General features: G+C 43.8%; 1 protein-coding gene across 1 annotated transcript; it reads right to left on the reverse strand.

Moving 5' to 3' along the window:
- Positions 1-7719: 7719 nt before the first annotated feature.
- CETP (cholesteryl ester transfer protein) lies at positions 7720-40432 on the reverse strand. Its single transcript, XM_061594128.1, has 16 exons — positions 40192-40432; positions 36905-37019; positions 34279-34413; positions 32291-32361; positions 30742-30829; positions 29163-29232; positions 25372-25432; positions 24150-24241; positions 19815-19994; positions 17103-17153; positions 14398-14568; positions 13814-13881; positions 12631-12673; positions 10726-10795; positions 9228-9313; positions 7720-8769 (listed from the first exon to the last, which is right to left on the reverse strand). Exons 1-16 carry the CDS (start codon positions 40316-40318, stop codon positions 8695-8697), a joined length of 1503 nt encoding a protein of 500 aa, XP_061450112.1. The 5' UTR covers positions 40319-40432; the 3' UTR covers positions 7720-8694.
- Between the last annotated feature and the right edge of the window lie 10411 nt (positions 40433-50843).

Consider the following 50843-nt stretch of genomic DNA (forward strand, 5'->3'; position numbering starts at 1 on the left):
TTGCGATCCAGATGTACTGCCTGGTGCAGAACCCCGTGTCAAGCCCAAGAGCTGCCTTCCCTTGTGGACGTGTCAGTCGTGCGGGTGGTCAGGAAACAAAGGGAGAGCCATGGATATGACTCCACTACACATATCCCAGGGTTTATTTTAAGCTTTTGTTCCTACTGCACAAGCAGCCAGGACACTGCCCACCCCTGAACTAGTCAAGTCACACGGGAGAGAGCTTTTTCAGCTGTGGCCCCCAAGCTTTGGAATAGTCTACCCAAAGAAGTTCGCTCTGCTCTCTCCCTGTTGGTTTTCCGGAGACTTCGGAGAATGATCTTGTTCCGGAGAGCCTTTGGGAGGGATTGAAGGTAGAGCCTGACGCTGATTTTATGCCTTCTATGTTAAATTTTACCTTTGTAGTCCCCTTTAGCACCAATCCCCATATGTGTGTGTGTGTGTAGTATTTTATGTATTTTAATTGTATTTTACGTATTTTATTTTAATGTTTTTGTGATTTTATTGTTTACAATTTTATTACGTACATGTTTGATTTTATTTTTGTAAGCCGCCCTGAGTGCCCTATTATAGGGTAGAATGGCGGGGTAGAAATATTTTAAATAAATAAATAAGCCACTAGCCTCATAATATACTATTAATATAAGGTTATGAAGTTTGGAAAGGAACCAGAACTTATCTTCATTTTCTATTTCTTTTGATCTTTTCCTGTCTCTTTCCTTTTAGAAGCTACCCAGCTCCTTATTAAATCCCACATGCTCATCTGCACAAAAACTTATTTCACACTGCACAATGTTTTTGACACTGCACCAAATGTCTCTAGCTGCATGTTAGAATAGACCCCACACCCTCTCCCCTTGGCAAGCAAGAGGACTAATCACGGTTCAAGAGTGTATTCCAAGCAGGCATAAACACTCAAGAAAGGTTTGGAGCAAACCCCATCAGAGATGTGGCCTAGGAAGTGGGCGTGGCCAGAGCAAGGGCCAGACAGAGAGTCCTGAAGGGCCACATTTGGGTCAGGAGTTCCCCAGCCCTGCTGACATTTCCAGGTGCTTAAAATGAAATCTTTTCATGGTTGAAAATCTTTGATCTCGTCCTTTCATCATAAGAAACGTCCAGATGGATCAGGCCAGTGGCCCATCTAGTCGAGCATCCTGTTTTCACAGCGGACAACCAGATGTCCATAAGCAGGCCCTAAGCACAACAGCGCTCACCCCACTTTGGATTTCCTGCCACTGGGATTCAGTTATACTTCCTCTGCCAGTGCAGGTAAGAAGAATATAGGACCTACTTTATGTCAAACCAAAGCTAACAAGTGCCCCACCCACCCTGTCACTATAAGTCTTGCCCCTTTTAGGATCCCTTTTGGATTCCCAGAAAAAATGTTTATTTTGTGGCATTGCCCCTAAACATTGTTTTGGGGTGGGCTGTGACCCCTTTAAACATTTATCTCATTGCCTCCAATGCTATGAAACAGGAACTGAGTCCCTCCAACCTTCCTTGTGACACTGGAACCTTAAGACTGCGGGTGTCAGGTAACCTCTCTATGCAATTGGCTTGGTGCCACTGAACAGAAGGAATGTGTCCCAAGTCCCCAGGGCCCTCCACGTGGCCCTCAATGCTCTGGGGCCACAATGACAGAAAATACTGTTTTGGTGCATAAACCCTGCACATGCCTGTCCCCTCATCCCTGATTCTCAAAAGGTCTAGAGTCTTTACCATGTGTCTGGAGGATAGTGAGAAAAGCAGAACAACTTAGCCACACCCCTGTGACCTCCTAGCAGCCCTACCAGGTCTAGTGGGCACCAGCCCCACTGCCAGGACCTATATGCATACATTAAAAATTCCTCAGTGTGTCAAGTCATTTTGTGGTCCTTGGGGTGCCTGCCCATCACCCCAGCCAATAGAAATATAGGGTAGAAGCAGACTCCTCTATGGTGCTGGGGGTGGGGCATTTTGAGCATATTTATTTATTTATTACATTTATATCCCACCTTTCCTCCAAGGAGCTCAAGGTGGCCTATACGGTGTAATGTCATTTTGTCTGACTATATGTAGAATCCAGCTGATTCTCTGTTTGATGCCCTGTCTTGCCCTATTTTGGTGTCTGAAATGGATGAATAATGGGCTATGGTAGGAAGCAGCAGTTCAGAGCTGTATTCTGTGTCAGAAGGAGCAGTCTAGTTAGAACACACCGTCTTGGTGGCTCTTTGATGAGGTTAAGAAAGCAGAGACTCAGACGGAAGAGTTGCCTGAATTACGGCTAGCTGTCTGTCCCCAGGATGGGGGTTACCCCTGGGAGGTGGCAGATGCATCTCATCTGGTAACTGAGCTCCATAAGAGCAGTGCAGCTCGTGCTGTAGAAGACAGAGACTCCAACTTTATTCCATTAACTGATTAAGCCTTGGGTGGGGGGGGCGTGTGCTACTCAGATGCTGTTATTGCTAAGATCTAGAACAAGAGTCTCTCCTGTAGTTGAGTTCAGGTTGTATCAGCTGTCTGTTTCTGAAGAGCCCTGCTTAGGTATTGGTGTGCTTGCTTCGATTATTCTGCTAAGTAACTAATAAACCCACTTAGCACATCTGGTGTCAAACTGTATTGCTTAAGCGAGTTCATTATAAAAGATCATCTGCCCCCACCCCCGGGGAAACACAAGGAGATGACAGAACACACGGTACTCCCCTCCACATTTTATCCTCACCACAAACCTTGGGGAAGGTCCGCAGCTCAGTGGTAGAGGACCTGCTTTGCATGCAGAAGGTCCCAGGCTCCATCCCTGAAGTCTCCAAATAGGGCTGGCAGAAATCCCTCCCTGAAACCCTGGAGAGTCACTACCAGTCAGTGTAGACAATACTGAGCTAGATGGACCAATGGTCTGACTCGGTATAAGGCAGCTTCCTGTGTTCCTGTGGTCAGTTAGGCTGAGAGACTGGCCGAAGGTCACCCAGTGAGGGTTATGGCTGAGTAGGAATTTGAACCCTCATCTCCCTGGTCATAGTTGTTGTTATGTGCCTTCAGGTCAATTATGACTTATGGCAACCCTATGAATCAGCGACCCCCAAAAGCATCTGTTATAAACCACCCTGTTCAGATCTTGTAAGTTCAGGTCTGTGGCTTCCTTTATGGAATCAATCCATCTCTTGTTTGGCCTTCCTCTTTTTCTACTCCGTGCTGTTTTTCCCAGTATTAATGTGAATCATGTCTTCTCCTTATCTGTCCAAAGTATCAGTTTCATCATTTTAGCTTCTAGTGACAGTTCTGGTTTAATTTGTTCTAATACCGAATTATTAGTCTTTTTCGCAGTCCATGGTATCTGCAAACCTCTCTTCCAACACCACATTTCAAATGAGTTGATTTTTTCACTGTCCAGCTTCCACATCCATACATAGAGATGGTCTGAATGATCGTGACTTTAGTGTTCAGTGATACATCTTTGCATTTGAGGACCTTTTCTAGTTCTCTCATAGCTGCCCTCCCCAGTCCTAGCTTTCTTCCGATTTCTTGACTATTGTCTCCATTTTGGTTAATGACTGTGCCGAGATATTAATAATCCTTGACAAGTTCAGTGTCCTCATTATCAACTTTAAAGTCACATAAATCTTCTGTTGTCATTACTTTAGTCTGTAAGACACCCTAAGCATTACACCACACTGGCTCCCTCATGTTAGTGACGTGTTGACAATGCACCACCCACCACCTACCCACACAACCATTCATCTGTGCCTGCCCCCGCCCCCACCCCACCCCACCCCCAGCCAATAGGAGTGCATTTCAAACTCCATGAGGTAGAAATGGAAGGATTTGACAATTCTGGTTCTCTCAGTTTGTTTTTCCAGCCTTAAATTTGGTACTCCACATTTCTGTAGGAATTTGCAAATTTATTTTTTAAAACAACGCCCTCTCTGGCATTGTGGAGCCCAGTTTGCACCTTGGTACACCAGTGAACTAAGGGCAATGAAAAAGGCTGGATGATGGCTAGAGCACAAGTGCCGAAAGACGGGCTGTGAGGCTGATCGGGCACAAGTAAAACATCATCACCGTGCCTACTGTGTGGTGGTGAGGGCAGTGAAAAAGGCCCACTTCTCTGCCTCCATTGCATCCTCAAGTAGCCGTCCAGTGGAGCTTTTCCATATTGTCAGGGGTCTGTTGACCTCAACTCCAGGAAATGGCATTTTAGACCGGAGGCCCACTGTGAAGGCACTTTGAGGGTAAAGTTGCTCGCCTCCGTAGCAGTCTCGATGCCCCATCTGCATCTACTGTAGTCTCCAATGAGATGTCCAGTGCAATGTCTGCTGCAAGTTCTTGGGAACAGTTTCAGTTGATGAGGCCTTATGACATAGACAAGGTGCTTGTGATGATGCGGCCAGCAATGTGTCCTCAACCCTTGCCCTTCTTGGCTTGTTAAAGCTTGCCGAGGGGATTTGACCGAGTGGATCCAGGGTGTGGTCAACATATCATTGTGATAATGGGATTTGATAATGGGATTTGACGATTCATTAAGATAGCCTATGGAGAAAAGTGATCTTGTATGTATTAAGGGACAGGTTTGATATATATTATATACTTATAGCTGATCTGCGACAAATCGGAAGTCAAGATTTTTATTGTACTATTATGTTTTTGTTTTTGACTTTGTTTTGTTTTGTTTTCTGAAACTTTGAATAAAAATTATTTTTTTAAAAAAACGTATCATTGGGGAGGGGAGTGGTTCCAGCCATCTTGAAAGAGACGGTGATCTGACCACTCCTGAAAAAGCCCACCCTGGACCCATTGGTTTGTGACAACTACCGATTGGTTGCAAATACCCCCTTTTTAGGGAAGGTGATTGAGAGGGCTGTGGCGCAGCAATTGCAGGTACTCTTGGATGAAACAGATTATCTTGACCCATTCCAGTCGGGTTCAGATCTGGTATGGGACTGAATTGGCCTTGGTCGCCCTGATGGATGACTTTTATCGGAAGATCTATCAGTGGCTTTTGATATCATTGACCATGGCATCGTTCCGGGCTGACTTGGTGAGATGGGTATTGGAGGCACTGTTTTACAGTGGTTCCGATCCTATCTCCAAGGTTGCTCTCAGAGAATAGCATTGGGTGACTGTCTTTCGGCCCCTTGGCAGTTGTACTGTGGGGTGCTGCAGGGTACCATATTGCCCCCCATGCTGTTTAACATCTATATATGATGCCCTTAGGTGTGGTCATCAGGAGATTTGGGGCGTGGTGTCAGCAGTATGCTGACGATACCTAGCTATATTTCTCCATAACATCTGAATGGAGAGAGGCTGTGCAAGCCCTTGGCTGCTGCCTGGACTCGGTGGTGGGCTGGATGAGGGCCAATAAACTGAGTCTGCATCTTAGCAAGACGGAGGCACTGTGGGTTGGTGGTTCCCGAGTTCGGATAATTGGACAGCTGCTTGCTTTGGATGGGGTCGTACTCCCTCTGAAAGAGCAGGCCTGTAGTTTGGGGGTGCTCCTGGATCCATCTTTGTCACTAGAGGCCCAGGTGACCCCAGTGGCTAAGAGTGCCTTTTACCAGCTTCAGCTGGTAAGACAGCTGCGGCCGTTCCAGGATAGCCTGATCACTGTTGTCCACACATTGGTAACCTCCAGGCTGGATTACTGTAATGTGCTGTATGTGGGGCTGCCCTTGACATTCCAGAAGCTGCTGGTGATGCAAAATGCGGCACTGGGGCAGGGTATTGCCAACATGTCACCACACTGCTGAAAGAATTGCACTGGCTGCCCATTTGCTACCGGGCCAAGTTCAAGGTTCTAGTTTTGGTGTACAAAGCTCTATACAGCTCGGGACCAGGATACCTGAAAGACCGTCAACTCCCTTATATACCCAGTCGATCACTGCGCTGTGCAGGTGAGGGCCTCCTGCAGATGCCATCTTATCAGGAGGTCTGTTCTGCACGACCTAGGAAATGGACCTTTAGTGTGGCGGCACCTAACCTGTGGAATTCCCTCCCCTTAAATATTAGGCAGGCGCCATCTCTGTTATCTTTTCGGTACCTTTTGAAGACTTTCCTCTTTCAACAAGCCTTTTAAGTTGAGGCCTATCCCAGTCTGCATCTGCGTTGGAATTGCTTTTTAATGTTTTTTCTTTTTTAAACAATGTTTTTTAACCCTTTTTTAAAGAAGTTTTTAAAGCTTTCTTAAGAAATGTTTTTAAAGTTGTTTTGTTTTAGTGTATTTTAAGGTTTGATTTTGTGATGTTTTAAAGTGTTGTTTGCCACCCTGGGATATAAATCAAATAATAAATAAATTAAAAAAACAATCCTCATGTAAATTCTCAAGCAGTTCAGTGAGAATTTCTCCTACTAAACACGTTTTTGCAAGCAATTTCTCCTAATGTAATGCTTTTTTGTATGCTATTTTCACTCATATTTTCATTTTTATGGACATTGTCCCCTAGTACATGCCTTTTTTGCAACCATTAGTTGGAGAACTGCATTACAAAATTCAGATAGGTGCAGATTTCAAAAGATGGATGCATTTCGGTTCTTATGTTGTTTCGGAAAGTGCGGATTTGATAAATTCAGCTTTAAATGAGAATTGAATTTCTCACGCATCCCTATTCTGAGGCCTACATTTTTATTTTTAGCAGGAGAGGTACATGTTTGGGACATTATACATGTTTGACAATGTCTAACCCCATATCAAAGAACCCAACATATCAAATTATAAAAATTGCATATATCTTCACCTGTAAGTATATATCTTATGCTTCCATTTCTAAGGAGCAAGAGTGAATTGCTACTACTGGGTATCCTTTTGCTAAACCTCAGACTTGCCCTGTCCTTAATCTTAACCCCAATACCCATTCCCAATTCCAGTTATGGTTTTGAGATAGGAATTTCTCAGTTAAACTATTCAACAAGTTTGTCCTCAGACGGGTTTAGGAAAAGCTATGCTCCCTGGATTTCAAATTCATCCTTTGGTAGCAAGAAGGACCTTTATTTTCTAACTAGGGACAGGGGAGAAATTCAATTAAGTTCCTCTTTAAAGCTGAATCTGTCAACTTTGCACTTTCCAAAACAACATGAGAGTCAAAACACAGCCATCCTTTGAAAGTTACACTTACCTGATTTTTGAGATGCAGTTTTCCAACCAAACAATGTTTACAAAAATGCATATGTTAGGGGGAAATGTTCAGGAAATTGTTGGTGAAAATAATAAAAATATGCATGTATTAGAAAACATTGTATACCAAAAATGTGTTTACTAGAAGAACTTTGCACTAAAATGCTGAAGAATTGTCATGAGGATTTTTTAAGAAATGCAAATTGCTGCAGAAATGTGGAGAACTGAATTTAAGATTGGAAAAATGAAAGAGAGAACCAAAACTGGCAGATCCTTCCATCCTTGTTTCTACACCTACTATGTTAATACAGTGTAATTCTAATGGTGCCATGTAACATATAACTTACCTGCCTGTTATATCAGCTAGATCAAGTATTAGAAGGTATCACCAATATTGCTCAAACAGAAATGTTGACTGCACGTTTATGTTTTGTTTTGAAAACTGCATCTCTAGATCAATTAAAATGGTGCGTTCTGAGCGGGTCCATGAAATGCCAACCCCACTCAAAGGGAGCGAAGTAGGTCATATTTTAAATCAATACTTTTCTCACTGTCCTTTAGACATCTGGTGGTGAACAGGGATCACAGAGGGCTTTAAGCATGTAAGTAGGTTTAAGCCTATGGGTGCAGTAATGTAGAGGAACAGAAGCCCAGGTTTATTGTTAGGAAATAAGAATCACATGGCATTCAAATAAAAGAAGACAGTATTCCATAATTTGGCATGAAAAGTGACCTTCCTCTGTCCCAGGATGGAATAAAAGTGACAAGGCTCACATATGCAGAGTTACAGGATTATCAGCCTCAAAAAGGCCATTTCCCAAAGCTTGTTGTCATGGTGACATACACATACGCAGGGGTGCAGTTGTCCAGGGTCGCTGGGGAGCATCGACCTCTTACTTTTTTAGAAGCAGTGATCCAGCACGGTCCCTACACCTCCAGTATCCTACAAGCCAATCGCCATGACAGGACAGCATGTTAGCCACTGCGAAGAATCTTTCAGAAGCTGTCATTGTCTTCTTCTTGGTGAACCTCAAAAAGGCATACCCTCTTCCTGCATTCGCCGCTCAGCAGAACTCTAAACAAAGTAAGAGACTGAAAGCTCATTTCACTGTGTAATCTGAGAAGGGGGCATGGCGTGACTATCATGAAAGGACCCTGCACTTCTGAATTTGCCACTACACTAGGCATATAAGCTGACTCCAAAATGGGGTTTGGGGCACTTTCAAAACTGAAGCCAGGAGGTAAGTCTCATGCCCTTTCATGGGAGGTGTCGTCCAGCTTCGAGAAAGCTGATCTAAATCATCATGCCCAATACAGCCTGGCTCTACGCAGTTGAAGGGAGGCCATTTGCCCCTTCTCAAAGCACTACGGTCTGCTTGCAGAGGCTCGGCTTCCTGTCATACCGAGTGCCAAAAGAGATGATCCTGTAGGAGGTGCTCAGGTGTGTTTTCTACCCAACTCCTGATAAAACAGACACAGCCTCAGTCCTGGCAGGAAATCCATCTGTGATTGTGGCGGAAGGAGTCAACAATAACCTGACAGCAAGCTCTCCAGCGGCCTTGGGTGTCCTGACCACTCAGACAGCCGGCTCACATGTTTTCTTTCTGCTTCTACACAGTCCTCTTCAGAAAATCAATGAGCAAATGGGTTGGGAAGCCAAAATCCAGCTGGATAATGAAGTATCCCTAGGAGAAATACATGGTAAAGTGGACAAACTGAACAGCAGATTGGTCTTTCCCCCCAGGCAGGACCAGAGCTGGTAGAACAAGAGACACCTGCATTCAGCTCACTTCTTGGGTGCGGAACACAGTGTGTGTGTGTGTGTGTGTGTGTGTGTGAGAGAGAGAGAGAGAGAGAGAGAGAGAGAGTGTGAAATTCTGACGAACCGGATCAATGGTGCTATGGATATAGTACGGCCTGTATGCTTGCTTCTGCATGCTGCCATAATATCAGCTCATTTATTCTTGCAGACACTACTGATCTCCAGTGATCTCCCTTCCAACAAAAACCAAGCTTTTTATGGGTGCCTGAATTCTCTACTGCTAGAGAAGGGCAAAACACAAAACAATATTGTTTGCTTGGCCACTGACAAAGCGTTGGAAGATGAATGTATAAAAGCCCCGATAAATCAAGTTGTACTTGCCTTTTTTGTTATTATCTCAGCATCTCTGATTTCAAACATGTGGAGTCCTTTGCTGTTCAGCAGGGTAGTTAGAGTTGGCTCAATTCCTGTGAAGCAGCATTAAACCGGAGTTATCTGATGTCACAATCATAACCATACTTTGCAGTAACGGGTTGTTTTTTGAAGAAGAAAAAACTTTCTGCCACAGACTTCCAGCGTTGATTAGGATCATAGGAAACTGCCATATACTGGGTCAGCCCATTGCTCCATGTAGCTCAGTAATGCCTACACTGACTGGTAGTGGCCTTCCAGGGTTTCAGGCAGGGGTCTCCCCCAGCTTTACCTGAAGATACCAGAGTTTGAACCTGGGGCCTTCTGCATGCAAGGCAGATGCTCTACCACTGAGCTATGGCCTTTCCCCTTTCTTCTTGCCCCGCAACACCAAAAGTGACAGTCAATTATTTTGATTATTTATTTATTTATTTATTAAATCCATATCCTACCCTTCCTCCCAAAGGAGCCCAATTTAGTGCAGTATACTTACATAACATAAGCAGAGCCTGCTGGATCAGGCCAGTGGCCCATCTAGTCCAGCATCCTGTTCTTACAGGGGCCAACCAGGTGCCCATGGGAAGCCCGCAAGAGGACCTGAGCGCAAGAGCACTCTCCCCTCCTGCGGTTTCCAGTAACTGGCATTCAGTAGAATCCTGCCTCCAACTATGCAGGTAAAAAGGCATGATTTATTTTAGGACCCACACTCTTGATTGCCGTTTGTTTTAAACTAATTCTTACATTTTGATTTTAAATTGCTGTAACCCGCCCTGGGACCTCTTTGTGAAGGGAAGGGAAGAAACTGAGGTATTATCATCGTCCAATTCTACAGAGATTCAACAAGCCTTTCAAGCAAAGACCTTATCCCAGTCTGCATCTTTGTTGGAATGGCTTTTAAAGATGTTTTCAAAGTTGTTTTCTTAAAGATGTTTTTAAGATTTTTGTTGTAATTTTTTTTAAGTCTTTTTGTTTCTAAGATGTTTTAGAGTGCTTTTACTGTTTTCGTTTGCTGCTCTCGGCTCCTTCTGGGAGGAAGGGCCAGATATAAATTGAATACATAAAATAAATAAATACAGAGATGATCTAGTAGAGGTGGCATCTCTCTTGGAGAAAGCTCTAGCTCAGTCATAGAATACCGGCTTTGCATACAAGAGGTCCCAAGCTCAATCCGCAGCAGCTGTAAATAGGGCTGGGAAGGACTACAGTTCTCTAAAGTAAGTAAAAAAAAGAAGGTGGTGAGAGTATTCTGGGGATGAGGTGAAGGTCCTTCTCTGTTCCAGAAACTGCTCCAAGCTGAAGAATAATGTTTTGGGGGAGCGGTGACTTAAAAGCCGCCTCCTGCTTTTAAGCCCTGGGAATTCATTTTTGAGCTAAGCTCAGACAAAGGCTCCACACACACTTCCCTGTTTTGCCCCACAGGTACTCGGGACTCAGAGCTGTTGCCCTGACACCTGACAAATAAACTCACTTGAAATCACTTCTGGGATCCCGGCAACTGAGATTATTTTCTCCAAGATCTGGCTTAGAGTCTCGTCGTTCTGAAATTAAATGTTGCAAGCAACGTTATCAATTGCAGCAGTCTTTCAACTTGTTATTACGAGTTATTTATTTCTACACCGCCATCAGCACACACGGCATGTTATAGCATAACAAGCACATTCTCTGCCCCAAGGACCTCACCGTGTAAGGCAGCCTTCACTAACCTGTTGCTCTCCAGATGTTTTGGAGTGCAACTCCCATCAGCCCTAGCCAATACAACCAGGCTGTCTTGGGCCGATGGGAGCTGTACTCCAAAACATCTGGAGGGCAACACGCTGGAAAAGGTCAGATAGTAGCAATGGCAGATGGCAGCTCCGTGTCAGTGGGGCACTCCAGGTTTTAGTCTGAACTTTTAAGGAGCTGTCCAAGGTGCTTTAGGATAGTAGTAAAGCTCCATACTAGGGATGATGCAAAATTCCTCCAATGTTTCAGTCCCTGGACAAATTCAGTTGTTAAAACAGAATATGTTTTAGTATGCCAAACTAGGCTTATCTTGAGTGAGCCCAAGACCAAGTTCCCCAGCAACAGAAGGTGGGAAATTAGTGACCAGGAGTGTAGTCGTCTGGAGTCTTGGGGGACTTCTTACTTTTTTGGGAGCAGGGTCCCTATGTCTCCAGCATCCTACACGCTAATAAGCATGAAAGAGGAGTGTGTTAGCCACTGAGAAGAGTCTTCTAACAAGCTTCCTTGTCCTTTCCTGCTGATTGGAGCCAATCAGAGTGAAAGGAGGTGAGTCAGCCAGTGAGAAGACCCTTTTAAGTAAACACTCCCCCCTTTCACGCTTGGCTCCTAGGGATGTCCATTGTTGTGGGAGAAAGCATTAACAAGGATCTCATTCTCAACCCAGCAGCAAAAAAGAGGGGGACATGGCTGTGACTGTGAAGGGACCCTGCACTTCTGAATTTGCCACTACACTACTGATAGTGACACTTTACATATATAGATTGCTTTGAAATGCTAAAACCCTTCTCAGTAATTCTCCCAATAACTGTTGCGCCCCAGCTGTCTCACGAGGCCCCAGGAGGAGGAAGGCATGAGTTTCAGGTTCCCCAGCAGTCAGAAGGCACGGAGGATCCAGTAGTTGTTGAGTCTCCTCAAGACCTTGGGGAAGGGAGTGAGTTTGACTTTGTGCCAGTTCCCACGGACAGCGCTGCCTCCGACGAGGACAGCGCGCAGCCCCCAGACATGCCAGAAGAGCAGTTGGGCGATGTTTTGGAGCGCGCGTTGACTCCCCCTTACCAAGCGACTCTTTGCTTCAAACACGTCTCTGCCCCCTGACCTCGAGCCTGTTGCTAAGGAGCCGGTTCTTTCGGATGAGCCATTGGAAGCACGCCCCCCTTCACCTCGCTCTCGACGCCGCGAGAAACGGACAGGGCAGAGGCAGGGCTTGCGAAGGAGTCAGAGATTACGATCCCAGACTTTTCCTACTTAAGACTGCAGCTCTCAGGTTTGGGTGCTGAGTCAACTTACTCCATATGCTGCAGAGCATGTGTAGAGTTTATTTAGGGAATTGTAGCGAGTTAGCATAGGAACTTCTATGAAGCGAACTGCCTTTGATGTATCCATTACTTTAATAAAACAAGAACTGCATTCACCTTCGTCTCCGACTCGTGGCTCTCGCCCTGAGCAGGACAATAACCTTGCCAGGTCAGTCAGTGTTTACTCAATATGAAATTTTAACACTGATGCTTGAGCAGTATCTTTGAATATCAGATTCACTGACACATCCAGAGAGTTTTTGACAGGAAACTCATGGAGCAAAATTTAACTTTGGAGAAAAATTAATCTCCGCATCACTCTTCAAGCTCAGAACCACGAGTGCTTGGACACTTACCACCGCTATATCTGGGGAGCATTTCAACATTTTGGGCTTTATCCTGTAGGGAAACATGAAACCATGCGTGTAAGCGAGTGTTATCAGTCACATTCCCCAATCCACTGTATACCCACGGAAGGGAAGGCTGGTCTAGGTTGCTTCCAGTTCCAGATCACCTCTTTAATCAGCATTCATCCTGATTTGTTTGCACAGATTTTGTGGGTAGGTTGGACAATGAGTGCTAACTATTTATTGAGCATTCGATCTGATGTGATCTGCACAATATAGGAAATGGACCTTTAGTGTGGCAGCACCTACCCTGTGGAATTCCCTCCCTTTGAATATTAGGCAGGCTATCTTTTCGGCGCCTTTTGAAGACTTTCCTCTTTCAACAAGCCTTTTAGGTTAAGACCTATCCCAATCTGTGTCTGTGTTAGAATTGCTTAATGTTTTTTAATAATGTTTTTATCCCTTTTTTAAGGTTGTTTTTTTAAAAAAAGTTTTAACACTGTTTTGTTTTAATGTATTTTAAGATCTGTTTTTATGATGTTTTTAAGTGTTTTTAGCACTTTGTTTGCTGCCCTGGGCTCCTGCTGGGAGGAAGGGCGGGATACAAATTAAATAATAAATAAATAAATAAATGTGTTTGCAGGGAGGTTATACCATGTCATGTCCAAGGGAGGCTGATCCATTAGGGCGTGTGAAGCAGTGCCCCAGCAACCTCAGACTGTTCTTAGTCAACCCCCACCTCTCTGTCTTCATACTTACAACCAGCCCAGGGGGTGGCACCACCTGATTTTCCTCCTCCACCAATCTCATCATTGCCCCTTGTAGAACTCAGCAGGGAGGAAAACAAAGACAAAACGAGGATGAGCTGGCTCTGCCTCTCATTGGCTCTGGCGCCACCTACTGTTGGGCTTCCTGCCTTCCGCCCTACCAGTCCAGTGGGCGAAAGCCACCGCTGCCCAGGTCAGGCCATTCTTACCCCACACTTTCCAATGCATTTCCCTCTCACCTATTGGGGGGGATTGCAAAAAAAAGTCCATTTTTAAGGGAGGAAAGCTGGACTGTTACGCAAGAGTAGCCAAATCAACTTCAGTTGCGGAACCTGAATTTGCCAATATGCGATTGAAACCCACCCGAAGATAGGAACTGTCTGGAAGTGCCCCTAGTCTCCGCACAATAGAATTGTAATACATACGTGGCATCAGAGAGACGCAAAACCAGCTTCTTTTGTACATATGAAGCTTGGATCGTGGCGGTGACTTCCTACAGGGAAAGACAGAACACTGCAGCATGTAAGTGGACAAGTTTGAAAAAACGAGTACTACATTAAGTATCAGTGGGCTTGCGACAATGTAATGCCACATCGAAGAGGCAACAGGTTTAACACAAAACGTATGCTTTCCCTGCAACGCACATTACTCAAATACTAAAGACTCCTTTTTTGATTCAGAGCCTTCAAGGCAGCTAACAAAACAATACAAACTGACATGAAAACGTAACACATTTCTAAAACACCTCCTAAAAGAAGAGTCGTGGTTCTGCGGTAGAGCATCCGCCTGGCATGCAGCGAAGACGCCCTGCCTGAAATCCCAGAGAGCTGCTGCCAGTCAGCGTAGACAATACAAACCTGGAGGGACCAATTTGGTCTGACTCAGTATAAGGCCGCTTCCTTTGTTCCTATGAATCCCTTCTGTCCTGTATCATGTGTGCTTGTTTACGTTGGCTAGTTCACAATCAGCTGGACTTTGTCCCTAATCCGCAGATAACAAATTAACTCACAGTTTCAAAATACAAAGCCACAGAGGGGGGCTCTTCGCCCACTGCAGAAACGCTGAGCTCCACAGCCACAGACGACTTCACTACAGTCCCTTTGGGCTGGAGGGTGATCTGAGGAGGGTCTAGACTCCACACCTTAGCCAGGGAATCATTGTACAAGACGCTCTGGAAAATCTGGAGGACATAAAGGTGAAGATGACGCAGCCACTGGTGTCACTGGTTTTATCATCAGTTAGGAGGAACAAATCTGTGAATTTCATTTTTTCGCAGCTTCTCCTTTTTCCAGTCTTAAACTCAGCAGGTCACATTTTTTGCATGAGTTTATTTTTTTTATTGTGAAGTCCTCAAGAAAATTAATCAGCACTTGAGTGTACATTTGTCATAACATACACATTTTTGTATTCAATTTTGTCTGATATACACATTTTGCAAGTAATTTCCCCTAAAGTAATGTGGGTTTTTGTGTGTGTTATTTTGACTAATATATGCATTTCTATGCATGCTTCCCTGCATTTTTGTAGACATTTATTTTGGCTGGAGAACACCACTGCAAAATTCAGAGAAGCGTGAATTTTGACGGAAGGCTCTGTTCTGGTTCTCACGTTGTTTCAAGAAGGGCTATTAGGCAGGTCCGCATTAAAATGCAAACCAAACCAAATTTCCCCCGCAACCCTAATCAGTAGACTCTTGACAGAATGACTAATTACACTGAAAATGCATTTGTCACTCAGCATGAATGAAGAGTCCGGGGTAGGGTGGGACATTTTCAGGGGAGAAACAGCGGGTGGGATAAGGGGTTGTGAGAGAGTATTTGTGAGTGGGGAAAGGGTTAAGCACTTCCGCCCACCAATCCAGCAAATACCTGTTCTCCCTCACAATGACAGTACAGACAGGATTTCCCATTATTGTTGGACTACAGTTCCCATCATTCCTGACCATTGGCCATGCTGGCTGGGGACTGATAGGAGTGGGAGCCCAACAACATCGGGAAGGCCACACTTAAGTCACCTCTGATATGAAGTGTGCGTGCGCATCAGTGTACACTAGGGATGGGTGAGAAATTTTATTCAGTTCACATTTAAAGGCAAATTTATGAAATTGGCACTTTCCAAAATATATGAGAACCGAAACACAGCCATCCTTCAAAATTTGCACTTGTCAGAATTTTGCAATGCCGTTCACCAGCCAAACAATGTTTACAAAAAATGTGTATGTTGGGGAAAAGTGTGCACAAAATGAATATATTGGGGAAAATAATATACAAAATGCATTGTATTAGGATAAAATTGCTTGCAAAAGTGTGTACGTTAGCCAAAACTACATGCAAAAAATGCATTTATTAGGAGAAATTTGTACTAAATTGCTGAAAAGTTTTCAGGAGCTCCTTTTATATATATAAAAAACAAATTGTGCAGAAATGTGGAGAACCAAATTTAAGATTAGAAAAAAAATAGAATTGACAAATGTTTCAATCCCTAGCACATGAGGATGCACACACACACACACACACACACCCCTACATTTTATACTAACTTATCAGGAGGTCCATTCCACATAACGTAGGAAGTGGAAGTTTAGTGTAGTGGCACCAACCCTTTAGAATCCCTTCCCCTTAAATATTAGACAGGCACTGTCTCTTTATCTTTTCAGTGCCTATTGAAGACTTTCCTCTTTCAACAAGCCTTTCAAGCAGAGACCTTATCCCACTCTGTGCCTGTGTTGGAACTGCTTTTTAAGATGTTTTTAACCCTTTTTTTAAAAGATGTTTTTAAAGATGTTTTGTTGTAGTATGTTTTTTCAAAATGTTTTCTTTTAATATATTTTAACGTCTGTTTTTAAGATGTTTCAGTGTTTTTAGTGTTTTTGTTTGCCACCCTGGCCTCCTACCGGGAGGAAAGGCAGGGTATAAATTTAATAAATCATCATCATCATCTGTATGTTTACACACACAGAATCCCTGCCAGACTAGACGGTGACAGGATTTTGGAAACGGAAAAAAATCTGAGCATTAGTTTTCATGTGCCCATGCCCTGCTTCAGCCTCTGCCAACCTGGTATCTTCCAGATGTTTTGAACTATGAAGTGCCACTTGTGGCTGATGGGAGTTGCATACAAAACATCTGGAGGGTACCAGGTTGAAGAAGGTTGCCCTGTTTGAACGTTACAACTGCACACATAGATGTTATGTGGCTTCAGAGCAGAGTCAAGCATGCTGGATGTGTGGGGAGGGAAAGTGCATCTTCTCCCCTCCGTGCTCTGCATATGGGAAAAGCATCACCCAATCTAGTATGTCACATACTTGATCATGTATGTGCAGCAACAGCCATGAAAGGAGGATTGCCTTTTTGTGGCTTCTGAGCTGCTGTCCCAGTCAGGAACCCAACTTTGCGTATCTTTCCAGCCTGCAAATGCAGCAACGAGGACACATTTCACCTGTTGAACTACTGCTTATTAGGCAGCTGTAAAGGGTAGATGAGCCCTACCCAAAACAGAGATGAGCAGAGAGCTGGTACTGCCTGCAGATGTGATACCGTCATGCAAATCCCTCAAATATAAACTTCCTTCTGTTTTGCAATCCCGTTGTTTTTTTAGAAGAAGCGAGGGGCTTGAAAAGGTTTTTCTTTTTCTTTACCAAAGTGATGTCCAGGTATTAGTGTCAGTGTGTTACCTGTTTGTGAAATTACAGGTTGAGTTCTGGTCAAACGTTACCTCTTGTACAGCCTCCTGGTGAGGGTTCAGCTCTTCACTTTCAAACATGTCCTTAAGAAAGAAAGAAAGAAAGAGAGAGAGAGAGAGAGAGAGAGAATTGTTAGTAAATGTTGGATTTCGTTACCCACCATAAGGTCCTAGGGTGGGTTATGACAATATAAAAATAAAAAATTAAGAGTTAGAATAATTTACAATCAAAAGAATAGGACAGGTCCTAAATGTGTGTGAGGGAGGGGACAGAATACCCACTAAATCGGACTTAGTATCGGATTTCGACTGAATCTGACAGTCCGCTGTCTTTTCAAACTGGCACTGATTCCTTGCGGCAGGCTATGGTTCTAATTGGCACTGATTTTTTTCCTATTTCCCCCCCTGATCTTTCATAATTATCTTCGTAATTGTATTTCCTCTAAGTTGATGCGTTTGTAACGGCTGTGTAGGTGTGATAACGACCCCCCCATTAACATTCATTAACCGAAGGCAAGGAACAGACTCAAAGGTGATTGTCTGCCTCATTGATATGTCAATAGGGGGGGGAAACAAGGGGAACACTGTGATCATTTACATATTGCTATTTTGTACAATGTATTGCTTTATTGATGTGTTTTTATATTTGTGTTTACTTTTTCTGTAAGCCGCCTTGAGGGCCGAAAGGCAGGGTATAAATAAACACTTACGTTAACAATAAGCATTTACATTAAAAATTATGCAATTTCTTTTTGCCAAAAAACAAACAAACACAGCAGCGAATCAAACCGGTAAGCAGGAACAAAATAAGGGCAGATCGGGATCAAATGACAGACTATCGGAATACAACCAGATTGGATCTAGGCAGCGAACCCCATTGAGAGGGAGAGGGAGTGTGTGTGTGTGTGTAATGTGTGCAATGCCAAAGCCCAGGGTGAAGAGGTGAGTCTTTAGCCTACAACAAAAACTGGATAATGAAAGTACCTGATGAACACTTGTGGGGAGGGAATTCCACAGCTTATGGTCACAGCCACACCATACATTTAAAGCACTCTTATGCCACTTTAACAGTCATGGCTTCCCCCAAGGAATCCTAGGAACTGTAGTTTGTCACAGAGCTACTATTCCTAGCTCGTTCATTCATTTATTCATTTATTAAATTTATATCCCACCCTTCTTCCCAGAAGGAGCTTAAACTACAGTTCCCAGGATTCTCTGGGGAAAGCCATAACTGTTAAAGTGGCGTAAGAGTGCTTTAAATGTATAGTGTAGAAGGGACCTTGTTGTTCCATCAATGTGTGGCCCTTCCCACATCTGTCATGTGGCTCCCGGAAGATTGCTCAGAATGGTGTGGATGTGACTTATGTGTCCCAAGCACTAGTGGAAATTTGTCTTATACACAAGAAAAAACATATTGTATATAAAGTAACTAAGAATCTTCCTGTGGCGCCTTAAAGACGTGCAAGTTTATTACGGCATGCATCACTAAAGTCCACAAACATTTACGCCTTAAGAAATGTATTAATCTCTAAGGTGCCACATGATTCTTTGTTGGCTTTGCTACATCAAATTAACATGGCTACCCCTGCATAAAATAGGGTAAGGTGCCATGTTTTGCTCCCTCTACACAGTGTCCCCGTGCCAACAAGATTTTAGAGCCAAACTGGGGCATTTGAGAAGAGGAGGGTATTAGCATGCTCAGGCAGGCCCCACTTGCTTAGATTTGCTCTCCAAACCTTTTGAGCACTTCTAAAGGAACACTGCCTTCTGCCCTACAATCTAACATCAACCATCTGCTCCGTCATGCAGCGGTGGAACCCGAGGCTGATGGGAGTTGTAGTCCAAAAAACTGGAAGGCATCAGGTTGATCAATACTGACCAAATCAATGAGTATCTCTCTATTGCATCCCTAGACTGGTTAAATAATTCTCATAAACTCCTGAAAATTGTTGTTTTGCCAGCAGGGGCTCGAACAGGAATCTCTAACAGAAAAAAATTCCCAGCAGCTTCTCTAGCAATACTGCCAAAGTTCGTAATGGCCCAGCTCAAATGTATTATTAACGAAACACCATTTCTCCTCAGAGACTCCTAAAGGCTCCAGAAAAACTTGGGTGAACCCAGCAAGCTCCAGAGATTGTTGGGAAGCTTTTTTAAAAAATTTCCCCCTTATTAGGAGGCCTAAAATATGTGTTGTAGATGAAAGGATCTGGTGCTCCAGTTTTGCGTCCGTGTAGCCCAGCCTCCCTTCGCTACTCTTTTCAAAGGGGGAAGGAATGGATTGGATTTATTTATTACATTTTTTACTCTGCCACAGGATGGAGTCAAGGATCAGGGCTTAGTGTCAGTTTCACTAAGAGCCCTCATCTCTCTTCTGACCCCCCATCTAGCTCAGTACTAGAAAAATATCAGTACTAGGAAATATCAATAAATTATTCTTAAAATTCATGTTTTAGAGGCAGATTTTTTTAAAGGCCATTTTCAAAAATATATTTGCGACATTAAAATCTAATCCTCAATGACGAAAAACAAGTGAATTAATAGAAAATTCGGTACCCAATCCAAACTGGGTGGAATTCTAGCACATCCCTAGTTGACCCTTTTAAAAGCTTCCGCATTAGGTTTGCTCACTGGCCTGACCAAATGGGTGGAGCTGGTGCTTCTTTCTAGTGGTAGTTCAGCATACTTCAATTCGCCTTGCCACCAACTCAACAGAAGCCAGGTTAAATGACCACTTGTAAAAATTACCTTTAGCTCTTCCCCTGTGATTGTTAATTCCAGACGCTCATCTAGAAAAGCTGCCAAGACCAGAGAGTTGAGGAGGTGGTCTGAAAACCAGAAGTAGAGCATTCGGGATTCTGACAGCAGTGAGGGTGTGAATGCAGAGTCATGGAAGTTGCTTGAATAGTTCTTATATAGGAGGAGGCCCTTTCAAGAGAACAGAATGTAAGTGGAGTTTGTAGAATAACAACCAGCTGCAGATGTTACTTGCATAACTCAGAGGGCAGAAGGCTGCTTCACCCTGGTACCTTTCTGACAAGCAGACAGGGTCCCTCCATAAGAACATAAGAAGAGCCTGCTGGATCAGGCCAGTGGCCCATCTAGTCCAGCATCCTGTTCTCACAGTGGCCAACCAGGTGCCTGGGGGAAGCCCGCAAGCAGGACCCGAGTGCAAGAACACTCTCCCCTCCTGAGGCTTCCGGCAACTGGTTTTCAGAAGCATACTGCCTCTGACTAGGGTGGCAGAGCACAGCCATCACTGCTAGTAGCCATTGATAGCCCTGTCCTCCATGAATTTGTCTAATCTTCTTTTAAAGCCATCCAAGCTGGTGGCCATTACTGCGTCTTGTGGGAGCAAATTCCATAGTTTAACTATGCACTGAGTAAAGAAGTACTTCCTTTTGTCTGTCCTGAATCTTCCAACATTCAGCTTCTTTGAATGTCCACGAGTTCTAGTATTATGAGAGAGGGAGAAGAACTTTTCTCTATCCACTTTCTCAATGCCATGCATAATTTTATACACTTCTATCATGTCTCCTCTGACCCGCCTTTTCTCTAAACTAGTCCAGACTGGTGTTTTTCCACGATTGTATTCTGCAATACTTCATTGATACAATCGTAGTGTGTTAGTGGTAGATTTATACTGGGCCGTTCACACACCATTCTGCTTTATTAGCTGTCCTGTGATGCTTCCCCAATGTTACTACAATATTGCCACGAGGCCCAGCACCAGCAGGTGGCCAGGTTGGGCTCTGGCCAAGGGCCCCTGCTGCTGGGGCTGGGTGGGTGTAGCTCCTGCTCCACGATCTGCTCTAGCATCAGGTCACGCAGTGTGCACCCTGGCGTGGATCACGGAGTGGGAGTCAACCGCCTAGACAACCCTCCCCCGCTGCTGGCGTGGGCTGGTGTGATATCGTGCTAAGAGAATTGCATATTGGGATTGGTAGTAAAATAAGGCTGGGAGGTATAGAACAGAAAGGGGAGGAGTTTGAATGGGTGGAGCAGAATGCAGCTGGAATAAAGAGGATGAAGACTGATCTCTGGTGTCTCTCTTAAATTGTCTGCAACACAACAGCTGGCCATGGCACCACCTCAGTGTGCTGTATGCACATGCTTGCCATCACCCAAAATGGTGGCCCGGGGCATCAACACTCCCCATAGATGTGCACCTGCAGTGTACAAGTGCACTAACGCAGCTGGGCCTATTTAAGCCTCCAGTGGCAGTAATGCTGCTGCGTTGCCACTGCACATTCAAGGGCCCATGCAGTCTGGTGCCATCCCTGATTGCCACCTGGAGGGGCACTCTTGTCCTGGAGCACAACAAAAGTGGGACAAAAAAAACCCCAGAACATTTGTGGTATTAAATTTACAGGATTTCAGCAGGAAGCTACAGGACATGCACCGATAGATAGCAAAGCAGTATGACTGCCCCAAATTTATTGCAGAAGCAAACCGTATTGCAAGCAGAATCATATATAACTGCCCCAATACCATCATGAGTATGAATCGCCATGAATGCACAATAAAAAAGGGCTAGCCATCTGTGTGTAGGAAAATGTACCCAATGCATTGGCTTGTGTTTGGAAAAACCTCACGCCATGGCAGAGACAGAAGAACATCGGAAGCTACCATCTTGCTTGCTGATTCCCCTCAGCAATTAAGAAACTGCTAGTGCTTCCGTTCAGTAGGCTCTTGTGGTAAAGTGCATGCAACAGTAGTGGGAGAGTGAAGAGTTAATAATTGAAGGAGGGGGCATTTCTAGAGACAGCACGGGAGGGGTGTATGAAGGGCCCCTCCTTAGGGTGTGGGGGCAGCACTTCCCTTCCGTGATCCTCGGCAGGGTCAACTCCCAACACTGCCACAGATCGCCGAGACAGAGCTCCCAGTCCCCCCTACAGACCGTGCAGCCCTGCGGCACCCGCCTGCTCCATCTCCCTCTCCTCCCTTTCTGTGAATGCCCTGCACGCTGCGGGCACAGCTGCCATCAACCAAGATGGCAGCAGAGGCTTTCGTAAGAGGCTGATGCCCCTACCGCCATCTTGATTGATGGCAAGCATGTACACGCACGCAACGTAGTGTGCACGCTTGCCATCAATGAAGAAGGTGGGGGAGTATCAGCCCCTCAGAGAAGCCTCCATCACCATCTTGGTTGATGGCAGTGACCTGCACGCCCAGCACACAGGGCATTCACAGAAAGGGAGGAGAGGGAGGTGGAGCAGTGCGGGGGCCCTGGGGCAGGCTGGCGCCCAAGGGCCCAGTTACGCCTGGCACCGGCCCAACCTCCAGCCCTCTCTATCGGGCCCTTGAGAGCAGTAGTGTAGTGGCAAATTCAGAAGTGCAGGATCCCTTCATGATAGCCACAGCCACACCCCCTTTCCACTTTCCCTCATCTCCCTTGCTCTCCGTGTCATCTCGCGAGTCCACACTCCATGACAACAGACATCTCTAGGAGCCAATCAGCATGAATGGCTGACTCGCTTCCTTTCACTCTGGCTCCAATCAGCACAAAAGGACAAGGACTCTTCTCAGTGACTAACACGCTCCCTTTTCATGCTGATTGGCTCATGTATAGGACCTGGCTGGCACCTTGCTCCCCAAAAACGTGTGGATCCGTGACTTTCCACAACCCCAGACGACAACACCCCTGCTTGAGAGTCTCCTTAGTTCCCACCCTCTTCCTAGGCCACACACCCCTTGCTGCCTCTCCTGCAGTGCTTTTGCCTGGCTAGAATGTCACATCCACACCAAACCTTTAAAATGCTCTTATACCACTTTGACAGTCATGGATTCCCCCAAAGAATCCTGGGAACTGTAGTTTGTTAAGGGTGCTGGGAATTGTACCTCTGTCACAAATATACTATAGTTCCCAGGATTCTTTGGGGGAAGCAATAACTGTTAAAGTGGTATAAGAGCACTTTAAAGGTTTGGTGTAGATGTGACCTCTTATTTGCCTGAATGCAAGACATAGGTGTGAGGGGGATGGGTGGGTGAGGGATGATTGCTCCACCCACTTTTACATCTGGCCTTTCCTGCCACAGCCATGCAGGAATGTGGCCCTTGGGCTGAAAAGGTAACTCCAGCCTTATTCTAGGTGTCAACTGCATTTTTGTATTAAAATAAACAGTTAAATTTTTATTTTATGCATTTATGTAACAAAAATTTATATACCACTTGATTGTGAAAAACCTCTAAGCAATTTACAAGACACTTTTAAATTATCAATAAAAACAGTTAAAAACAAGTAATTAAAAATGTTTTTTAAAGTGATTAAAAACAGCAGTAGACTAAAATGAGATTAAAAAGCATCAGCATCTATGTATCCGGATTAGGGATGGGCGAGATATTTGATTCATTTCAAGCCGAATCTATCAAATTCGCACTGTCCAAAACAATATAGGAACCGAAAGACAGCCGTCCTTCAGAATTTGCACTTATCCAAATTCTGCAGTGCAGCTTGCGAACCAACCAATGTTTGCAAAAATGCGTATGCGAGGGGAAAGTGTGCATAAAAATGAATACAGTATATGAGCGAAATAGCATACAGAGTGCATTCTATGATGAGAAACCGCTTGCAAAAATGTGTACATCAATCAAAACTGCCTACAAAAATGTCTTTATTAGGAGAAATTCACACTAAAACGCTGGAGACTTTCATGAGGATTTTTTTTTTTTTAAAGCAAATTGCTGCAGAAATGTGGAGAACCGAATTTAAGATTGGAAAAATGAGAAACCAAGAGAACCAAATTTGACAGAACTTTCCATCCCTAATCTGGATAGGCTTGCCTAAACAGGAATGTTTGAAGCAAGTGCCAAAAAGATAAAGGTGCTTGCCGGACGTCAATAAGGCAGGGAGCTCCAAGGTGCAGGCACTGCCACACTGAAGGAACCATTTCTACAGGTGTAGAACAAGTGTTATATGGCATCTGTAACATGGCCAGTTCCACAGAATAGTAGCTATTCTGAATAGCAGAGTCTGTTCTTTACTGCAAGCCTGAGCAACGCTACAGAGGCTGGATAAACATTGTCACCCATTGCCCTTCGCTCCTCCACACAGGGAAACTGACAACGAGCATATCTCCTTACCTTGTGATGTGATTCAACGTAATTTGCTTTTATTACTGGAGATGATGTCAGAGAAATATCCACTCCTATATCGCCATCTTGTAGGAAGTTTGCTACCAGAAAAATGAAAAAGAGTCTCCTTTCAACACAACCATATAGAATTTATAATAGTGATCTCAAGACTCCAGGCGCTGACCCTTATAGAGTTAAAATGGCACGATCTGCACGCAAGAGGTGTCAGCAGGCTTAGGGGGAACTCCTGGGGTTTGCAGGAGTAGAAAAAAGAAACCCTATGGAAGAATAGCCCTTGGGGTCAGGAATACCCCAGAACAGGCCAGTGAGGACTAAGGAGGCCCCATGGTCATGGAATGTTGACTCACTGTTGGATGGAGTGGGGTGACGGAAAGGAGAAAAGAACAGAGTATCCTGGAAGAGGGCAGGGTTCCAGCCAGCCCTCCACACTACACCATTTCGTTGCAGCTACCACTTGCTTCCCTTCAGACTGCTGAGTGTCATTGTTTATGTAGCCAGAACAGCACCATTTATGGACAAAAGCGACATGCTAGCAGGCTTGGAAGAACATCAAGGTTTGCAGAAGTGCCCAAAAATAACTTTAAAAAACCTTTAAGAAAATATGTTCCTAAGGGGGGCAGGTGAGGCCCAAAACAGCACAAAGGGATAGAGAGAGGAAGTTAAAATGGAAAACAGAAGGAGGTGAAATGGAATGGGTTGGCTGGAATCCTAAGCACCAGCAATCCACACTGCAACATTTTATTACAGTTTTGAATATTCTTTGCAGGATACTCCTCTGAGTCTTTGATTGCCTAATTGTCCTTCCTTTTATGGCCAGTGAGTCATAAAAGTAGACCTCCAGGCAGCCTGTGTGGGTGGTGGTATATGTCCCAAACTGCTCCAGTTTGTCTGTTTGTTTATGTCTAACTAGGACTGCCAGCCAACCCTGTTATTTTTTTCATCTCTAGCTAAGGACCTTTGAAATCAGGCTTTGTACTTCACAGATGTAAAGCGTACACATTCCAGATCTACACATGCATCAGAACAAAGCAATATATTCCTGAAGTGCAAGGACAGACTATACCACATGAGACTGCAGGTGGGCTTTGTTATATAAAGGGGGGAGGGGGCTTTTTAATAAAAAATAATTTTATCTATTTGATTTATATCCCACCCTTCCTCCCAGCAGGAACCCAGTAATTATAACAACAGTGAATGGGAATTTATTTACCTGCTGTGTCCTGCACAAAGTCTGCCAGTATCTGAGAAAGGTAGTTAATTTCTTTACACACCTGTAAAAGAGGAGAGATGTTCAAGTACCTGTTTGAGGAATGGCCATAGCTCAGTGGTACGTAGAGCATCAAATAGATGGTCCCAGGTTCAATCCCTGGCATTTCCTGGTGGGGCTCGGAAGGACCTTTGCTTGAAACCCTGGAGAGCCCCTGCCAGTCAGTGTAGACAGTACTGAGCTAGATGGACCAATGGTCTGATTCAGCATTAGGCAGGTTCCTATGGGTGCATACATTTTCCCTGTAAGAATTTTGTAACATGCGAAACAAACCGTTGATGGGGTTTAAATTCTAGTTTAGTAGAACTTCATAATGTCTCAAAGCAGATGCCTGTAAATTGGGGGGGGAAGCACTTTGGAACAGGAAAATGGCACTTATCATGGCCCCAATATAATCCGTCCCAGCTGCTTTTACTTTTGGGGTGGTAGATCTCCACATACCATCTATAGTTTGACCCGCAGACGGGGCTATTAATAGGTTCACTAGTCAACAGAATGTCTGAAAAAAGTTACTTAGTCATTGACTGGTCACCAAGTTTTAGGGCAGTAGCAAACTGATTCACATGAACACCTACCATGTGCCACAGAAGGCTGTTCTAACACAACACTTTATGATCATTGACTAAACTTACTAAGTACTACTACTACCTTTTCTCTTCAAGCTAAAGCCTATGTTTCCTGAACATATGGCAGGCCATGAGTAAACTACTTTACATATATTTTTACCAAAGACTGTTTCATTTATTCAGCTAGTCTGTGTGAGGGGTAGGTATGGGATCCATTGGGCAGTACTGGTTCGAAAGCAATCTGTCAACCTAACAGGCTAGTATCAATTTGAGACCACTCTTTGTCCACTAGCCACTGTTTTTATCAATCCATTTCCCTCCATTGGAAAAAAAAATTATATTAATATTGATATTTTGAAAGGAAATATAAATAAATTGAAGGAAATTTTTATATCTATATCTTTATTTTAGACACTTTTTCCAAAAAAAATTGGTTTCCAAAGATAGCTACGGAAAATCACTATATAAAAATTCGATCCACAACAAAAGCGAATAAGCAAATAAATGGAAAATTTGGTACCAATTGGGCAGAATTCTAGCACATCCCCGGTGAGGAGAAAGTGGACTGGTTAGAGCTTAATTCTGTTTTGCCAGTTTTACTCTGCTGAAGATATGTTTTATCTCATAAAGCTCAAGTTTGTCTGAGATGGGCCGGTGATGAAGCCATGTGTTTACAGCGAGGAGTAGACACAATTCTGGATCATGGAAGCTGAGAATGAGGTACGTACCCAAGAAAACAATAAGTTAAGTAGAGCAAAGTAAATGGCAACAAGCAAGGGAAACTGGCATCTGGAAAAACAAACTGATATTTCACACATTACTTCAGGTGCAGCCAACATGGCGCCCTCCAGACGTTGTTGGACTCCAACTTCCAATAGCCTCAGCAAGTAATGGCCAATGGCCAGGCATGATGGGAGTAGTAGTCCAACTTCTGGAGCATACCACGTTGCCTACCCCCGTGTTACTTGATGGGACAACACTTGATAACTCACAGATGAATGTGTGAAGCGGCAGCATTGAAAGGTACTGTGTGAAGGAGATAGGACAGAGGAGAAATGTGGTTCAGTTCACATTTAAAGGTGAACTTAAATAAGTTGCACTTTCAGAAACAATATGCAAACCAAACCACAGTCATCCTCCAAATTTTGCTGAGCAGTTCTCCAGCCACATAATGTGTACAAAAAAGGCATATACATACTAGGGTAGTGTGCATATTAATGCATATATTAGTGATAACACACAAACGCTCATTATACTAAGGGAAATTGCCTCGCAAAAAGGTGTGCTTTGGGCAAAACTGCATACAAAAATGCTTATATTATTTATTTGATTTATTTATTTATTTGATTTGATTGAACTTTTATACCGCCCATAGCAGTGCTCTCTGGGCGGTGTACATAAAAAATAACACTTACAAACAATTTAAAAAGCAGCTAAAAACCAGCTAATCATCCAATTATAAAAGGTGTGTCGTATGACTGTCTGTTAAAACATTAGATACAAATACAAACTATTAACAAGTACAAAAAATATTAAAATATTAAAAATTTTAAAATGCCTGGACAAAGAGGAAGGTTTTCACCTGGCGTCGAAAGGATAGCAATGTAGGCACCAGGCGAACCTCATCAGGAAGGGTGTTCCATAATTCGGGGGCCACCACCGAGAAGGCCCTCTTTCTTGTAGTCGCCTTCCGGGCGTCTCTCTGAGTAGGCACCCAGAGGAGGGCCTTCGATGTTGAATTTGTTACTCTCGGATTCTCTCTAATCTTTCCAGTTCTAAGTCCAGTTTTCCACATATGTGATTTTTTATATTAGAAGAAATTAGCACTAAAATGCTAAAGAATCTTCATGAGGACTTGTTTTTTTAAAAAAAATCACATATGTGGAAAACTGGACTTAAAACTGGAAAGATTAGAGAGAATCCGAGAGTAACAAATTCAGCCGTCCCTAGAAGAAGATGATCTGCAAGTTTTGTACGGGGCATTTGACCTTGATGACTTACATCTCTGATGCTGCAATTTACCAGCTGATGAGCCGTCAGCCTGATGACAACTAGGTGAAGGAACAACCAGTACAGGCAGAAGCAAAATAAAGGATTTAGCCTTCTTGTGTCAGATGACAAAAGTGTAAGGCCAGCCCTGAACACTGAACAACTGCTGTAATGCCATACATCAGCAAAAGCAATTAATAACCCCAGTCCACAGTCACTGAAAAATGGGGTTTAAATGTTAACAAATACTAATTCTGTAGCCCAGCGTTTGCCAACCTGGTGCCCTCCAGATATTTGGACTAAAACACACATTAGTTCTATCCAGCACAGGCATGCAGCCTGGGGTTGATTGGAGTGTTAGTCTAAAACCTCTGAAGGGCACCGGTTTCGGGAAGGCTACTGTAGACTTTTGATCCTTTTTTTCGTTTGCTTATCCCTAGGGACAAGAGTGCTAAGGAAGACATCCTCAGTTTACAAAGTGTCTAAAGCCAGATTCCAGTTTGCCAGAAAGCAGCGCTTCAAAAACATTGTTCCCCAGAGGCTTGAAAGCTAAACCGTAAGCCAACTTTCAGGGTAAAGCCAGATCAACTGCAATTTCATTAAGATCTTGTAAACCAAGTCTTTCTGCATCTGCCTTTGCCATACTGTAGTCTGATTAGGGATGGGGAAGAAATTCAATTCAGTTCGCATTTAAAGACAAATTTATCAAATTTGCACTTTCCGAAACAATAGAAATGAAACGAAAGAAATGAAACACAGCCATCCTTCGAAATTCACACTTTTGTAATGCAGTTCTCTAACCAAGCAATGTTTACAAACGTGCACAGATTAGGGGAAAGTGTGCACAAAATGAATATATTGGTAAAAATCACATATAAAATGCATTATATTAGAATAAACTGCTTGCAAAAAATGTGTACATTAGTCAAAACTGTATACAGAAATGTATTAGGAGAAATCCACACTAAAATGCTGAAGAATTTTCATGAGGATTTTAAAAAAATCACAAATTGTGCAGAAATGTGGAGGACTGAATTTAAGATTAGAAAAATGAGGAACTGAGAGGACCAAAACTGACAGATCTTTCCACCTCTACATCTGATTAACTGTCCTGCATGCATAACATTCATCATCAGATGCTATCACTTTTGTGTCAGTTACCCCATCCATGGGTCTTACCTGGTTTTTGAGAACTAGTTTCAAGGTGAATGAGATGAAGTTTGTAAAAAGCTGTTTTACCCATCCTGGGCTGCATGGAAAAAGACTGAGTGTGAGCTCAAAAGCTGATTTGGATTTTCTTCATGCCCTGTCTTCGGGGCTCTCGTTGAGTTACAACACAAGGAGATTCTAAACACATAAAACTCTAAATCTAAAGAACATCCAAATACAAGCAATACAGGGTGTGTATTAAAGCTTTAAATTAATCCTGGACGTTAGAAGTCAGGGCAAGCTAGATAGCCTTACAAGGCAAGGCTAGCCCAGCCATTAGGCCAAGCGAAGCAACTGCCTCAAGCAGCAGATGTTGTGGGGAGTGGTGGCCACTCCTTGGGGAGTATAAGCTTGTGTGCTACACAGCTTCTCATCCCCCACCCGCCTGCCCCCTTAACTAGCTTGCTGACTCCAAGGTGGTGGAGCACGTGGTCCTGTCACTAGTGGTGTTGAAGTAAGGTTCAGCAGCCAGTCTCGGGGGCTTCTGTAATTGGAATGGGGAGCCATCTTCTCCTTTGCCTCAGGCAGCACAATGTTTTTGGGCTGGCCTTGTCACAAAGGTTTCTCTATGGATACTTCAGGACAAACGGGACATTTTGCTAAACACACCATTAGAAAGTTTTTCAGGGTTTTGATTTTTTTAAAATAGAACATGTGGGAGCCCCAAATGTTCACCAAGGCCACAGCAGGTTTAACTTTTCCCTTCCCAGCCACAATTCTGTCAAAACTCTGTGTCCCCCTCCACCCTGGTCCTGTTAGCCCTGCTGTTTGGGGGGGGGGAATCTCACATGGGCACAAATGGGAGGTTTTATTTTGGGGTTAATAGCAATGTGGGATGGGATGGAATTTTATTCAGGCCCACCTCTGGAAGGGTTACACCCCCCCTTCCCATGCAATGTGGTCCTGATGAAAATCCCCCTCGTCTGCACCTGCTATTTATTGAAAACATCTGCTAATAATGTGCTTAGCATCACAGGCAGCTTGGCCTTTGGGGTTAGGGTTTAGTGGGTGTGCAGAACGGGGAGGGGGGGGACGACAGTTGTAGAGCAGCCACCCAGAATGTTTTGCTACATAAGGAAGGACGATAGCTCACCGGCAGAACATCTGCTTTGCATGCAGAAGGCAGGTTCAATCCCTGGCATCTCCAGGTTGGACTGGGAGCTAACCCATCCTGAATCCCTGGACAGCTGCTGCCAGTCAGTGTAGACAATACTGAGCTTGATGGACAAACAGTCTGACTCAGTATAAGGCAGCTTCCTATATGCCTATTTTAGTAGGGGGCCATAACTCAGTGTAAGAGCATCTGCTTTGCATGCAGAAGCCTGGGTTCAATCCCTGACATCTCAAGGTAGGGGCTGGGAGAGAAATCAGCCTGAATCCCTGGAGAGCTGCTGCCGGTTAGCGTAGACAGCACTAAGCGAGATGGGCCAATGGTCTGACTCACTATGAGACAGCTCCTTATGTTCCTAGCCCCATGGATATAGGGGTCCTTCCTGGGAAAGAGAGGCAGTGCCAAACCCCGGGCCAGATTTCAAATAACGAAGCATACTCTTTGTCTCCTTGGAGGTGCAGGGTCAGCTTGTGGAAGGTCAGGTAACAGTCCGACGTGTCCACTACCACTCGCTCCTCTTCACACACTGCTCAACAGAGAAACAAATGCCTCAAGTTATTAGGAACCACAGCTTTCCAGGAAGGAGGAGAGGGAACTGTAAGAACACTGATTCCAGAACAAGGATTGCAAATCCCAAAAGCCCATTTGGTTCAATTTCTGCTTGTTCCAAAACAAATGCATTGAGGAACAAATGGATACATTTTAATTACAATTAACAATAAATTACTCCAATTTGTCCTCATTGGTTCCTCATCTATGCCAAGGGGGGAGGCTTACCTGCTCCAGCGGCTATTCAGGTAAGCCCCCTCCTTGCATGATGTCAACGGAATGAATTTCTTCTGCTGTCCAGCTATTCAGCAGACTGCAAGTGGGCCCTGCGACAAAAAGTTGCAGCGTGGAGTGCCTCTCTTCAGGATTCTAGCTACTCCATTCACTTTCCCCTGTCACCCATTTTCTGTTCCTCCCTTCAACAGTGACCGCTGTGGCCACTGAACATGCTCAGCTGTCATTTAGATCTTTGGGGGATTCCCTTCCTTTTCTAATGTTGCTAATTTGGGGAGGTTCTGCAAAACATTGGGTTCTCCCAAGCCTCCTGATACCTCTCTTTTGTATGGGGATTGGTGCCATGCTGAAATCTGTCCTTCAGTTTCTCAAAAGTTGTCTTCTCTTGCAGAAGGGGCTTCCATTTTTCTGCCTCGTTTTCAGGGTGCTTTCAAATTTCTTTAGAATGTCAGTGGATGTACATTACTGAGATTACCTTATCATGGCTAAGGGTAACGTGTGTGTGTTCTCCTTTCCAGTAAATATTTCTCCTGTACTCTGCAGCTTTCCCGGCTGCCTGCACTTCCGGTTCTTGAAAAGGCCACTTGGGAGGAATTACCACATGATGCCTTCTCTTTGGCTTTGACTGAAGCCTGGGCACCTGGGGAGGCTGCAGAGTGCAGACCACTGGTGAGATGATTTGCAGAATGAAAGGAAGGACTCATGCAAACACCTCTGGGCCACCTCAAAAGTAAAGTAAGCACAACAAAAAACCATTGGAATTTCATCAGAACATTCTGTCCTCTTTGATAATTTTCAGATGTATTTTTCTCATTAAATTATGCAGAATCCAATCCCCCCCACCCAACAAAAGAGGGGAAGGAGTAACTTTTAAGCAGGGCCATTTTTCCTATGTATGAAACGGCACTCACAACCTGAACATTGAAAACAGAAGGAGGGATGATGCCTGGCAACAGACATGCCAGCAGAGATGGGAGAATAAGTCAATCCATCTGCAAACGCCAAGTAAAGTATACCTCTATTGATTTTCAGAGATAATAAACTAGGTTTTCTATCACAGGAAAACCTGCTTTTCCTTACTCCCCACCCCACCCCTGGTCTCACAGGAGACACTAACATGCTGCCTCTTGTTTACATTAAGCCCTCATTTTGTTGAAGCTGAAAAGCCAATGCTGTAGCCTTCTGGTATTCTGCAACTACTTACATAGTTTAATGTTTATCTGGAGATCAATGGAGGAATCAATTTCGAAGTCGATATAATGGATGAGTTTCAACCTGTGAGAACATTTTTAAAAATAATCATCCACACACCACATCATCCACAGCTACAATGTCAAAGCAACATTTTAGGGACAGGTGGAACACGGACGGAATTAAGGGGAAGGCCAGCTATTTCGTGATGGAGTGCATGCTTTGCATGCATTAGGCTCTAGGGCAGGATAGCCAACGTGATGTCAGAAGTTGTTGGACTACAGCTCCCATCAGTCCCAGCTAGCATGGCCAATGGTCAGGGATTATGGTCGTTGTGCAGTAGGTAACAAACCAGTAATGAGAAAACTCTCACTACTTCTATTATATAAGTTCTGCATAATGTCAACAGCACTGTACACAACAGAGAAATGATACAATCCCTCCCCAAAGTGCTTACAATCTACACTAGATGGACAGAAGTGACAGCAAGCCTGCTGTGTCTCTAGCTTCACTATCGTTGACATGACTGGTGTCCATATTTTAGATAAATATTTATTGGATCTGTCAAAACTCTTTGTAAAAGGCCATGTACATAAATAAACATTTATCTGTAACACAGAGAGGTTGATTTTTTGCAGTTGTATTCTGCAATATGTCATTAATACAATCATAGTGCATTAGTGGTGGATCTATAATGGACCGTCCACACATCATTCTGCTTTATTGTTCTGCAATGCTTCCCAATGTTATTGCTTTGTTGACATCTAGAGAGGCACTCTTGCTCCAGAGTGCAACAAACATGGGACAAAAGCAAAACACAAGATTGTTTACAGTATAAAAAGGTATAGGCTTTTAGCAGGAAACTTTGCGCCTATTGCAAATGAAGGAGTATAACCGCCCCAAAACCTTTGCAGGTTGAAAGAGCAATCATGTATAACCACTCCAATAACATCATGAGCACAAATCACAATGAGTGCCCGATTAAAAGAGATGTTGGGAGGGACTCATAAACAATAATATCAGGAAACTGAATGCTGATTCATCCGTCAATCTTGGCCACCCCATTGTGTCTCAGCTGTCCTGCCTAATTTTTTCCAAGTGCATTTATTCATTTACACATTTTTCACCTGCAGAATTGCTCAGAGGATTTGGGCCATGTTTCTTCACGTGCATTATGATATCATTAGTATTAGTAAGTCAGCACAATCTGCATTTGCTTTCCTGCATTCAAATTAATCATGGCAGGAAAATCACAGGTGAGGGTTTTTCGTATCTTGTCCCAAAAGAAGAAAAGGTTTGTTTGAACAATGTGGGAAGCTACTTCCAAACCTGCCCCCACTCCTTATAAATGTTACATCTGTCTTGACCTAGAGATAGGGAAAGAGGTCAGAGACACAATAATAAATTCAGCTCATAAGCTTTCTTAATATTCTCTGTGATCACTTCCAGACAACCTGTTTAATGAGCATTTACCCCAATTAGTTTGCAGAGGCATTAGGCAACATCAGCTGTTTGAATGAGCATTCATCCTGATTTGCTTGTGGGGAGATTAAATAAGGAATACTGGGAACTGTAGTTTTGTAAAGGAAAGGAGGTAGGGATATGTAACAGAGAGGTCTCTGCACCCATCACCAAACTACAGTTCCCAGAGTCCTTTGGGAGAAGGCAGAAAAGTGGAAAACCCAAGGTAGCTTTTGGAATGCAGGATAAGCTCTGTGTAGAAATTAGTTTGCGCAAAATGGAAAGCAAGAGGCACCCTGCAGATGTTCTTCCAGCCTTGCTTGCTGCTCATGAGTTGCCCTGTAGGCAGGGGTGCAAAGATGATGAACTGGAACTGCAAGGGACTAGAAGCTTAAAGGTGGTGATGCAAACATGGAGTTGGAGTAAATGCAAAGCAGATGTTTCCATTTTCACACCAAATTGAGATCAATTGAGTCACCTTCCTAGAGTTTCCCCAAAAGGAACCAACCGGCACACACTGACTTCTCTGGGAATACTCACCACCAGGCACCCACGTAGCCATAGCTCAAGGTTCCTTTGAAGGAGGCTGAAACATTCTGAATTTCAATGTCAATGGCAACATTCTCCTTGAAGTCAACCTCAGTGTTTTCTATAGTCAGTTCATTGACATGGATGCTGTGGAAAGGAAACAACTGACTCGGTACAGCTGAACCAGGGTGGGCAAATCTACATGCAGGCCACTTTCTCTCCTCTCCATGCCCTCCTCGCACTCCCTCAGCCAGCACATCCAAGTATACCCTTACATGGGACCTTTAGCTATGGGCAGGGATGGGGAAGAAATTTGATTCAGTTTGCATTTAAAGCCAAATTTATCATATTTGCACATTCCACAACAATAGGAGAACTAAAACACAGCCATCCTTTGAAATTTGCACTTATCCAAAATATTGCGATGCCACACACTAAATCACCGTGTAGACGAGCCCACAGTCCAACCAAGCAATGTTTACAGAAATGCATATATTGGGGAAAGGTTTTCACAAAATATATATTCATAAAAATAACATACCAAAATACATTATATTAGGATAAAATTGCTTGCAAAAATGTGTACATTAGTCAAAATCTGCATATAAAAATGTATTTATTAGGACATATTCACACTAAAATGCTGAGGAACTTTCATGAGGATTTTTTTTTTTTAATTGCAAACTGCTGCAGAAATCCGGAGAACCGAATTTAAGGTTAGCAAAATGAGAAACTGAGAGAACTGAAATTGACAGATCATTCCTTCCCTAGCTATGGATCACGCACAACTGACAGAGACCCCATCTGCACTAAACATTTAAAGCAGTATTATACCACTTTAAATAGTCATGGCTTCCCTCAAAGAATCCTGGGAACTGCAGTTTGTTAAGAGTGCTGAGAATTGTTAGGAGACCAGCCCCATTCCATTCACTGTGCTACAACTGCTAGAGTGGTTTAACAATCAATCCCTCTTCCCAGCGAACTTTATGAAGGAAATAAGAGCCTCTTACAGCACCCTTAAACTATAGTTCCCAGGATTCTTTGGGGGAAGCCATGACTGTTTAAAGTGGTATAATACTGCTTTAAATGTATAGTACAGATAAGGCCACAATCACAAACTAGACTCCTATTAATTTTATCATGGCCTTTGGCTTATCCTAGTGCTGGAACTACATCAGCCTTCCCCAATCTCAAATCTTCCAGATGTTTTAGACCACAGCTTCCATCAGCCCAGCCAGCACTGCCCAACAGGTTGGGGAAGGCTGAAAGACATGTTTATTTTTTATTTTATTTAACAAAATTTATGTACTGCTTGATTGTAATAAAACCTCTAATCAGGTTTCAAAAAAAAATAAAATTATCAAAAAAGAGTTAAAAATAGGTTTTTAAACATTCAAAAGAAAATTCAAATCAACAGTAAGCACAAAGAGTAAAATACATATTCACATTCTATATGTCTAGATGTTTCTAACCTTGTTTTCAAAAAAAATTGTTTGAAAGCTTTTTTTAAAAAAAATGTTTTTAAAGATGTTTTGTTTTAATGTATTTTAGAGTCTGTTTTTATGATGTTTTAGAGTGTTTTTGGTGCTTTTTTTTGCCACCCTGGGCTCCTGATGGGGGGAAGGGCGGGATATAAATCAAATAAATAAAGGTCTGGATAGACTTATCTAAACAAAAAGTTTTAAGCAAATGATTGATGTCTATAGGCAGGGAGTTCCCAAACTAGCTTCTGCTGGACAATGCTGATACAGGGTTAGGAAGGGGAGGAGCCACCGCTCAGTGGCAGAGCACCTGTTTTGCATGCAAAAGGTCCCAGGTCCATTCCTTGACATGTCCAGGTAAAAGGATGGGGTGCAGTGGTCTTCAGCCTTTTCAGAGCCAGGACTCACTTTTAACCCAAGCAGGCATTTAGGGATCCATTTCTTAATTTTCTTTACCATGCAATCTTATGCTATTGCAACCCACCTTAGACCAGGCTGTGACCCAGCAGTGGGTCCTGACCCACCGGTTGAAGACCAGTGAGTAGCAAACGGGGAAGGCCTCTGCTTGGAGACAGAGAAGAGCCGCTGCCTGTTAGAACATGCGGTACTGCCCTAGATGGACAAATAATCTGACCTAGGACAAGGCACAGCAGCTTCCTAAGAGTCCTCTCATAGGACAGTAAAATAAGATTAAGGATGGAGGAGAAATTTGATCCAGTTCAGATTTAAAGGTGAATCTACCTAATTTGCACTCCGGGAAACAATATGTGAATCTTAACGCTGGCATACTTTACAATTTGCGCGTCTCTATATTTTGCAATGCAGTTAACAAAGGGCGTGTACAAAAATGCATATACTATGGGAAAGTATGCATGCATACATACATCTATGAGTGAACATAACATACAAAATGCATTACATTTGGGGAAATTGCTTGCAAAAATATGTGTATTAGGCACAATTGCATAAAACCGTGTGTACTAGGACAAAACACACTAAAATACCAATGAACTTCCATGAGGCTTTTTTTTTTAATGCAAATGGTTGTAGAAATGTGAAGAACTGGACCAAAGACTGGAAAAATGCAAATTGGAAAGAAAGCAACATTTTCAGATATAGGCGAGATATAACTAAGGAAGCTCAGAAGCCCCACTTACTTTGTCAATCCATAGGCAATTTTGCCAAGAAAGTGCATGGACTTCTCTCCGGTAATGTCGGGGTACTCTGCATGTCGAAATGCTGCTTGAATGACCTGAGCTGTTTCCTCATTTACTGCAGAGTAAGAACAAGACACACCAGTCAGAGACAACTACCATCAGTCAGGGCTGGATACATTCCATGATCCAGCACAAGCATGCTAAAAGCAAGGAATATGATGCTACAGAAGAATTTGGCAGGCACCCTGAAAGTCTTCTCAGTTATTAAAAAGTAAGTTTCTAGCCCTTAGGACTGTGAAGATAACAATAAGAACAATGCCTGGTGAAAGCTTTAGAACAGGGAAGTCAAGGATTATGTGCCTTACGTAATATCCAACCTCTCCTTTTGGTCAGCAGAATTAATTATGCAAATATGTTTCTTTTGTACAATTTAAACAAATTGCAGAATTTGAGTGCCTCTGGCACAGTATTTAGTACATTGCCTTTCATATTTCCCCACACACACAGTTCAGATCCACCGCTCAAGCCTTATGGAAAATGACAAAATAGCAGAAAATTAATAGAAATATGCACAGCTGCAAAAATAAAATAAAAAATGCAAACAGAACAAGAGTGATTTAACAGTCAATCCCCCTTCGCAGGGAAATCTGGCAATTGTGGCTCTGTGAGAGGAATAAGGGTCTCCTAACAACTCTCAGCACCGTTAACAAATGACACTTCCCAGGATCCTTTTGGGGGAGCCATGACTGTTTAAAGTGGTATGATCCTGCTTTACATGTATGGTGCAGATGAGGCCTATAGATGGGTGGTTTCAAGGCAGGCTCCCTTCTTAAGGATCTTTATATTTAAACCTGACTTGGGCTGAATACAGCTCTTCAAGCAGAGAACCGTCCTCTGCAAAGTTGGATGCATGACTGCCAATAAAAGAATGCATGCAGCAACAGAATCATCCCCAATCACCAACACTGGTGAAATTAGAAGGTGTGAGATTCCACTTTCCAGTTCATGCATCTTTCATCCTCACACTTCTGCTGCAGATCCATCCTGCAAGAATTCAAACTAGATCAGAGGGGTATCTCAATGTTCTGCCAGACTCTTGTCAGTTCTCACTCACCTAAGCCAGGTTTCCTTTCCACAAGCCCTCCTCTCTTTTCCCCTGCCTAGATTTCCCTCCCCTTAAGTCCAATTTCAGACTGCAAGCTTATGCACACCAAAGGTAGAGAAGACAAGCAAGGCTATTTCATTGGCTGCCTTTGGCTGTTTCTCAGCTGAGTAGTAGCTGTTCCATCAGGCTGCTGGAACTGTTTCCATTTCAGCTAGCCATTATAAGAACTGTAACTATGAACTGCTGCTCAAGTTTGCTTTTTTCCCCTCCTCCCTCCTAGGGATGGATGGGAAATTTGATTCAGTTCGCATTTCAAGCCAAATCTATTAAATTCGCACTTTCCAAAACAACAGGAGAACCAAAACACAGGCATCCTTTGAAATTTGCACTTATTTGAATTCTGAAATACATTTCACCCACCAATCAGTGTTTACAAAAATGCAGATATTAGGAGAAAGTGTGTCTAAAAATGAATATATGAGTGAAAAACAACATGCAAAAATGCATTATATGAAGAGAAATGACTTGCAAAAATATGCTCATTAGTCAAAACTGCCATTTTATTTATTTATTATTTGATTTATATCCCTCCCTTCCTCCCAGCCTTTTAAAACTGTTTATTAGGATAAATGTGCACTAAAATGCTGGACAATGTTCATGGGGAATTTTTTTTTACGTTTCAAATTGCTGCAGAAATGTGGAGACTGAATTTAAGATTGGAAAAATTAGAAACGGAGAGAACCAAATTTGACAGATCTTTCCATTCCTCCTCCCTCCCCATCTCTTTTTCCTTTTATGTCATGCCTTCTTTTAGATTGTAAGCCTAAGGGAAGGGACTGTCTATTTTTGTTTTTGTTTTCTTGATCTATAAGATGGTTTAGGGACCTTTTAAGCTGGAGAATCAGGTGCAAACCTTTTAAAGCACCATGCACTTGATTGGTGCTATAACTCTCATATGCTGAAGCTCACTCCCTTACCAAATAAGGCAGCACATCTGTACCACACCAGTCACCGTCCCACCACTGCATGCAGTTAATAAACAGCTTAAATAATTTAAAATCTCCAAGTGGTGTACAGTACACCATAAAAACAATAAACAGTATTTCTATACAATCTTACATACAAAAAAATCTCTTGGTGATAAAATGAATAAAACAAGCCATTTCAGTTCAAGCCGAAAGTAACAAAAGGCAGGCAAATTCTTGAGGGGCTCACTGCTCTTCAGATTCATTTTCCTAATCTGTCAAATTAAATATTATTTATCTCTCCAGGAGAGAAAAGGCTGAACTCTTAGCATCATGAAGTGCTGGAATAGGCAGAAAGGTTCAGCTCCAATGTTGCAGTCTGATGCACACTTGCTTGGGAATATGGCCCATTGAACACAACTGGATCTCCTCTTGGATCTCCTCTTAAATATAGTAGAATTGGGCCGGATTGTTAAGAGTTGGTTAGGCTCTAATCCTATACACATATACCTGGGAATGAATTCCACTGAACGTTGGAGCAGACATGAATAGGACTGCATATTAACTCCCACGCAGCCAGACATAAAGCTAGCAGCACAGTGCACTCCAGATATTTTGGACTCCAACCCATAATGCGGTCCCAAATTCAAAAGTGCAGGGTCCCTTCATGATAATCACAATCTCACCCCCTCCCTCTTGTTTTGCTGCTGGTTGAGAATGAGATCTTTGTTAATGCCTTCTCCCACAACAACAGATGTCCCTAGGAGCCAAGAAGCACAAAAGAGGGGAGTGTTAGCTACTGAAAAGAATCTTCTCAGTGGCTGACTCACCTCCTTTCACTCTGATTGGCTCCAACCAGCAGGAAAGGACAAGGAAGCATACAAGACGATTCTTCTCAGTGGCTAACACACTCCCCTTTCATGCTGATTGGCTCATAGGATGCTGAAGAGATAGGGACCCTGCTGGGACCCTGCACCCAAAAAAGTAAGGGGTCTAAGACCCCCTGAGACCCTGGATGACTATACCACTAACTCCAACTCCTATCAGCCCCAACCTCTATGGCCGTATGATGCTGGGGCTGATGGGAGCACATCCATATTGGAGGGGGCTGATGGGAGTTGAAGTCCAAAACATCTGCAGAGTAGTAGGTTGGGGAAGTGATATAATATTATATTAGGGAGAGAGAGAGAGAGAGAGAGAGAGATGCAAAGACTTACACACTAGCGCACCCGGCTTGGTCATTCTGAAGACAATGCCTGTGTCATTGAAAAAGGATGGCTCAAAGCCACAAGCCAATGACTTGCAGAGGAGCGTTACTACGATCACTGGGATGCTTGTCATCATTTTCTGGTAATCCCCAATGCCGGAGTTCCCTTGAGCTGCAAAGCATGGGAGCGACTGCCTCCTCTCACCACCACAAAGCAAGCTGGATGCTTGCGCTCCTCATGGCTCTCCTCTTCTCCCTGGCTGGGCAGGACATGACCAGCTTCCTTGCTTCAGACCAACGTCTTCTGTTTCCTCAAGTTAACCCCTTCAGAGCCACCACCTTGCCTTTTACGTGCTGATGTGGCCCAGAGAGCCATTAACTAAAATCCATGCAACTGTTGCAGCACCTTTTCTCGACTTGGTGCCCTTCAGATGTTTTCGATTATAATTCTCATCAGCCCTAGCCAGCATGCTCCCTCCAAATAAGACTGGGGCTGATGGGAGTTATAGTCCCAAACACCTGGTGGGCACCATGTCGGAGATGGCTGCTTTAGAGGGAACATCTTAAAAAGAAATGGGACACTTGTAAACAGTTGGCTCTAACAGAAAGTTTAAAAACTGTTGAGAGAAAGGTGTCGGAGAGGCACGAATATGAGATTTGCTTGAACCAAATGATGGGGTTTTATAGTTTCATAAATATGAAAACATAAATGGTCTCCAATCCAAATAAAAACAATTGTATGGGGGGGAAAAGGAATTTGACCGAGTTCACATTTAATCTGTCACATTCACACTTTCTGAGACAATATGAGAACCAAACCACAGCCATCCTTGTAAGTTTGCACATGTCTGAATTTTGCAATGCACTTCTCCAACCAAAGAATGCTTATAAAATTACATATATTAGGAGAAAGTGTGCATAAAAATGAAGTGCATATAACTGCTAGTGAATAGATGAATATATTCATGAAAATATATTCATCTATTCACTAATATATATTATATTAATGAAAATAACATATAACAATGCATTATATTTGAATACATTGAATGCAAAAATGCATCCCAGCATTTCATCTGTCACTTGGAAGTGTTTTATTCAAATCTCCTCCCTGCCCCGACCCTGGGCAAACACATCCACGACCAAGGGGTGTGCCCCCACCCTTGATATATGCAGAAGGAGAGACTCAAAGAGGTGATTCCCTTTGATGTTTTTTCCCTTTGAGAGTGGTGATGACCCACCACCACCACCAGTGCCCAAATAAATAAACTTCTCCCTGGAAATCAGCCACAGCTGTGTTCCAGTTCTTGCTGTTCATTGGTGGGGACTATCTGTCGAGCCCCAGCTCTCTTGGGAAGGGCAGGGAGGGGGAAGGCATGAGTTGCAGACGCCTCAACTGCCAGAAGGCACAGAAGATCCAGCTGTTGTTGTGTCTACTCCAGACATTCGGGAAAGGAGTGTGTTAGATGCTCCGCCAATTCCCACAGGTGACCCAGCCCTCCTTGGGGACAGCGCTCAGCCTTCAACCATCCCAACGGATCAGTTAGGGGAGGATTCCAAAAGAGCAGTAACTCCTCCTTCCCCAAGCCGTGAATTAGCAGTAACCCCCCCCCTTTGTCCCCAGGTAACTTAAAGACACCTGACGCTTCTCAGCCCTCTACTTCCTGGACTGTTGATAAGGACCCTGTTTCGTCTGATGAGCCCATGGAGGCTCGCCCCCCCTCACCTCGCTCTTGGCGGCGGGAAAAGCGTACCAGGCAGGGGGCGGGTGTGCAAAGGAATGAGAGATTGCGCTCAAAAACTTTCCCTATATAAGTCTGTTGAGTATTGAGGAGGGTGTTGAGTCAACTTTCTTCTTACGTCACAGAGCATGTCAAGAGTGTAGTTAGGGATTCCTAGTGAGTTAATGTAGGGTTTTCTATGAAGTGCACTGCTTTTGATGTATCCATTACTCTAATAAAACGAGATTTACTTGCACCAGCGTCTCAGTCTCCTGATATCGACTCTGGACAGGACACTATCTGGCCAAACCCTCTGTCTCCTCCAACAGGCTTCTTTTCTGCAGGTGCAATAGAAAAGGGCTGAGGAGGTTAAGATGGCATCCACTTCCCAGCTAGCAATAGTCCTGCTGCCGCCTCCACCGCTGCTGCCGCCACCACCGCCACCACCACCACCTGTCTCCCTGGTTCCTCATCCGGACAGTGGTAGGCAGAAGCAAGCAAGTGGATTGGGTGTATATATTTAAGAGCTCCAATCCTGCTGTAAAGAGGCCCGGTTTCATCTTTGCAAACTCTGGTCAACAAAGCACCTGTGGCAGTCAGTGGGGTGGGGCGGGGCAGCATTGCTTGCCTGGTGGCCTTCCAGCATGGAGGTTGCTGCCTGTCACTGAGAGGGGCAGGCGCAAGGCAATGGAGAGACTGCTGTGGTGCTGGCTGGCACAGCAGCAAGAGCATCAGATTAGCCCCAATGGGTCACCCCCACTGTGCCGACCTCCCTGTTGCCTTGCCCCTCCCCCCCTTTCTTAGTTACCAGCAGCAACCTCCACATTGGGAAGCCGGGTAAACATCCCTGCTCCACCATGCCATACTCTACTGCAAAGCACCATGCACCTGACATGTTGTCCAGCAACCCTTAGCTCAGGCCAGGTTCTACATTAGTACACGCATTATTTGGTGCAGCCTTGTCCAAACTGTCGCCCTCCAGATGTTTTGGCTGCATTAAATGATGCCCACCTGTGCAACTAGGACATTTCAGAATTACTTTCCTTCCAAGGAGTCTTTCTGTCACTTCTCTGTGTGAGTCGGTGCTCTGGATTTGCCTCCAGCCTAATCCGGAGCCATGTCCAGAAAACCAGCTCTTGCAGTTATGAGGGAGTGGACTCATCCAAGGGCAAATGATTCTTCCCTTGCACACAATAAAAGCAAACCTTTTCAGGTACAAGGCTGAAGTAACCCTCGAATATTAATTCAGAAAATAAGGCTATTAGTGGCTACTAATCATTATGACTAAAGTAATACCTCAGTTAACAAATCCTCCATGAAAGAGGCTTCTTTTAACAAAGTCTTATTTGGGTGGGCGGGGAGGAGTGCACACTCTGACATAATCAGAACGTGGCCCCTTGTCTACTGGACTGCGGCTGCTGCAGGCAGCTCTCATGCGTGGCTGGAATGGTGCTCCTTGCCAGGTGGTGCAGGCGCCTCCACAGTAAACAGTGCTTCGGGTGCCCTGGAAGCATTGTTTACTCCAGACGCATCTGCTTGAGTGTAGGGGAGGATGGGAGAGAGAGAGAGAGAGAGAGAGAGACCAAGCACAGGGTGGTGGCTGCCCCTTGCCTGCCTGCTCGAGTGTACGGAGAGGAGAACTGTACTCAAAGCTTTAGATTGCTAGAGCAAGATGCTACATGATAAAAGAAAAAAGGCAAGGCAGACATCCCTGGATGCATTTTGGAAGAAGCCTTCAAGCGGTCTGTATGCAAGGCTTACCTGACCTAGTTGTTTCATTGCAGACGTGTGTATTGTTAGTTTGGAATAAAAAAAGTTTGCTGAAATAAGTTGTTGTGGAGTAGGAACCGATCCCTATTCTTTTCCATTTTATTCTTACCTACTGTACCAACGTTTCTGTTAAAGAAGTCATGTCCAGGAACGCATGTACATTAATGGAGGCATTACTATATTCGCTGCCTCTGGTGTCAGAAGCAATATGCCTCAGAATATCAGTTGCTGGGAATCACAAGTGAGGAGAGTGCTGTTGCACTCACGTCCTGTTTACAGGCATTTGGTTGGCCACCATGAGAACAGATTGCTGAACTGGACCTTTGGCCTGATCTAGTAACCAGGCTCTTCTATGTCTGTTAACATACTTGCCCCAGTTGTCTGACATTTGAGAACCACAGACCTAGGTCAGCAATCGGGGAAGGGAGAGGGCTGCTTACCATCCCATGGATGGGCGTTACCAATCCTGGGGGAATCTGCAGTGGGAATCCAGTGGGAATGTGTGGGAAGGTGAGAATGAGCTGAGGTTAGCGAGGGATGCCAAAAGTAATAAAAAAGCTTTCTTCAGGTATGCCCATAGTAAAAGACAGAGAAAAGAAATGGTGGCACAGCTACTCAATGAGGACGGCAAGATGATAACAGATGACAAAGAAAAGGCAGAAGTGCTCAATTCCTACTTTGGCTCAGTCTTCTCCCAAAAAAGGATCTGTGTCCCTCCCGGGAAACATGCAGTAGAAGGGGCAGGATTGGAGCTTGAGGCTGAGAGACAAACAGTCAAGGAATACCTAATCACTTTGAATAAGTTCAAAACGGAAGGGCCTGATAAACTGCATCCTAGAGTATTGAAGGAACTGGCTGAAGAACTCTCAGAACCGCTCTCTATTATCTTTGCAAAATCATGGAGGACTGGTGAAGTGCCGGATGACTGGAGGAGAGCTAATGTTGTCCCTATCTTCAAAAAAGGGAAAAAGGAGAAACCGGGGAACTACAGACCAGTCAGCCTAACATCAATCCCTGGAAAAACTCTGGAGCAGATTATAAAGCAGTCAATCTGTAAGCACCTTGAAAACAATGCAGTGATTACTAGGAGCCAACATGGAATTATGAAGAACAAATCCTGCTAAACTAATCTTATATCATTTTTTGACCAGGTAACTTCCCTTGTAGACTGTGGGAATGCTGTGGACATAATATATCTCGACTTCAGCAAAGCTTTTGACAAAGTGCCCTATGATATTCTGATTAGCAAGCCAGCTAAATGTGGGCTGGATGGAACAACTATCAGGTGGATCCACAGTTGGCTCCAGAATCTTACTCAAAGAGTGCTTATCAATGGTTCCTTCTCAAACTGGGCAGAAGTAAGAAGTAGGGTACCACAGGGCTCTGTCCTGGGCCCAGTGCTCTTCAACATTTTTATTAACGACTTGGATGAGGAGGTACAGAGCACGCCTATCAAATTTGCAGATGATACAAAATTGGGGGGCATCACTAATACCGTGGAAGACAGAAACAAAATTCAAAGGGACCTTGGTAGGCTGGAGCATTGGGCTGAAAACAACAGAATTAAATTCAACAGGGATAAATGCAAGGTTCTACACTTAGGAAAAAGAAACCAAATGCACAGTTATAAGATGGGGGATACATGGCTCAGCAATACGACATGTGACAAGGATCTTGGAATTGTTGTTGATCACAAGCTGAATATGAGCCAACAGTGAGATGTGGCTGCAAAAAAGGCAAATGCTATATTAGGCTGCATTAACAGAAGTATACTTTCCAAATCTCGTGAAGTATTAGTTTCCCTCTATTCAGCACTGGTTCGGCCTAACCTTGAATACTGCATCCAGTTCTGGTCTCCTCACTTCAAGAAAGATGCAGACAAACTGGAACGGGTTCAGAGGAGGGCAACAAAGATGATCAGGGGACTGGAAACAAAGACCTATGAGGAGAGACTGAAAGAACTGGGCATGTTTAGCCTGGAGAAGAGAAGACTGAGGGGAGATATGCTAGCACTCTTCAAGTACATGAAAGGTTGTCACATAGAGAAGGGCCGGGATCTCTTCTTGATCGTCCCAGAGTGCAGGACACGGAATAATGGGCTCAAGTTGCAGGAAGCCAGATTTCAACTGGACATCAGGAAAAATTTCCTAACTGTTAGAGCCATATGACAATGGAATCAATTACCTAGAGAGGTAGTGGGCTCTCCGACAGTGGAGGCATTCAAGAGGCAGCTGGACAGCCATCTGTTGGGAATGCTTTGATTTGGATTCCTGCATTATGCAGGGGGTTGGACTTGATGGCCTTATAGGCCCCTTCCAACTCTACTATTCTATGATTCTATGGAGTATGGACTTCTTTGTGGTGGTGCCCCAGTTGTCGTATTTCCTCCCCTTAAAAGCATACATGGCTACAGCATTAATGGGCTTCTGCTGCATGGCGAAGACTTGCCCGTTTTCCCTGGCTGTCAGAGGCCGTGCCTGGTTCAGTTTCAGTCTTCTGTGTATTTTTATATGGATGGCTATTCTATTTTTTTGTTTTCAATGGTATGTTAGGCATTTTGTAGATGTTTCATTGTTTCATGCAACCTGCTTTGGGAGTCATGTCTGATGGAAAGTGGTACACTGGAGCTCTAAATAAGTAACAAAGTGTGTGGATTGCCTAGCGTTTTGGGTTTTTTTAAATCCAATTGGGAACTGCCAGGAATGTCAACCATGTGATTAAAAAGAATACTTTCAGTTCCAGAAGAAAAAGGCCTGGACAAGAATAGCCTAATCTCTTCCTGCCATCATTGGCTTCTTAACTACTAACCCGACCAAGACTTTCAGATTGTCCTTGCTTAATGTTTATAAAATCTGCCCCATCTTCCTGTGAGCCATCCCATTGTTCCTCAAGTCCTGGGTATGCGAGCCCAGTGCAGATCTAGCTCCAATTGTTGCTGTGTTCTGCAGAGATATCCCGAGCCAAAGAGGTGGATGGCCTACAATAACCTTTTACTGGAGAAACCCTCTCCTTTGAGCTTGTCAAAGGGTGGGGGAAAGGGGGCTTGGGACTCCAGCTTGGTCTGAAATTAACAAGAAAGAATGCTTTTAATGTCACCTTTCATTTTTCCAAAGGTTCCTAACTTGACCAGAGTCACATGATGATAATATAATCCGACCCTAAATTACAAATGTGTGTTTCTTGTCTCCAATTTATACTGTCTTTACTCTTTAAATATGACATAATAAGTTACAGTTGGCCATTGAGGCAAACACTTTTCTCTCTCCATTCACTAACAGTTGTGCCATCGCTGAGTTTCCTTTCTTTCTTTCTTTCTTTCTTTCTTTCTTTCTTTCTTTCTTTCTTTTGCAAACAAATTTATTTCTTCAGCTCAGATTTTGATCAGAGCTGTTGAGCTGGAGAAGGACCAGCTGGGGAAGAACCAGCATCACTAGGGCCCCAATGTCTCAAGAAGGGCCCACTGCTGATGCTTGCCTTGGGTCCCACTTTTCTTTTTAAAAAAACCAAAAACCTTGACCCAGCACCACAAACAAGAATCAGGCTGCTTGGTCTAGCTGCCATTTGCATTCCCCACAATGCTTTGGAGCAGTGCAACTTTGTGGGCATTGTAGGAAATAATAACATAGTGGCTACCCTGATGTTCTTCAACCTTGGGTCCTCACATGTTGTTAGACTGCAATTCTCATCATCCTCAGGCAGCTTGCCCAATAGTCAGGAATAATGGGAACTGTAGTCCAACATCTAGGGAGCCAAGGCTGAAGAACACTGGGCCATCTGATGAAACCTGGAGGGTTGATGCTGTCACCACAAGAGGAGAGGGCTCTTCAGCAGGCATTTTGCCCAAGGCCTTCTCAAACCTGGAGGAGGCACTGCCTGTGTTCAGTGGTGACTGGTGTCCATTGGGAATGGTAGGGTGTAAGGCAGGAGGTCACCACTAGGTGGCACCAGAGCCAATGACAAAGCCAACTAATTCTGTTTTTGTCCCCATCTTTCTCCCTGCTGAGTGCCACAACAGCAATATTGAAACTGAGGAGGATGAAGGTGACAGCCAGGGCCACCCCCTGAGATGGTCGTACGTAAGACTGATCTACGATCAGGATGCAAAGCTAGACAGTTCAGTAATTGCTACCTCAAAATTTTCCAAATGGTTTCCTCAGATCAAACCTAATCAAGTGTGGCCCCACTACCTGGATATTTTGACAAGTGCCCCCCTCAGAAGAGCATATACTGAACTCCGTTTTCAGGTGATGCCCTCGGCGTATCTCTATGGCAGATACCTAGGCATCCCACACGCCGACAGGCTATGCATAGCAGGCTGTAAAGTCCCGGAAGATCTGATACATTATATGCTAGAATGCCCATTGTTTTCTTTCCCAAGAGCGAGATTTATACTACCACTAATTCAACCAAACAATAGTAGTACTCAGATAGTGATTTCCCTATTATCTTCCATCCAACCATGCATAATAATTCCTATTGCCAATTTTGCTTTGGCAGCTAAGAAACTCAGAGCCTCCTACGTCACGAACAGTTGTTGTAATCAAATTGTTTGAATTTTTCTGTATTTTAACTCAGAACGTTTTATTTCATTCTGTACAAATGTTTATAGTTCCTTTTGTAACAGCCAATGGCTATATGCAAATTATTAAATAAAGTAAAGTAAGACGATAGGCAGGAGGGGGCTGCCTGAGGGCAGAGTGAGGTTGGTGGGGCCGTGTCCTATTTGCCCTAATGAAGCACCCTCTACTTCCAAGGCCTTTTCCCCCACTCTAAATCCTATTTCTGAAAACTGCGTTACTGGGGGGCGGGGGATCCAATGTGGTGTAATGGTTAGAGCGTCAGACTGGAACCTGGGAGACCAGGATACAAATCCCTGCTCAGCCATGAAGCTCCCTGGGTGACCTTGGACCTCTGGTTAGCCACTGTGAGAACAGAATGCTGGACTACATGGGCCACTGGCCTGATCCAGTACGTTCTTCTTCTGTTCTTGGGCCAGTCACTGTCTCTCAGCCGAACCTACTTCACAGGGTTGTTGTAAGGATAAAATGGGGAGAGGGAGAACCATGTTTGTACGCCACCTTGAGCGCCTTGAAGGAAAGGTGGCATATAAATGTCATCATTGTCTGGTTAGCTACTGTGAGAAGAGGCTGCTGGAATAGATGGGCCATTGGCTTGATCCAGCTCGCTCTTCTTATGCTCTTACGAAGATGCATAAACATCCTTCAACCTCAAGCAAACTGAGAGAAATGCTGGATGAATGCTCATGGTTGCATAACTGTCCTGCAAACAAATCAGATTGAATGCTGATTTTGTGCTGGATTTCGGGTAGAGACACACATGAGGTTTTGCTAACTTTAGTGCCCCTCCACCTCCATTTTCTGAACACAAGGACACACGATGCTAGGCAAACTCCACCCTCTTTTACTCCAAATCCGCCCCCTTTTACTCCAAAACCTCAGAAGATGCCGGTCAAGCGCGTTTTACCTTGAGGCGTCACACAGACTTCAAAAGTGATTGGCCATCAAACCTGCTGCTACTCAAGCTGAGGCTATAGGCCCAACGCTTTGCTATGGGAAGGCCTAACCAGCAGTGGGGAAGGGAGATGTGTCCGGCCGCGGGAAATACGTTTCAAAATACCTTTCAAACCGCAGCCAGACAAAACGGTTCTTGCTGCTTTTGTGTATGTAGCCATAATCTAACCTCCAGGTAAGCTTTGCGCAAGCAAATTAGGAGGAACGCATAGGTTGTGCCCCTGTGCACATTTGTGTGAGAGTAAATCCCTTTGAACGTCAGAGGGATGGACTTCTGAGTAAACATGCATAGGATTTCACTGCACATTCCACAGATGACAACAGCCTGGAGATAGGCACAACGGCAATGACTTCTCCCATTGATTGGACTTGCCACAGGCAATTTTATCTGGATTCAGGCCACTGGCTATAAACTGTGCCGCTTTTTTAAAAAAAGCAGTGGTTTCCAACATTATCTTTCTGTTTTGCTTCTGGAAGCAGACTTCCTGAGTTGGAAAAGAGAATGGCCTCAGATACCCCTTTTAAGGTGGTGGGTTACTGCCGGCCATTGACCTTCCTGATTTTCCAGTGAGTCTGGAGTTTTGAAGAACACAGTTTACACACTTTCATCTGCCAAGCAGTACAACTTCTAGGCCAAGTTGTCTTTGTTTGTTTTCGTTCAATGCAGCAAATTCCATGTCATGCCAAATTTACATTTATTTCATTTTTCTAATTTCTTATTTATGTTGTTCCAGAAGAAATGGTTGGGGTAGGACAGTCATCTTGTTACATATAAATACCCACTGATTTCATTGGGAGACTTGGCCCAAGCAACACATAATTAAAGTTATGTGGTTAGCTACCAAATCAGGGGATTTTAAAATATACATTCATATGACCTGTTTGGAGGGGGCTGTAGAGTTAAGCCTTCCCTCTCCAGCTGTGATTCTCCCTGCAGGAATGATCCTTTGGGACGGGGTGGGGGGAAGTCCCATTGGCTTAAATCTCTCTTTTTTTGAAACCAGAGGGACTTGACATAGGAATGAGGGCAACATTTGGTTTGATTTGCATTTTAAATTGGCACCTCCCAAAAGAAAACACGAATCAAAACCAGCTATTATTCAAAATTTTAACTTATTCAAATTTTTCAATGCATCCCTCCAGCCAAAATAAGTGTTAAAAATGTATATATTAAAAATGTACATAAAGATGCGTACATTATTGAAAATATCATACAAAATGCACAATCCCAAGGGAAGTTGGTTGCAAAAACCTGTTTATGATGGGAGATTGCATACAAAAATGTATATATTAGGAAAAATGCACAGTAAAATGTTAACAGATTTTCATTAGGTCTTTTAAACTTTGGAAAGTGATCTGGAAATGTGGCAAAATGTATTTAAGATTGGCCAAAAATGAGAAACTGAAACTGACATATTTGCTCATCCCTGATTCAGGCATTCCACTTTAGATCAAAGGTTCTCCTCAAGACTGTGGTTGGAGGACTGGAAGCTTCACTGAAGCGGTCTGCAGTGCGTCCACATTAAATATTCATATTGATTTTTAATTCAAATTGTAATACAATAAAATATAAAAAGTGAAAGAAGCAATAAAAACACAAGAATACAATTGAAACTCAGGATCTAGCACAGTGCATTACA

The sequence above is a fragment of the Rhineura floridana genome, chromosome 13, assembly GCF_030035675.1.
Source record: "Rhineura floridana isolate rRhiFlo1 chromosome 13, rRhiFlo1.hap2, whole genome shotgun sequence".
Classification (NCBI taxonomy): Eukaryota; Metazoa; Chordata; class Lepidosauria; order Squamata; family Rhineuridae; genus Rhineura; species Rhineura floridana.

Bases quoted from the DNA above. Each gene is read 5' to 3' on its own strand.
- CETP (XM_061594128.1), bottom strand. From the start codon at position 40,318: ATGATGACAAGCATCCCAGTGATCGTAGTAACGCTCCTCTGCAAGTCA. The intron at 9,314-10,725 runs GTGAGTTTATTT...GCTGCTTCACAG, and splicing joins GATCCCAGAAGTGATTTCAA to GAATTGAGCCAACTCTAACT. The intron at 8,770-9,227 runs GCAAGTACAACT...TATTTCTCCTAG, and splicing joins CTGAGATAATAACAAAAAAG to GGATACTTCATTATCCAGCT.